A 72,089-nucleotide genomic window follows, 5' to 3' on the forward strand; every position below is an offset into this window, starting at 1 on the left:
CTCGGATAACTCATGAACCGATCACAGAGGTTTATACCGACATGTGACCTGGTCCTAAGAGAGTCCTAAGTTATATTTATACCTCACTAAAACGGGTCAGAACTGAAGTCAAAGCAAAAGTCAAACTTTTGCGACATTCGGCTCCGAACCGGTTCAATATAGCAAACGGTCGATTCAAACGAGCGCAAACAAGTTTATATACTTAATACCATGTTTTATAAGTGTCAAAACAGGTTTCATAACATATACATTACAGATTATGCATAAATCGCTAAAATAGCTTTCTGTTGACTTTTTAACCGCACGTTTGACTCGATATTTGACATAGTTAGAGTGGTGATCAGGGGGAACCCTTTTAGGGGTTTATTACCCTCATTAAATACCATCTCATAACCACCTTTGATTCGTCATAAGACAGAACCATTTGGAGTTAATTTAATACAAACCGTATTTACGACGGTTGTGTTTCTAGGCTATTTACCAAGCTATGGAAACTGAGACTATAATTGAGTAGGAACGACTTACAGAAGTGAGGTCTTGGTTATAGAGCAGAGAAGAGGACTTGAGAGCTCTTGTAATGACCAGAGATGTGTGTTTTTGGTGTTGTGAATGTTATGTGCATAATGTGGCTATTTATAGCCAATGCCAAGCATCTATGATCATTACAAACACTCACAACAGTCCAGAGGTGATGGGTAGGTGTCCCTGAGGGCTATGGGTCGAGTAGGGGGCGCCCATGCTCCATTAATTGGTTGTTGGTCGTTCAAAGGCTCCAAAAGGCATGTAGTTACAAGTATTCTGCATCTGGGCGTCTAATGCGGCCCGCATGGGAGTTCCATGCGTTTCTAATGCGGGCCGCCTGGGATTTAAATACCAGGCGAGTAAAAGAGGAGGCTCGCGGCCCGCCTCAACTTAACCAAACATGCAATGCGGGTCGCGAGGGGCCTGTTTTTCAGATTTTTAAAATCTTTTGTAATGATTATCAGAATCCGGTAATTAATAACGAAATCTTTCGTAATGATTTACCTGACCTTTCGGGTTTGAAGGGGTAACTTTGCGGTTTGGCCCTCGGTTATTTACCGATAGGGGCCTCGTTTTATTTACCCGCATTATAAAGTCCCCGGTTAGTTTATTAATTATTTGGAAAGCCTTAACTTTCACTGTTGACGCTTTTAACCCTTCTTATACGAATTTGAGTATAACTCTTTCGTTTTAAGACGGAACTTCGCGGAATTTATACAGTATATTCTAGTGAGCGTATAATACTGTTACGAAGCCTTGGGAACGTTAAAGGGTCACTCAGAGGTAATATTAAACATGTTGACACAGTTAACCCCTGTAGCTCGTAATCTCTCACTTTCTTCCGCGTTTTGTTTCCGTACGATCTATGATTTATTCGTTTGAAGGTTCAAGCGTTATTTAGGGTTACTATACAGTATATTTACCCTTGTTGACATTTATAACCCTCGAATTTATATACTTTCAAGGTTTGTCAAAATTAGTCCTTTATTCAATATCAATGCCACGTGTAAACAAATGACACGTGTTAACACATTATTGGACACAAAAATTCGAGGTGTTACATCCTCACCCCCTTAAAATAAATCTCGACCCGAGATTTACTCAAATAAATAGGGGTACTTTTCTTTCATTGTAGCTTCGACTTCCCACGTATATTCAGGACCTCTACGAGCATCCCATTTGACTTTTACAATCGGTACGTGCTTTCTGCGAAGCTTCTTCACCTGTCGATCTTCAATCGACAAAGGTTTTTCTATAAATTTTAAGCTCTCATCTATATGCACATCTGTATGCGGAATCACCAACGATTCATCGGCGAAGCACTTCTTGAGATTGCAGATGTGGAACACGTTGTGAATTCCATTGAGCTCTTCAGGCAAGTTCAACTTATAGGCAACTGACCCGACTCGTTCAATGACCTCAAAAGGTCCTATGTATCTCGGACTCAGTTTGCCTTTCTTGCCGAAACGCATCACTCCCTTCCAGGGTGACACCTTAAGTAATACCTTTTCACCCACTTCGAAGTGAAAATCCTTACGCTTTGGATCAGCGTAGCTCTTCTGCCTATCGCGGGCAGCCTTGAGACGTTCCCGGATCTGGACAATCTTGTCCGTCGTCTGGAAAACAATCTCTGGTCCCGATAATTGGACCTCTCCTACTTCCGCCCAACAAACAGGCGATCTACATTTCCTACCATATAATGCCTCAAAAGGCGCAGCCTTTATGCTGGTGTGGTAGCTATTATTGTAGGAGAATTCGATCAGGGGTAGGTTTTTATCCCAGTTACCACCTAAATCGATCGCACATGCACGAAGCATGTCTTCTAGCGTTTGGATAGTACGCTCACTTTGACCGTCCGTCTGTGGATGGTAAGCCGTACTAAAGTTTAAACGCGTGCCCAAAGATTGCTGGAAACTCTTCCAGAAGTGAGATGTGTATCTAGTATCCCTGTCGGAGATAATAGACACAGGTATGCCGTGTAAGGCTACAATCTTATCAACATAAAGTTGGGCTAACATATCGGAGCTATACGTCTCCTTGATGGGTAGAAAATGAGCTGATTTAGTCAGCCTATCGACTATGACCCATATTGTATCGTTTCCTTTCCTGGTTTTGGGTAACTTGGTTATGAAGTCCATAGTTACGCATTCCCACTTCCACTCGGGAAGTTCAGGCTGTTGTAGCAAGCCAGACGGCTTTTGGTGCTCGGCTTTGACTTGAGCACAAGTCAAGCACTTTGCTACATGGGCGGCTACAGACTTTTTCAAGCCTATCCACCAATAATTTGCCTTTAAGTCTTGGTACATCTTGTCAGCACCAGGATGGACTGAGTATTTGGAACTATGGGCTTCCTGGAGGATAACATCTCGTAGTCCTCCATAAATTGGAACCCATATACGTCCGTTCAATCTAAGGATTCCATCCTTGCTAAGAGTCAACTGCCCCTCAGTTACTCCCAGCTTTTCATTAGGATAATTAGCTTCCAACACAGCCTCTCGCTGTGCAGCTAATATCTTTTCAATTAAATTGTTCTTGACCTCAATGCTTTTGGCATTGATTCGAATAGGTTTTACCCTTTCTTTTCTGCTCAAGGCATCGGCGACTACATTCGCCTTGCCGGGATGGTACCTAATCTCGCAATCATAGTCATTCAAGGTCTCCATCCAACGGCGCTGTCTCATGTTCAACTCTTTCTGGTTGAACAAGTGCTGGAGGCTTTTGTGATCAGAATAAATCACAAATTTAATACCATAAAGGTAATGCCTCCATAATTTCAGTGCAAATACAACGGCACCCAACTCCAAGTCGTGGGTGGTGTAATTCTTTTCATGCACCTTTAATTGCCTTGAAGCATAGGCAATCACCTTGCCCTTCTGCATAAGCACACACCCCATGCCCGTGTGTGATGCATCGCAGTAAACTACGAATTCATCTGTACCTTCTGGTAATGTTAGCACAGGTGCGTTGCTTAGCTTTTGCTTCAGTATTTCGAAGGACTCTTGCTGCTTTGGGCCCCAAATGTACTTTTCTTTCTTCTTGGTCAAGGAGGTCAAGGGCGCAGCAATCCTCGAAAAATTCTCAATAAATCTCCGATAGTATCCCGCTAAACCCAGGAAACTACGAATTTCGGTAGGCGTCTTTGGCTCTTGCCAGTTCATGACCGCCTCTACCTTAGCGGGATCCACTTGGATACCACGCTCGCTCACAACGTGACCTAAAAATTGAACCTCTCGTAGCCAGAATTCACATTTCGAGAATTTGGCGTAGAGTTTCTCACGCTGTAGTAATTCGAGAATGCAACGGAGGTGCTTCTCGTGGTCAGCTTGGTTCTTGGAATATATAAGGATATCATCGATGAAGACTATGACGAATTTGTCCAAATACGGCTTGCAGACGCGATTCATGAGATCCATGAACGCAGCCGGTGCATTTGTGAGCCCAAAAGGCATCACTAGGAACTCGTAATGACCATAGCGAGTCCTGAATGCTGTCTTATGTACATCCTCATCTCTGACCCTTAGTTGATGATAACCCGACCTCAAGTCGATCTTCGAGAAATAGCTTGCTCCTTGCAGTTGGTCGAACAGATCATCGATCCTTGGTAAAGGATATCTATTCTTTATGGTTACTTTATTTAGCTCTCAATTGTCGATGCACAACCGCATCGATCCGTCCTTCTTCTTTACAAATAGGACTGGTGCTCCCCAGGGAGATGAACTAGGTCTGATAAAACCTTTCGCCAGCAGTTCATCCAACTGGGTCCTCAGTTCTTTCATTTCCGTTGGAGCTAGCCTGTAAGGTGCTCTTGCTATCGGAGCCGCTCCAGGAATGATGTCTATTCTGAACTCCACTTGTCTATCTGGTGGCAAACCAGGTAGTTCTTCGGGAAAAACTTCGGGGTATTCAGAAATGACAGGAAGATCCTCGATCTTCGGCTTAGGTTCTTCTATTATCACCTGAGCCATGTAAATTACACAGCCTCTGTTCAAACACCTTGAAGCTTTCAGCATAGATACGTCTTCGGGCAATCCGTACTGCGTATCTCCTCGAATGGTAAGAGATTCACCACTCGGAGTCTTTAAAACTATCTGCCTCTTGCCGCAAATGATTTGGGCCTGGTTATGGGATAACCAGTCCATGCCTAGCACGATGTGAAAACCCGCTAATTTGAAGGGAAGTAGAGATAAAGGAAAAGAATGGTTCCTAATGGACATTTCACATCCTTCTAGAACAGTTGAGACGGTTTCTATCGTGCCGTCTGCTAACTCTACTTCGTATTTCGCATCAAGGGTTTTGATAGGCATATTTAGTAGTTGGCAAAATTTCTGGTCTACAAAGGATTTATCAGCGCCAGAATCGAATAGTACTCTTGCAAATATATTATTTACGAGAAAAGTACCTGTAAGCACGTTGTCGTTCTGGACCGCTTCCTTTGCATCCATGCGAAAAACTCTCGCATTTGACTTCTTTGTCTCTTCCGCCTTCTTGGCATACTTAGGGCAGTTACTCTTGATGTGCCCTTTTTCATTACAACCATAGCAGGTTGCATCCTTTATTTTCTTGCACTCCACAGTCTTATGATCCTTGGACTTGCATAGTCCACAGGAAGGAGTCTTTGATTGCGACTGTGAGTTCGATGCAAATCTGCATTTCCCAGAGTGGGGTTTCTTGCATATCTTGCAGTTGGGCCTTTCACCAGCTTGCCCATCTTTCTTCGCCTCCGACCCTCTTTTGCCTTCACCGTTTCCACGGTGCTTCTTTCCTGATCTTCGTGAGGTATCATCCTCACGTTTTCTCTTCTCAACCTCCTTGTTCCTTAGTGTCCTCAGGCGGACAACATCCAAAGTTAGAGACAAGGAGAGGTCAGTAACTGACCTGAAGGTCGTCGGCCGGGAGGCCTTTACGCTCGCCTTTATTGCGGGCTCCAAGCCCCCAATGAAACGGGCGATTCTTCGAGGTTCTGGTGTCACAAGGTATGGGACTAGACGAGACATTGTATTGAAACTCGTCAGATATGCCTGGCAGTCCAGGTTCGTCATCACCAGTGACACAAAGTCAGCCTCGATCTTCTCAACCTCATGCTGAGGGCAGTAGTTTTCCTTAATGAGAGCAATAAATTCCTCCCATGTCATTTTGTACAAAGCAGACTTACCAGATGCCTGCACCAACGCCCTCCACCACGCCAGGGCCTCGCCCTTAAAAGACTGGGACACATACTTCACCACATCCCTCGCTGCACACCCGCTGATGTCCACTATAGTGTCCATCTCATCTAGCCAGGTGATGCAATCAACAGCACCTTTCTCCCCTGTAAATTCCCGGGGCTTACATGATACAAAGTATTTGTAGGTGCAACCCTTAGCACTGGATGCATCAGTATATTCTCTATCGCGATGAACGCTGTGCTCAGTGGACGAGTGTTTGTCGTCATCTTTCTTGGGTTGAGAGGGTGGTTTGGAGTGTGTCTTTGGTTTAGAGGGTGGTATTGACACGGTTCTGCCTTGGGACTCAGTATATTGACGATCAAGAGCTGCCTGAACAGCATTGTCAATCAGAGCCTTCAGTTGTGCGCCTGTCAGATGCACTGGCGTATTGTCATAGTCATCTTCATTTGTGTGGCTGTTCTCTCCATTGGGATCCGCCATTGTAACTTGAATCTGTTACAGAAGATAACAAAATTTTATTTAGGAGATTATTATATAATTGTCTTTTATGACAATTTGTCAACCATGGTACAGGGACCATATTTGGTTAACTTATTATATCATTTAATATTAGGATTTGAATATATCCTATTTCAGCTATATGAATAGTATTGGCGGCATAAAGCCTAATCACGAGGATGTTTTATAATATTAGCCGAGATTTCAGAGAATCAAAGGCATAGAGGTTTGAACCGTAGTTCTCTTACCTCTTTCTGACAGAGAGTCATAGACTACCACTGCCTTTTGTCTTTATAAGACAATTATTACGGCCCATAGGCACTACACCTCTAATGGATGTTTTAATAATACTGGCCCGTAGGCACTACATCACTAATGGATGTTTTAATAATATTGGCCCGTAGGCACTACATCACTAATGGATGTTTTTAATAACACTGGCCCGTAGGCACTTCATCACTAATGGATGTTTTAATAATATTGGCCCGTAGGCACTACATCACTAATGGATGTTTTAATAATATTGGCCCGTAGGCATTACATCACTAATGGATGTTTTAATAATATTGATCACCTTCATTGATGATTTAACCCACGATTTATAAATCATTTAGTTGGGTTTTGAAATCCTTAAAGGATTATTGTGTACGAATGACGTGCGTGATTTTAACGAATCACATCTGCCATGATTGTTAACATGCGTACAGAGGTTAACAGGGAATCAAAATCTTTTCAATTAGGCCGTACCATCTTGACTGGATCTTAAAAGACACCAAGCTAGGTTTCACCCTTTAAGATTCTTTATTTAGGCAGATCAATATAAAAGGAATGGTTTTGATTTATTTTATACATATTAAAACAAAACTCATAACATACATTCCAAAATCTCAAATACAATTACATATTGCCCTAAACGGGTCTTTCAAATAGTACATACCTCCATAGAGGTTTAAAAATAAGTGACAAGTCCACGCAGGGACTAATACAAGATAGATGTCCATGCAAGGACTAAAGATAAGTCCACGTAGGGACTGAATACCATAAGTTGTCCACGCAGGGACTTATTTCAAAGTGGAAATTACATTAGTACAACTATCAAGGGCTAATGGTCACGTTTCTTCTTTTTGCCCTTTAGTAGGTTCGCCAAGCCTTTGAGAAATCCTCGGTGGCTCTTTTTCTCTTCTTCGAACTCTCTCTCCACACGATCTAGTCGATGGAGTATTTCTTCCTGTTCAGGAGGAGAGAAACGTGGTTGTGGCGCTTGTTGCGGAACTGGGGGTCTGGGAGGTATTGGATACCCATGAGCTGAGTAGTCCGGTGGTCCCATGTTCCCATGAGCTCCGTCAGGGTAGCGTGCATTATATCTTGCCGACACCACATATGGGTCGCGCTCATAGCCGTAGTTGTATTGTGCTTGTGATGGTTCGAACGGGTTGTACGCCGTTGGACCCGTGTAAGCAGGTATGGGTTGGTCATACCCAAATGGTGGCGAATTTTGTGCAGCTGGTGCGGAGTTCGCCTCCTGTATAGGACTTGAAGGTCCTTCTTCTTGTAGTGGCGGATAGTGGCTACTACTAGAATGTCGAGGAGTGCTGAAGTGGATACCCCCTCCTCCTCGTGTAGACATACGAGCATTTGTCCTCCTACGCCTTGGCGGATCAGGTATTACTGGTTGCGCCGGTGGCGGAGGTGGTGGCGTAACTGCCTCAAAGCGTGAATCCTCAGAGGGATCCTGTGGATGTCGTGGTTGTTGAGATGTCTGTTGAGGTGGTGTGTAGTACCACTCATGTCGGTCAAACATCGCTTGGAAACTGTCTGGTCCTTGATAGGGCGTGCCATGGAAGGATGACCCATCAGAGACTTCTATCGGATGCGTGGGCGTACCACGCGCAGGTTCAGTTGGATCAGTATCTTCATCCATATGGTCCTCGGAGAAATGATCCTGAGGCCCTAATGGAACAAAACCTGAAGGTTCCTGTATGTAGTCAGCTGGATTAAACTGACCTATGTAGTAGGGAGTAGGGTCGTCATAATTCCGGGTCGATACCGAACGTTGTAGAGGTATGAAGGAAGGTTGTGGGTTGTTGGGATCATTTTCTGAATTTGGCCCAAAGGAGTGCCGGTAGGATGGCGTCGAGCTGTGCGAGGTGGAATGCCTCGCGGGTTCGTAAAGATCTCTTCGTCGTTGTGGCTCTTCGCTCCGTGTCATCGAAGGATGCCTTGTACCAGATGGTCCAGCTTCGTTATCGTGATGTGTCACGATTTCTCCTCTGCCTCTTCTTCCTCTTCCTCGGAATATAACAGGTGGCATTTTCCTGCTACAAAACTTATTAAAAATCGAATTGAAGATAAAGACAAAAAGGAGTATTAATCCGAATTTGTCCTAAGTTATTGTCTAGACTCAAGTATGTGCAATTGTGTCATTGAGATTAAACACATTAGGATAGTGTTTAATTCGCTCAATGTTGGCTCTGATACCAACCTGTCACACCCCGATTTCCACGTGTCTCACCGGTGGGCCCGGTGGGGGATTACCGTGACGATGTTGGCAACAATATAGTCAAACCACACAATTATATAATGCACAGCGGAAGCTTAAGCTAAATATATAAACTTCAACCTCTGGTTGTAATATCAAATGTATTACAGAAGTTGAATATATCCACAGCGGATCAAAATAAATAAATATTGTTCATTCAGATACGGCATCGAGTTTGCGAGACTATTCGTGATGCTTAGGCAGCTAATACCAGCCAATTTCGTCTAGTACCTGCACTTAATCTTTTTGGGGAAAATACGTCAGTTTACACTGGTAAATACATTCAACTGACACATTTGAAAATGTTTATTAAAAATTGATTTGAATGCACAAGGCACAAACTCTTTTATAACTTGGGAAAATTATAATAAAATCTTGTGAACGTTTTACATGTTCTTTTATGCGTTCAGTAGCCCGGGTCGTGCTGGGTTAAAGATTTATAGACACACCACGTATGCGTAAAACCGTAGTATAAAAACCAACAGCTACGTCTTTTACTTTAATGTCGACACTTTATACCGGGTGTACGCCTACACCGGGATGTCGATGGTCGTGGCCATTTCGTAAAATGATGCCAAGGATATCCGGGACAACGGTCATTAAACCCCCCAAAGGCTTTTAAGCAACAAAACTGTTTAAATGAGCCGATCATATTATTTAATTTAACCACCTAAGCGATGGAAGAATACAATGCTCAATCAAGCGGTATTAATATACCGTAACCCAAGCCCATATAGGGGAAATAAGTTAAAGTATTTACCTTTGCAAGTATATTTCCTTAATTTGGATTAAATCACCGATAGCTTTTACTGGGGCTCCTAATCTGGAACGAAGGTTTTAATTAACCTCTTAGAATCCTAACGGGTCGTTATAATGGCCGTAGCCTAGACCGGTTGGTTCCGATATATATAGATATGGTTTAATCGCGCGAAAAGGCAAAAACCGAGAATGGAGTGTGATCCCAACCCAACAAGTTCAGAGACTTGTTTTAAATGGGTTTATGGTTCACACTCTGGAATTTGGGGTTCAAATAATATAATTTGACCCGTATCGGCTAATTTATGAAACTAGTTTCATAAGCCGAACCGTGCGCGCAATAGGCGAAACGGTTAACCATGAGAGTTGTACGCTTATTTCCTAAGTCAATATGCCTTAAATGGGTTGTGGTATCAGTAGGATACCTTCCGTGATGCCCGTAACGAGTTTAAGTTAATATTATGCCCTGTAGGGGCTTTTCGGTCATTTTAAAGGCTTTAAAAGGGCTTTTCGAGTTCTACAGGAAATCTGAGTTTCCCGAACAGCTTATAAAGCTTAAAATACTTTATTTATTATTTAAAACCAGTAGCAACTGGAATCGGGTCAAAAGACCTTGTAGAACTCATGTTTTGGCCGAAAAGGGCATATTCGGTATTTACCGAACCGTAGCCATAACCGCAGGTTATGAGCGAGGTAAAAATTATTAAAAAATCTTTAAAATTCCCAAAATATTATTTTAATACAGTGGGTAAAAGTTTTGGTGACGAAATCTTGGTTTAGATGGTCGTCATGCTAATTGCGCCGTTAATTACTAAAGTTTACTTTAATTGCGCTTTTTAGCATAACTCTCATTCTAGACCTCGGATTGACGTGAAACTTTAAGGACATGCTTATAATTTAATAAGCAAGGTTATGGTCCGTTCACGTGTCCGAAATACTCGTTTTATTTTATAAAGGCCGTTACGGTCAACTTTTAGGCGAATGACGGAAATGCGCAAAAGACTCGGATAACTCATGAACCGATCACAGAGGTTTATACCGACATGTGACCTGGTCCTAAGAGAGTCCTAAGTTATATTTATACCTCACTAAAACGGGTCAGAACTGAAGTCAAAGCAAAAGTCAAACTTTTGCGACATTCGGCTCCGAACCGGTTCAATATAGCAAACGGTCGATTCAAACGAGCGCAAACAAGTTTATATACTTAATACCATGTTTTATAAGTGTCAAAACAGGTTTCATAACATATACATTACAGATTATGCATAAATCGCTAAAATAGCTTTCTGTTGACTTTTTAACCGCACGTTTGACTCGATATTTGACATAGTTAGAGTGGTGATCAGGGGGAACCCTTTTAGGGGTTTATTACCCTCATTGATACCAACTTATAACCACCTTTGATTCGTCATAAGACAGAACCATCATGGATTTAATTTAAAGTCAAACCGTATTTACGACGGTTTGTTTTCTAGCTATTTACCAAGCATAAACTGAATTATAATTGATCTAGGCAACTTACAGAAGTTGAGAGCTGGTTATAGAGCAGAGAAGAGGACTTGAGAGCTCTTGCAATGACCAGAGATGTGTGTTTTTGGTTTTGTGAATGTTATGTGCATAATGTGGCTATTTATAGCCAATGCCAAGCATCTATGATCATTACAAACACTCACAACAGTCCAGAGATGATGGGTAGGTGTCCCTGAGGGCTATGGGTCGAGTAGGGGGCGCCCATGCTCCATTAATTGGTTGTTGGTCGTTCAAAGGCTCCAAAAGGCATGTAGTTACAAGTATTCTGCATCTGGGCGTCTAATGCGGCCCGCATGGGAGTTCCATGCGTTTCTAATGCGGGCCGCCTGGGATTTAAATACCAGGCGAGTAAAAGAGGAGGCTCGCGGCCCGCCTCAACTTAACCAAACATGCAATGCGGGTCACGAGGGGCCTGTTTTTCAGATTTTTAAAATCTTTTGTAATGATTATCAGAATCCGGTAATTAATAACGAAATCTTTCGTAATGATTTACCTGACCTTTCGGGTTTGAAGGGGTAACTTTGCGGTTTGGCCCTCGGTTATTTACCGATAGGGGCCTCGTTTTATTTACCCGCATTATAAAGTCTCCGGTTAGTTTATTAATTATTTGGAAAGCCTTAACTTTCACTGTTGACGCTTTTAACCCTTCTCATACGAATTTGAGTATAACTCTTTCGTTTTAAGACGGAACTTCGTGGAATTTATACAGTATATTCTAGTGAGCGTATAATACTGTTACGAAGCCTTGGGAACGTTAAAGGGTCACTCAGAGGTAATATTAAACATGTTGACACAGTTAACCCCTGTAGCTCGTAATCTCTCACTTTCTTCCGCGTTTCGTTTCCGTACGATCTATGATTTATTCGTTTGAAGGTTCAAGCGTTATTTAGGGTTACTATACAGTATATTTACCCTTGTTGACATTTATAACCCTCGAATTTATATACTTTCAAGGTTTGTCAAAATTAGTCCTTTATTTAATATCAATGCCACGTGTAAACAAATGACACGTGTTAACACATTATTGGACACAAAAATTCGAGGTGTTACATATTTCAATGTAACTGTTGTAGTTCAAAATTAAAACACCAATACTAACTACAGATCATGCCCACTGTCTAGCAAATCTAAGCCCTATTTTTCTAGCATGCTCCTCATGTTTAGCTTGAGGTAGAGGCTTAGTAAAGGGGTCAGCCAGATTTAGATCCGTATGAACTTTGCTTATTATGATGTCTCCACGCTCTATTATCTCTCTAATATAGTGGAATTTTCTGAGTATATGCCTTGTGGTTTGATGCGACCTTGGTTCCTTTGCAAGAGCAATGGCACCAGTATTGTCACACAGCATCTCGATTGGTTTCTTTATGCTAGGCACAACATCGAGATCAGTAATGAACTTCTTCATCCAGGCAGCCTCCTTAGCAGCATCCGATGCAGCATTGTATTCTGATTCACAGGTGGATTGAGCAACCACACTTTGCTTCGAGCTCTTCCAAGTAATAGCCCCACCATTCAAAATGAAAACATATCCCGTCTGTGATCTTGAATCATCACGATCAGTCTGGAAACTTGCATCAGTATAACACTTAACTGATAGCTCCTCATCCAGTCCTCCATATATTAAGAACATGTCCTTAGTCCTTCTTAAGTACTTAAGAATGTTCTTCACTGCAACCCAGTGACTCTCTCCTGGATTCTGTTGATATCTACTCGTCATGCTAAGAGCATATGAGACATCAGGTCTAGTACATAACATGGCGTATATGATGGAACCGATAGCAGAAGCATATGGAACTCTTTCCGTTTTCTTCTTTTCCTCTTCGGTCAAGAATGGTTCCATGTGCCATGGGCAAGAGCCCCCTTTTTGAGTCTTGCATTGAGAAGCGTCGTATGACCTTATCAATATATGTACTTTGACTTAAACCTAATAACCGCTTTGATCTATCTCTATAAATATTTATTCCTAGAATATAAGCGGCTTCACCAAGATCTTTCATTGCGAAACATTTTCCCAACCAAGCCTTAACCTCTTTTAGCATAGGGATAATGTTTCCAATGATTAGTATGTCATCTACATACAGAATTAGAAAAGTGATATAGCTCCCACTAGATTTCTTGTAAACACACGGTTCATCTTCGTTTTTAATGAAGCCAAACTCTTTAATTTTCTGATCAAAACGAAGATTCCAGCTGCGAGATGCTTGCTTCAATCCATAGATGGATTTATTTAGCTTGCACACCTTATTAGGATTATTTGGATCGACAAAACCTTCAGGTTGAACCATATAGACATCTTCAAGTAAGTGTCCATTAAGGAACACGGTCTTGACATCCATTTGCCATATTTCATAGTCATAATATGCAGCAATGGCAAGTAGAATTCTAATAGACTTAAGCATGGCTACTGGCGAGAAAGTTTCCTCATAATCAATTCCTTGAGTCTGAGTGAACCCTTTCGCTACGAGCCTTGCTTTGTAGGTTTGCACATTTCCATCCATGTCGGTCTTCTTCTTGAAGATCCATTTGTTTCCTACAGCCCGACCTTCGGTAGGAAGATCAACCAAATCCCAGACTTGGTTATCATACATGGATTGCATCTCTGCATTCATGGCTTCTTGCCATTTCTTGGATTCTGAATCCAACATTGCAGCTTTGTAAGTAGCAGGTTCAGCTTCATCAATCATGAAGATATCATCATACCTTTCAGGTGCACGACGATCCCTAATACTTCTTCGAACATTTGGCGTTTCTGTTGTTTCTTAAGTCCTCTCAGGCTCAACTTCAACAACTAGATCAGTTACTTCTGGTTCTGTCTGAACAACTGGTTCAGTCACTTGTGATTCTCGAATTTCTTCAAGATCCACATGGTTTTCTCCAATCCCTCGTGCCAGAAGCTCTTCCTCCAAGAAAGTGCCTCTACGTTTAGTGAAAATCTTATTTTCAGTGGGGTGGTAGAAAAGGTAACCGATCCTTTTAGCGTATCCGACGTAAACCACTTTTCCGCCTTTGGGATCTAGTTTATCCAAAGATTCTAGAGTGACATAAGCGTTACATCCCCAGACCTTGAGATAGGATACTTTTGGTTTCTTTCCATGCCATATCTCATAAGGCGTTTTGTCAACCTTCTTCGTTGGAGCTATATTCACAAGTTTTGCGGCAGTTTCCAGAGCATAACTCCAAAAGGAGCGTGGGAGGGTTGCTCAACGCATCATTGATCGAACCATATCTAATAGAGTTCGATTTCTCCGTTCAGACACACCAATATGTTGTGGCGTTCCAGGCGGAGTGAGCTGTGAAACTATTCCACAATCCTTTAGATGGTCGATGAACTCCTGACTAAGATATTCACCGCCTCGATCTGATCGAAGCATCTTAATAGTTCTATTTAGCTGATTCTCTACTTCGTTTTGGTATCCTTGAACTTTTCAAATGTCTCATGTTTATGCTTCATAAGATAAACATAACCATATCTACTGAAATCATCAGTGAATGTAACAAAGTATCTTTCTCCATGTCTTGACATTGTTCTGAATGGACCACATACATCTGTATGTACAAGTCCCAACAGATCATTAGCTCTTTCTCCAACATTTGAAAAAGGTGCTTTTGTTAACTTTCCACTTAAGCATGATTCGCATTTGCCAAACGTTTCCGAACCCTTAGAATCTAAGATTCCTGCAGTTTTAAGTTGTTTAACACGGTTCTCGCTTATGTGACCAAGTCTACAATGACACATATACGTATCGTTAAAGTCCAACTTATTACGTTTATGGGAGATGTTGCATAATATGTTATTGTTTTGGATTTCTATCTCATAGATTCCATTGTTTGGTTTTGCATCAAAGTAAAATACATCATTAAAATAAGCAGAAATAAATTCACCATTAAAATGATAATTGAAACCTTGTCCATGCAAAGCAGAAACTGAAACAATATTTCTAGTAACACTAGGAATAAAATAAACATTGTTCAAAACAAGTTCTAAACCAGAAGGAAGTAAAAGAACATATTCTCCAATCGCCTTCACAGCAACTCTTTGTCCATTGCCAACATGGACCTCCAAATCGCCTTGTTTCAGCTTCTTAATCTTTCTTAGTCCTTGCAAAGCATTACAAATGTGAAAACCACATCCTGTGTCAAACACCCATGTTTTGCCAGAAAAAGAAAAGATTTCAATAACATATATACCTGAGGACTCTCCTCCTGAAGCCTTGGCTTGCTTCAGTTCAGCTAAATACTTAGCACAGTTCCTCTTCCAGTGCCCAATTTCATTACAATGAAAACACTTGGCATCCTTCTGAGGCTTCTTGTTTGCAACTAATTTACCTTTGCCCTTCCCTTTGCCCTGATTGCCCCTTTTCTTGGTGTTAGGTTTCTTAACATGACCCTCCTTGATCATCAGCACTGGTGCAGTCTTGCTGGGTATATTCACCTCAACAGTTTTGAGCATCTGATGCAGCTCTGCAAGTGTCTTCTCCATCCCATTCATATTGTAGTTCATAGTGAACTGATCATATGACTTAGGCAATGAGTTGAGGATGATATCCCCAGCTAATTCATCACTCAAGGGGGATTCCAGACGAGCCAAGTGATCAACATATGCCTTCATTTTTAGCACATGAGCTCCAACTGATGTACCCTCCTACATACGAGTGGTTATGAGTGATCTCATCACATCAAACCTCTCATGACGAGCCTTCTGTTGGAACATTTCAACCAGGTGCTCATTCATCTCATATGCCATCTTGTCATCCATGGTCCTTTGAAGTTCAGGAATCATGGATGCTAACATTAAACATGAGACTTTCATAGAGTCATCAAAGTGCTTTGCATAGTTTCTATATGCAACAGTTTGCTGATTGATGGGTTCATCAGGGACTGGCGTTTCAAGAACATACAGTTTGTTCTCCGCCTTGAGAACAATTTTCAAGTTGCGGTACCAGTCCATGAAGTTGGAGTGGTTTAGTTTGTCCTTCTCTAAGATGGACTTGAGAGAGAATTGGGAGGAATTGTTTTCAGTTGACATCTACAAAATTCAAAATTAATTAATTAGTATTTTATGTTTTTAATATCTTAATTTAGTTTTATGACCCAAAAACAAAATTTTAGTTAAGATGAGATCCCGATTCATCATATGACAGTGAATTGGCTTAAGCACTATCCACTTGTATGATTATGTAGGTAAACAACGATTGTTAATTGTGTCCACTACACAACTCTCCATTTGGGGTTATCGCTTAAAACGATGTATGTTTAACCCCAACTATGCCCACTTGATGAACAAGCGATGTTTTGTCCTTTACTGTTAACTGTAACACCGGCCTATGTTACACAGGAAACGCGATGATTACCTTCTTTCATGATGGACGCCCAGATGCAGGGTATAACACTAACATTTGGGTTCGATTTAGAATGAACTGTTAACTCGCTAAGGGTGGCATAAAACATCAATTTAAAATTTGGGATTTATTTTAATATTTACCAAAAATATTTTGAATAACTCGTAGCATGTGGCGAGTTACACAATAGTTTATAAAATCCGATTTTATATAATTCGTGATAATAGAAACTCCTTTCCACGCTCGCACGATATAGTTTTAAATACCCTATTAAATTATGTCGGTCGTTTTATTGCGAATGATCTTGTTTTAAATATTAATAAAAACCTTTTATTAATTATACTTTTCAGTTTTATAAAACTTGTTTTAATAAAACCGTTGTCTTGATTGTGAAAATTTTATTTATTTTGGGTTATCTAGATTATTTACAATAAATAAAACACAACCACAAAACACAATAAAAAAAACGAATCGAGCCCCTAATAGGTTGGTCGTTTCATTTTAGCCAGAAACGAAACGAACTAGTCAAAAAGGGCTTCAAAAGCTAATTTTTTGAAGGCTCCCACTTGACCCGCGATCTCTATCTTCATGGTACCTGTTCGGCATTTATCTTGATCTTGATCTTGTACTCGAAGGAGTACATTAATAAATTTGAAAATACAATAAAACCAAATCTATTCTAATCCTATCTATTACATCGGATCCAATATCCGCAACAAAATACAAATAAAAAATACTATTACATCGGATCCAATATCCGAAAAAATACAAATCAAAATAAAACCATAACCAACACAACCATGACAAAGGTCATAACCTAGGGCTCGATTCATATCACAATCCATAGACAACCAAAAGTTTTTGATCTTTTGTCAAAACAAATAATTTTTGACAAATAAAACATAGATCAAAATTGAAACTTTACCATCTATACGCGTGTAACCGTGGCTCTGATACCACTGTTGGGAATCAGTGTATCAAAATATTAGCGGAAGCGGTTTATATAATTTACCAAAAGCCGATTATATAAATTTGATTTATTAATCCGATTAATAAATATTGCCAATCAGGATCAAGGTTATACGCGTATAAACAAATAAACTGAATAAACAACCATAGAGGGTTTTAGTAATCAACCTTTGACGACTACACCGGAATTGTAACAAGCGGGTTACAACGAATCCTCGCTACTAGGAAGTTCACAACCGAGCACACGATACCCGAGAGTAGAACCGGCCAAGAAGGAGGCGGCAGCGATGCTTGGTCGACGACAAGAGGATGGCGGCCAAGCTTAGGAGGGTGGCTAGGGTTTTTGTGTTTTTATCAAAGTGTCTCTAGAGTTTCCACCTTAAACATCCTTTTATAAAACCCAATCTTACATTAAGGCCCTTTAAGATTATACAATTATAATCCTCTTAATAATAATCTAACTAATATTAAGTCCCTCAGGTTTAAACTATTATTATTTCACAAATAATAATCTACCTACTTGTGAAGATATACGATTCTTGTACCAACGTGTAACTCTTCGGATCATACCGAGTTAGTTACGTTGACTTTAATTAAGGTCGGACATACATATATCTAGTGGGTTCAACGCGTGATACAATTGTATCACGGTACCCGTGATCAATCCTTAAACTTGTTGATTACTAGGTGCCATCATGGTTTGCTATACTGAGTTTTAGTCATACAAGCATATGTTTACATTATTGATTGTGCTTACCTGCAAACTTTTAGTAATTATAGTTTATGATTTTGATCACATCAGTCGGTTTCAGTAGTCAGCAATGCTTGCGCGATTCTTTGGAAATCCCAAACAAGAAGCTAACGTTCTAACCACGTTAGACAAATTGAACGAGGTACGTTTTATGTTGGTTATTTTAGTATAATAATCATTGTCGTTTTAGTATAATTGGATTTTTAGAAATTAAAATAGATATTGACTCGATGTAGGAGCAGTCCACATCATACATGGGTAGGTGGTCCCCCCCCTCTCCAAAAAAAAAAGTTAAGTGTATTTTGTAGGCAAAAATCCCGATTGCCCTTTAGTGTATTTTGTAGGGGATTTGAAATACATAACCTACACATTATGTGCTTAGTTTCGTGTTTTTTTTGGAACTAGTCTTGAATTGCTTAATTTTTGCCGTTTTTATAAACAATGCAGACGCTTGATATGCTAGCTAAGAAAGAAAATGTACTCTTGAAGAAAGCTGATGCCGAGGTACAAGCCTACTGTTGATCCTCTTAGTTAGGTTGGGTTAGGGAAATGGTATATACTTCTATTTAGGTTGTAGCTATATTTTGGTGATACACTGCTGTGTTTTATAAATCTTTTGTTAAAGTGCTTTGTTGCACTAGTAACTTGATGATGCACTGTTATGCTTTGCAAATGGTTGTTAAAGTGCTTTTGTTGCACTAGTAACATTTTGATGAAATGCTGTGTATACTTGCTTTGATAATTTATAAGTTGTGTTTGGATTACAATATGTTGCATATGTATAATTACTTTGTTTAAATAGAGCGAATGAGAATGGTATTGTGCTCAAGTGTGAACGTAGGTTTAGAATGCGCGCGGATTTGGGCTTTACTTAGACCGTTCATGAGGTGTACAATGTTCACCATATTGTTTTCGCGCATACCAAAGGAATTATATGCAATTTGTAACAAACAATAACATGTGCAAGGATAACTGTTGCATTAATAGGGCGCATAGCCAATAATACAAAGTAAAATAGAAAAATACATTGCCTGTATAAATCTGACTTGTTGAATAGCTTGGCTATATATAACACCTGCGCAGCTGCTGCGCGTTCCAGGTGCGAGGAACAGTTGTTCCATCTATTCTTTTTAGGGTGTACGCCCCTTTGCCTAGGACCTCATTGATAATGTACGGCCCTTCCCATTTTGGTGCCAGCTTGCCTGGCTTCTCCGCATTGGAAGCTTCATTGTCGTGTAAGGCAAAGTCCCCTGGGACGAAAGTACACACGCGTACGCGCGCGTTGTAGTACTTTTCGAGTTTGGATTTATATCTTGCTTCTGTGATGGCGGCATTCTCGCACCTTTCTTCGAGAAGGTCTAAACCATTCATCGTTATTTTTCATTATTTTGTTTCTCCATGGCAAGCATGCGCGGTGATGGGAGGCCAATTTCGACTGGGATTACCGCCTCTGATCCATATACCAGATTAAATGGGGTTTCTCCCGTACTGGTTTTCGGCATGGTACGATGTGCCCATAAGATGCTAGGGAGTTCATCGACCCATCCTTTGCGCGCTACCCCCAGTCTTGCCTTAATGCCATCAACTATTTGTTTGTTGATGCTTTCAACCTGCCCATTTGCCTGTGGGTGCGCCACAGAGGCAAAGTTGTGTTCAATCTTTATTTCCTTGAACCACTTCTGGAGATCTTCCGAGGCGAAGTTAGTGGCGTTGTCGGAAATGATGTGCAATGGTAATCCGAATCTGCAAATGATATGTTCCCATATAAATTTGCGGATCACCATTGCCATGGTTGAAGCTAACGCCTTGGCCTCAACCCACTTTGTGAAATAGTCCACTGCTACGATAATGAACTTCACAGCGCCAGGTGCATCAGGGAATGGACCAACAAGGTCGATGCCCCATTGCTGGAAGGGCCAGGCGGATGTGACCGGTACGAGTGGATTTTTCGGAAGAAGGGTTTTTGGTGCGTGACGCTGACAAGCTGTGCATTTTCGTAATAATTCTACCGCGTCCACATGCATCCCCGGCCAATAGTAGCCTGCGCTCATTATCTTAGCTACTACCATGCGCGTTCCGGCGTGTATCCCACATAAGCCTTCATGGATTTCCCTGACTAAGTACTGCGTGTCTCTTTTGTCAACACAGCGTAGGAGTGGTCCCATAAATGACTTTCGGTATAGAATTCCGTCTGCCATCTCGTAATTTATTGCTCTGTTCTGGATCTTCCTAGCTTCCGCTTTTCCTTCTGGAAGTTTACCATGCTGCAGGTACATGATGATCGGGGACATCCAGGATGGGTTGCCGATCTCAACGATGTTTACTTGTTTAAGAGGAACGGAAGGATTGGACAACACCTCGATGCACACCTCTTTTGCCAGATGTCTGAAACTGGTGGCGCCCAGTTTGCTTAATGTATCCGCATGCTTATTTTCACTTCTGTTTATGTGAATTATTTTGAACGTTTGGAATTGGCTCATAAGCATTTGCGCTTGTTCCAGATATAACGCCATGGCTTCACCCCTTGCATCGTAGTGCCCATTAACTTGTTCGGCTACTAACTTTGAATCGACGTGAGCTTCAAGATTTTTTGCTCCCATTTCAAGCGCCAAACGGAGGCCTGCCAGGAACGCTTCATATTCTGCCTCGTTGTTTGTGCTCTTGAAATCCAAGCGTATGGCGTATGTAAGCTCGTGATCGTCTGGGCTAACCAATCGAAGGCCTGTGCCTGCTCCATCGTCATTAGAAGCCCCGTCTGTGTGCAATGTTCAAACTTTATCGTCGAAGACAGGAATAGGGTTTTGGATTGCTTCATATTCTTGTACTTTGTCTATGGGAACTTCTGTGGCGAAGTCTGCTAAAACTTGCCCTTTAATTGCCGGTCGAGGTCTATATAGGATATTTTATCCTCCTAGCTCAATGGCCCACTTAGCCAATCTCCCCGCGACATCGGGTTTGGATAGAATTTGGCCCAAGTGATAATTAGTGAGAACTGTAATAACATGACCAGAGAAATACTAGCGTAGTCGTCGTGATGCATGCACTAGCGCGAGGACCAGTTTCTCTATCATCGAGTAGCGCGTCTCTGGACCAGTTAGCATCTTGCTAATATAATATATTGGGGTCTGAATGTTCTCCCGTTCTACCATTAATACTGCACCAACCGCTACCTCTGCTGCGGACAAATACAAGATTAGCGGTTCTTTTTCTCGTGGTGTTGTCAGCGTTGGCAACTGAATTAGACATTCCTTCATTTGCTTGAAGGCCGTTTCCGCTTCTGGTGTCCACTGGAAGTGGCTCTTTTTGGCATAATTGCGTAGTGTGCTAATGAACGGATAAGACTTTGCAGCGTGATTTGCCAAGAATCTGTTCAAGGCTGCTAATCGTCCCGCGAGTCGCTGCATTTCTTTCACTGTTGCAGGTGACGGCATTAGCTGGATGGCTTGCACCTTCTTCGGGTTGACTTTAAAACCGTCTCTTGTTACTATAAAACCCAAAAATTTTCCTTCTTCCATCCCGAAGGAACACTTTGTTGGGTTAAGTTTCAGGTTAACGTTGCGCAAGGAATCGAACGTACGCTGAATGTTTGTGAGCATGGTTTCCTCTTCGTGGCTCATGATGACGAGGTCATCCATATATACTTCGACTGTTTTATCAATATCTTCCCCGAAGATTGTATCCATTAAGCGCTGGTAAGTAGCTCCTGCATTATGGAGACCAAAGGGCATTTTTGTATAGTAAAAGATGCCTTTATCAGTACGGAAGGCTGTCTTGTCTTCATCTTCCTCTTTCATTTGAACCTGATGGTAGCCTTTATAACAGTCGAGAAAACACTTCCAGCGGAAGGATGCTAGAGAGTCGACTTTTTTGTCTATTTCTGGTAACGCATAGCAATCCTTCGGGCAGGCCTTGTTGAGGTCTTTGAAGTCGACACACATACGCCATCCACCACTATGTTTTTGAACCATTACTGGGTTAGCGACCCAGGTATGGTATTTCACTTCGCGCAGGATCCCGGCGTTGAGTAACTCTGTTACTTGCTCGTTCATTGCTTCTGCTTTTTCAGTGCTGAGACTGCGTCTTCCCTGCGCGACGGGTTCCGCTGAGGGGCGGACGTTTAGATAGTGCTGCGCTATTTCTCGAGATACCCCAGTCATGTCTGCTGGGCACCAGGCGAAGATGTCTTTATTGTTTGACAGTAATTCCTTTAGCTGTATCCGTATTGTTGGTGAAATAACGTGCCCTAGTGAGATGGTCTGCTCTGGATACTCTTCGTTGAGAACCCATTTTTCTGATTCGTTTGGTGTTGAAGGTTTGGCAACCTTTGCTGGTGGTTCATCATCCACGTACATGACTTCCTTACTTGAATATAGAATTGCTACTCCGGTTTCCGTTGGAAAGCCGCAAGCAGCGTGTGGAATGGAAGTAATCATGCTGAATTCCCTTTGCGATCTTCTTCCCAGCAATACATCATGGCGCGATGTTGCTGGCATGACCATGAAATTTACTGTGACTGTGCGCGAATGCTCGCCATCTAAGAGAGTCACAAGAAATGCAATTTGTCCCAATGGAAACACGGCTTCGTTGCAGAAACCGGTGAGAGGGAAATCAATTGCCTCTAATCGTGCTTTATCTTCTGGATCGAGCTGTTTGTAACTCGAGCTTCCTGGATCTATGAACATGTAGTCGGTTCTGTAGTGGCCGAAGATACCGGTGATAATTACTGGACGTTCTTCCTGAGGTCCTCCAGGAACAACAGGAAATACAACTTGTTGCTCTTTCCAATGCTGATTATGGCTTCGTTTGTTTGGCCTTCGTGAAGGACCTCCTTGCACCATGTTTATCTGCTTTGGTTCGGCTTCCTGACGGTTGGTATCTTCTGATTTTTTATTTATCTTGGCATGACTTCTAGATTGGATGTCCCATTGATTAGGTATCTGTGGGTCCAATACTACAGTGTCAAATTTACCTTCTCCTTCTACCAAAATATCAGATCTGTCATTCGGCAACTTAGATCTGATGTTTTGTGTGAAAATTTGGTTCATAGCAATCTGGAATCTGCTGAACCAGTATTCTGTAGTTCTTTCTAGGAGTGAATCTGAACGGTTACAACTCCCGATGAGTCATTTCCTTCTGAATGACTGTCGTTGCTTCCTTTACTTCCCATGATTCCATCGATCTGGACATCTCGGGTTGCAAAACCCTTGAATTCAGATCGAGGACTTGATGGGTGAAATGATGAATTCTCTGCCATATGAAACAGAGAGTGAAGAAAATATGGATCGAAACGAGAAAAAACGGATGAAACAGAGAAAACGGTGGGAGCCAATGAAGAAACACTGGTTAAATGACCGGAATCAGATAAACCAGGGGGTTAGGTTCTGCATAAAAAGGTTAGTTTCTTCTCGTTTGGTTCAAGGGGACAGATCTTCTTCTCTTCTCGATTGCTGCAAAACAGACACCGTTAGACTCGCCATAGGGAGAATAGGGGTTCTCTCCGTGACCACCCTCCGGCGTGAGAATAAGTATTGGTATTTGAAGAAGGAGTATACGTGAAGTGAATGTAACTTAGAGATTATACCTGAATTACTCTTCTATTTATAGCCGGGAGTTTGGGCGGGAAAACCTGTTATTGAAATGTTAACGGAAGATGCTAACTGTGTAAGCGGTTATTTTCCCTCCGTTAATTCTCTTAATCGGATGTGAGAGCACACGGATCGCGGTCTAGATCAACGGCTAGGGAATTGCCACGTGGAAAGTGGGCAAGTGGAGATTTCTCTTCAATTCCATGCCATCATCGTGACTTCAAGGGAGCCCGGGATGATTACACGTGGCCAGACGGTTATAACCGTCTGGTGGTGCACGATTGAGTCTTCTAGAAGATTACTGCCATAATCCGGTGTGACTCCTTAATGTGTGGTCTCAGTGCAGTAAATAATATCCAAGTCTGGGTATTATTTAAGCGGGAGTGCTTGTTGGGACTTTTATCTCTTTGTTATGGAGAAAGGCGCAAGGATTTATTAATTTCCTTTTGGCGCGTAGGTGTTGTCTGTTGTTTTTCTTCTAAGCTCTCTTTATTGAACCAGTGCGCGGCCGCGCAAGGTCTAAAGAGGGTTAAAAGATGAGGTTATGGTATGGTCCCGAGTATTCAAGGCGAGGTTTTTGGTACCTTACCTCTTCATTATTGAAAGAGTCAAAGCAAAACAACCATTTTATGACAAATATAAAAATTTCTACTAAGTCACCAAAGTTTAGATATATTCAACTCAACAACTTAACTTCAAGCATTGATATCATATTCATCTGAACTCTAACTTAAAACATAGTTTAATTCGCTTATTAGACCATGTGTAGTGGTAAAGGAAGACCCTTAGGCATTATCCGTCATGTGGCGGTCCAGTCGGCAATGAGGTATTATGGAGCGTTTTTCTAAAATGGGTGTAGTGGGGATGTGGGTATTGTTGGGCATTATGTTAAAAGTGGTGTAAAAAAATTAAATAAATAAAAAACCATAAAAAAAGGTATTGACCAAACAAAAATAAGGATACCTCTGATTGGCAAACAAAATCTTCGCCAGGCTTTTAATTTTGCATGCTTCAACCCAATTTTTGAAGAAAAACGCCCCCGGGGGCGGTGCGCGGGCGTTTTGGGGCGTTCTTGATGCAATTCACGCCCAAATACTATCTCACTACGGATGGTCTTGAAACCTCACAATGTAGAACACATAACCATAAATAATTATCTATATAACTCATATAAATACTCATGTATTGTCCAAAGTTAATGCAAAACTCATCTTCTCTTAATATTTGTCCAAAGTCCAAAGTTAATGCAAAACTCATTTTCTCTTAATATTTATCCAAATCCAAAGTAGTGTACCGGTCGACTTGACTGATGCTAACTGGTTTTGCTTACTCATATGGCTTAAAATTCCGAGTGATCAGGCTGCGGATTCATGTTTCAGTTGTTGTTGGGGGCGTCTCGAGGTCTAAATGGGTCGCGTGAGTGGAAGAAGACGGTATCGACAATCTTGTTGGTTATTTTGTGGCAGGTTTGGAAGGCGAGAAATAATTTGGAATTCAATGGTAGGTGGATTTCGACAAATAGAACGGTGGAAGATATCAAAATGAATTCTTACTTATGTATTAAAGCGCGGTCGAAGTATAAAGATCTAGTTTGGAAGAGATGGATTGACTTTAGTGTGCGAAATGCAATAACTTGATTTGTTGTTTTGTTTGTTTCTTTGTTCTGTTTCGTTTTCTTGTACTTGTTGGGTTTTACCGCCTTGCTGCCCTTTTTTCTATAAATCATAGAATCTTGCGTATGGTTAAGAAAAATAAATAAATAAAAAAAACTAGTTTTGCTTACAATATATAGCAACTACTTGATTTTAGGAACACGTTTTTAAAACACAGAGTTAAATGTCATTTTAGTCCATGTGGTTTGAGCCATTTTGTCAGTTTAATACAAAGGTTTCATTTTCGTATGTGGGTCCAAAAAGGTTTCACCGTTGCCATTTTATTCCACTGGGTTAACTTCATCCATTAATTCTGTTAACGAGAAAGACAATTCGGTCATTTTATATGACCGAATTGCCCTTGTAGTTCACAGAATTATATATAAAATGACCGAATTGCCCTTGTAGTTCACAGAATTACATATAAAATGACCGAATTGCCCTTCTCATTAACAAAAAAAATGGATGAAGTTAACCGGGTGGATTAAAATGGCAATGATGAAACCTTTTTGGACCCGCAGGTGAAAAATGAAACCTTTAGAATAAATTGGTAAAATGACATGGACTAAAATGGCATTTAACTCTAAAACAAATATAAGGATGCAATTGGCAGAAAGAAAATTATAAGAAGATTGAACTCTTGTTGATGTTGATATCCTTCATCGCGCGATTTTGATCATGAAAATGATAAAAAAAAAATGGGTTAGTTTTAGCGATTATACACTCCAATCGTCAAAATAATCACCATGGGCAAGTGGGAATTTTATTGCTCCCGTTTCCTCTTCTTCAATTCCTCAATCTCTGTACTTTTAAGGTTCTCACAGCAGCAGTTATCAGAGCACTTTGAGCCATGTGACTTTGTATTTCCAGGCATTATGTATTTACTTGTGTGAACGTTCTTTTTTATAGTAATTTAACAACGATATTGTTGTGCACTCCAGGTGTTTGCTTAAATGCCCCCTTTTTTGTTTTATTTACTGGTTATTGATTTCAGCAGTTGGGGCGTATTGATCCTTAGCCTTTATGTGATTCCTATTATATCATGCTTGCAAGTTTAATTCTTTTGTAATATTTGATTGGTTTATTTATTTAGTATGGACTAATGCACATTCTTATTGTTAGATGCAGGCTCCTGTGGTAGCTATTGATATGAAGGGTGAAATGTCTGGTTTCATCGCTTTGCTATGACTTATGATGGTATCCTCTTTCATATAACACGAGTGAGTGTTATTCAATGCTATAGGTATCCTTTCATGTCCCTTTATGTGCTGAAGCTAAAAGCTAAACTCCATTTAAATAAGTCTAGAAATTAAGAGTCGGTATCTGAATGTTGAACCTATTAGTCTGTATGAAAATGGAGCTAAATGAATGTGTTTAAATGCGCGTACTTTCCATTTTTGCCCTTAGTGTGTGTATTTGACATGGTCTTAAACAATGTTGTTCATCTCGCTTTTCAAACAATGTTAATGATTCGACATTCAGATGCCGTCCCTTAAGGGTTTTTTTTTTCACTTAATTCATATGCGTTGTCATTACCAATTGGTTCAATATATATTCTACTTAATCATTAATGTTAATCATTCAGTTATCACAATAGTATGTGCTGCAACTGCATGCTTGAGTTGTTTAGAATATATCTAAAATTCTATATAGTTAAAGTTTTATATAGAAATCAACATGGAATGGAAAACATGTTTCATCCTTTTTTTTATAATGGCATCTATCTGCATGGCATAAATTTGCAACATCCTGGTCATTGCATCATTGATATCCTACTCAATCATACAAATAAGGAAAAAAAAAAAAAAACACATTTGTTAACTTTCTTCATTCCCATCGGATTATGTTGTACATCAACGGCCACAAATCAATCTGCATAATAATAATAATAATAATCCCTGACGTTACAAACGTAGCCGCCAGAGTTATCCCATTTCACTATCCTCCTCCTGCCTAAGTAACCTCTACGGTTGTGATGTCATCAAACATGCATTTCTTTGGTAACTTCAGTCTCAATGACTGACTATTCATCTGAATCAATAACGCCTACTTGTGCTTTTATGGAATCTCCATCACATCAACTGTGTTCTAGCTTTCCTAATTTTGAGCAATTTGTCAGTCAAGAAGCTTCACCAAATTCTTTTCTCGTGGGGCCTACTCAATCATATGATGCATATCAAATTTCTGCATCCCGAAGTGATTTGTTGGAACCTCCAATGCGTCAACCAGAAATTACTCAGCCTGTGTTCGTGCCGGAAAATAACAAAAAAACAACGGGTCGGAAGAATAAGAAGAATGTGGAATCCAAATGTAAAGTCGACAAACGCCAGTTAGCATCAGACACCACCGATGGAGTAAATACGAAGACAGGTTTAATTTCTTGATGTTTAGACTTTAAGGATTCATTTTTTCTTTTAATTCTTTGGATGTGCGTTTTGAAACGGCTTATTGTGATATGAAACCACAATAATTAAGTTTGGATAAACGAATTCTTTTGTACTTATGTGATAATTTAGGGTCACGTAATCGGTTATTGGTTAATATGTTAGCATCCCAAATTATCAAAATTTGACAAATAAAACTCGATGAGTCAAACAACTCATTACCACAATCTTAAACAATGAAAGCACATCCAAAGTCCAAACACTATCTTATCCTGATCACTCAGTATTACATAACCACTTTGGAAACGTACATCCAAACACCCCCTTAATCCAGATTTATGTTTCTAATGATCTATATTTCAGGTTGCTGGTGGAGCAACACGGTGGGCCCACATTGCTGAAAAGTTCCCTTTGAGGATCGCGAAGCAATGCAGAGATAGATGGCATAACTGTTTGAGTCCAAACATTGTGGTACTGCCTCCAAATGTTTTAAATCTTGATTAATAATAATAATCATAATATAGTAGTATAGTATTCATAATCATATAAAGTAGAGTAAAATGTCATTTTCATCCCTGAGGTTTGGCCTTTTGCGATTTTCATCCAAAGGTTTGAAATCTTGTCATTTTCATTTGGCTCATGAACTCCATCCATTTTTCTCCGTTAAGTTAGAGGTATTTCCATCTTTTTTGTTAACTTTAACGGCAATTCGGTCTTTTTACATAAAGTGAAAAGGACCGAATCGCCCTTTAAGTTAACAAAAAAAGACAGAAATACCCTGACTCAACGGAGAAAAATGGATGGAGTTAACGAGTCGGATCCAGATGCGAAAAAACAAACCTTTGGATGAAAGTCGCAAAGTTGGCCAAACCTCAGTAAGACCACCCGTAGTGGTAAACAAGAATAATGCCCCCAACATGGGGCATTATACGCCACGTGTCAGCCTAGTCACACATGGGGCATTATAGAAAAATAGGTGTAGTGGGGCATTATCCCAATAATGCCCACTCAATCATTTGATAATTATTTTTTTTTAAATATAAAAGATAAAGTCTTCATTAATTTAAAATAAAAATTACAATACTTGAAAAAAAATACAAAAAAAAAAACAGAAAATTAAAAAAACCGAAAAAAAAAAACAGAAAAAAAAATAAAAAAACTAGATGATCTAAAGTCCATATTTTTCTCGTATTTTTTGGCGACGCATTTGAGCCAAGATCAACGCGTCGCCTTGGAGGTGGTCGATCGGTTTGGACAAAAACTCAATGTCCTTTTCCATTTGTCGCGCCTCTTGCAACTCGTTGAACTTTTTGGTTTCAACTACTCGGTCTTTCATAATCTCCCAACGTTTGTGGCCGAGGTCGCGAATATCTTGGAGACGACGGTTCATCTCCTCGAAATCATCCTTTAGGTCGAGATCGGAAGACGACTCGACCGTTTTTTTCCCGGTTCCCTTTCTTCTACCGGTGGGTCGGACCAACTCTTCTTGAATTTGCTCGTCAACGTCCAACGTTTCATTTAAATCAACATTACGGGCATCGGATGTCGGAGTTGACGGGTCGGCGGAGGATGATGTTTTTGACCTTTTAGCCCGGCGTCTACTACTTGACGTCATTGGATTAACAAGCGCCCACTTTGGACTTTTTCGTAGTAGCTCCCAACACTTATAGTACGTGAAAGGGCTTTTCGTCCTATCGAACTCCTCCAAAGTCTTTGTTAAAACCCCGACGTCACATTCACCGCTCGGGCGATTATCGTAGTTACGTTGGTAAACTTCTTGAAACGCGTGACATTTGTTGTTGATGTCGGTCCATTTGCTAGAAATTGAATCCTTGTCCCGATGTTCGCCTTGACCCCACGAGCTAAAAAAGAGTACACGCACCCTATCCCAAAAAACGGGGCCCGTTTGAAAGTTTGCTACAAATTTAAAAACAAAAATAAAAACATAAGTTGAAATTAAAAATATAAAAAAACAGAAAAAAAAAACAGAATATAAAAAAACAGAAAAAAAAAAGAATAAAAATCTGAAAAAAAAAATAAAAAAAAAATTACTTACCGGTATCTTCGTCCTCCGAAATATCGAGCCACGCCCGAGTCAACGTGTATTCCTCGTCCTTCGTCCATTTAATGGTTGTTTTTGCACGTCGAGGTTCATCCTTTTCCTTCTTCTTATGCGACCTTCTGCCGCGTTTCGATTTGTCTTGCACCGGTTCGGGTTGCGACTCCGGCACGACCTCGACATCGGGTTCGGATTCGGGTTCGGGTTGTGACGGTTGCGACCCGCCGGCTTGACCAAAGCCGTAGGTGGGAGGAACAAACGGAGGGGCGCCACTCAAGTAAGCCGCGTAACTTAAAAAGCTCGGGTCCATGTCTTGTAGGTTGTACGGGGTTTGCGGTTGGGTTGTGTTCGGGTTCGTGGGTCTTGCGGGGCCACCAAACGGGGGTCGGTATGGATGCATGCTTGTAAAAAAATAGGAGAAAGTGGATGTTTTTTTATAAAGTAATAGAAGAGAGTGGGTGAGAAAGTAGTAGAAATTTTATAAAAAATTGGAGAAAAAGGGTTGATATATATATAGTGGGTAAAATTTAGAATTAAAAAAAAAAAAAACACTTTTGACCGTTGCCAAACGGTCGAATTTCGCCCCCCTTTTCCAATTTTCAGCGTTTTTAAAACCACGCCGGGGTGATTTTTCAAAAATAACGCCCGGAAACGCCGCATGTAATGGCTATGCGGGCGTTTTCCGGCGTTTTTTTTCAATTTTTTTAAAAAAAAACGCCCCGTTACGGGCAGACTAACGAAAATGACATTTTACTCTGTAAAGTAATTTAGTTATTTATAATGGTCAGTAAAAAGGGGACAATAAAGGTGATATACAGTTTGACCCCTTACCCAACCCATCCATTTTCCACCTTTACCTGTTTACAAATAAACTACACCTTCTCATTTATACATATATCTATATTATTATTATTATTATAAGGTTACCTTTTTTTTTTATTTTGCAGAAATATGGATGGTCCGAGGAAGATGACAAGTTACTCGTTTCATTACACAAACAATTTGGAAATAAATGGGCAGATATTGCAAGAAACATGCCTGGAAGATGTGAAAATAGCATAAAAAACCATTGGAATGCAACCAAAAGAAATCAGTTTAAGATTTCATCCAATGGTTAATAAAAACTAAATACCATTCCTATCTTTTAAAAGATTACATCACAAGTATCTCATCTGATAATCAGATTAATACCCAAGAAAGCTCGGGTTTTGACCCTCAAAATCATGAATCCGTGACGAGCTTGAATGCCATGTCATCGTCTTTTCCAGGTTCTTGGGTCGGTTACAAGCCTGATGAGTTGGTGGTCGAATGGATTGGTTTTGATTTTCATCAAGTCTCGTCTCACTTGGTTGATCAACTGCAGTTTGATTCACAGAATTTTACGGGTTTTATAGGTTCACCTTTCGGCGTCGGTTTTAGGTAATTTTTTTTTCTTTTTTTTCTTTTGAGAGTTAGAAGACTTTAAACTTGTGCTTTTGTGGCTTTTCGGGTGGAACATGGAATTGTGTTTTGAGGTTTGTTTTTGCTTGGTTAAGGTTTTGGATTTTATGTTATGGGTCTTGTTTTGAGTATTTGTTTTAGTTTAAAACTCCACCGTTTATATTTAGTATTAATTTTGTGCTTATTGTGTTTTGGAAAAGGGTTAATACCATAAAAAAAAAAAAAAAAACAAGCATAATTTACTTTCTTATTTTATAGACAAAAGTTGACCAATCTGATTTTGGTGAATTAAAGTTCGTAAACTTGTCTAAATGCTTGTAGTTGAGAAAATATATACAACTAAATCGTGCTTGTTTTGAAATGTTTTTCTATGTAATATATAACCAAGAGGAAAACGTTGTAGGACTGCAACTTTAATAGTTTTTTTTATATATAAATATATAACCAAATTCATTTGTTTTTAACTAGGTTAGAAACCTATGTATAACAAGTTGAATAAAGGAAACTTGTTTGCTTGTATTGAAATCCCACTTTTGTTCTTTTGATCTGTGGTCCAAGTATAAATAGTCTCAGTGTGCCCTTTTCTTAATGATAGCAAGTAAGACCCGGAATCGCAAGACGTCGGTACAGTCAGGTTAGATTAGTCATATGAGTCGGGTTGAACCGACGGGTCAACATTAACATAATTCAAGCGAGTCAAACCGGACTACCATTCACGTTCAAATGGGTTGATTTCATCCATGCATGTATTCCCCCACGTTCATCCATGTTTTCCAATATCCTTATTTTCCTTTTCTCAATTATTTTTATTTCTTAGGTAGGAGTAAAAACGCATCGCTTTGGCTCTGATACCAAATGATAGGAATAAGACCCTTGAATCACTGGTTCAAAACAAACGGTAAAATAAAAGATAGTTCTACGGCTTGTTTGGATACAGATTCACCACCAAACGAAACGGTAGGGCTGCGACGTCTAACCGAAGATACTGATACACCACTACGGTTAGAGAATCGTGTCTAAGTTCACCACCCAACGCGCCACGGTTGAGCTAGCATAGACGAATTAATTAACCCACAAACATGAGATAATTAACACAAGAAAAAAATCATTCTAAAACTCACTAACTTCTTTCATTAAGATAATACGTTTACATATAGGAAATGAAAGTTAACCAACACACCACTATGCTACTATTACGGAACATAACTTACAAGAAAAGAAAGAAATAAAAATAATTGAGAAAAGGAAAATAAGGATATTGGAAAACATGGGTGAACGTGGGGAATACATGCATGGATGAAATCAGCCCATTTGAACGTGAATGGTAGTCCGGTTTGACTCGCTTGAATTATGTTAATGTTGACCCGTCGGTTCAACCCGACTCATATGACTAATCTAACCTGACTGTACCGACGTCTTGCGATTCCGGGTCGTACTTGCTATCATTTACCAAATGATAGGAGTAAAACCCCGAATCACCGGTTCAAATCAAACGGTAAAATAAAAGATAGTTCTACTGTTTGTTTGGATACAGATTCACCACCAAACGAAACGGTAGGGCTGCGATGTCCAACCGAAGATACAGATACACCACTCCGGTTAAGATATCGTGTCTAAGTTCACCACCCAACGCGCCACGGTTGAGCTAGCATAGACGAATTAATTAACCCACAAACATGAGATAATTAACACAAGAAAAAAATCATTCTAAAACTCACTAACTTCTTTCATTAAGATAATACGTTTACATAAGTTAACCAACACACCACTATGCTACTATTACGGAACATAACTTACAAGAAAAGAAAGAAATAAAAATAATTGAGAAAAGGAAAATAAGGATATTGGAAAACATGGGTGAACGTGGGGGAATACATGCATGGATGAAATCAACCCATTTGAACGTGAATGGTAGTCCGGTTTGACTCGCTTGAATTATGTTAATGTTGACCCGTCGGTGCAACCCGACTCATATGACTAATCTAACCTGACTGTACCGACGTCTTGCGATTCGGGTCGTACTTGCTATCACTAGGGGCCAGTTGTTATTCACTTAGGGTGTAGGGAGTGGTTAGACACTTTGAATAGATAAACTCTCAAATCATCCAATCAAATAGTGCCACGTCATTTTACCTATTTTGTTTATCTATTGCTCAAAAACGTTGGCGGTGGTTAGACACTTTGAAATAGGTAAACTATTAAAAAAAAAAGAAAAATTTGTGATTGGTTGAGAAGGCATGGACCCCACCACACACCCCCCTTCCCTCCCTCTCCCCGATTCGGTATTACCCTCACCGCATTGCATGATCTTCTTCGGTAAAATGGGTGATGGCAATGGTTTACCTATTCGGTAAAGGTGTTTACTGATTTGTTTTGCCGACCACACCGTACCTTCTTATTTGACTGAATGTTCTGTTTTGCTGTACTTCTAATAATTGTATATGTTTTGTGGCCAGCAAAGTTTACACTCAAGTAGATGTTTGTTGTATATTTGATATTTGTATGATTTAAACTTCTATATCTCTCTAGGGGTGTTCCTCCAAGAGGAACACGCAAAGGACGACTTCACCATGACACTTGCGTATGGATATGTGAATGAGCTATGTCTAAAGTCAGAGCTCGGATTGTAAGTATGATTTAAAGCTTGAGTTTGACTTGTTTATTATTTATTAATTAATAGTTTTACTCATACGCATATATAATATTATTTGTGTGTATATTATGACTATAGTTTTAAATTTGTGTGTATATTATGACTATAGTTTTAGAGTTATTTTTATCATAATTATATATAATAGTATCGATTATGTAACATATTTTTTTATATCTGATGACGGGGGTAGCCCAAGACTAAATAAAGTGACCAAATATGCAAATGCTTAAAGGGTTAAACAGTTCAAGGGTTAGAAAGCTGTAAGATGGGAAAAGCGAGGAGTAAACAGTAATCAATCACATCCGGAGCTCGCTTCACCAACCCACGCCCGCAAAAGCAAAGCAGGTCTGCACAATACACGCTATTACCCAGGGGTCAAAAGCCTTCAACCCCAAAAGGGGAAACCCTCCACTGCAAGCAGGATTACTAGTCTTGTACATGCCACTTTGGGAGATGTCTTCCCTTATAAAAAGACATCTCATTTACTCCAAAAGACATCCCCTGATCAGTTGAGATTCTCTCATCTCTGGTCATTCGTGGAGTACTTGCTCACGTCCAAGTCACTCCTCATCACATCCACCACACACATTTTGTTTGCTCTCACTTCTGGATCCGAGTACGTCTCGGAGAAAGAACCTTCAGCAAACAACAATTACAAACTAGTAAACCTCATTCCACGTCTTGCAAACGTGGGGGGACCCCGCGACCTGCGTTAGGCAAGGTTGAACCCTTCAACCTTTTTGCCTAACCAACTCAGCTACTATCTTTGGTCTCGAGTTTGTTGCATCAACAAGTTGGCGCCCACCGTGGGGCTACGCCGCTATTTCTTCTCAAAAAAGACCTAGTAGTGTAGCTCTCTTCACTTGAAGTCACCATGTCTGAAAGTGGATCTCCGGGAGAAGTAAATCAGATTCCAAACACTTCCACCCCGGGTAGTGGCCAAGCTCATGTGGCTATACCAATATCTTTCTCGACTCCGGGGAGCACACCCGAGTTTGTTACCTTCAACACACCAACTCCGTCCAGATCTGGGGCTCCATCTCCCAATGTCGGTGTATCGGACACCCCAGCACGTGTTGAACTTACCCCCGAGGGAGTCGCAAATAATTTCCTTGAGTTAAGATCACTTCTTAACCAGCATGTGAGTAAAGAAAAGGAAAAGGGTATAAGGATTCGTTTAGACTATGACGAACCTGAACCAACGCTGTCTCCCGGACCACCCCTACCTCCTTTTATCACAAGAAGCGGGGCTGGTCCCAGCAACCCTCCAAACCCTCACCCTTATCTGTCCACTATGGCAAATCCTACGGTGCATCCTATCCTCTCTCCCCAACCGATTACTGGTGGTGCTCCTTTGGGACACGAGCTAACGCTCGACCAGCTCCTACAGTCCCCAGTAACAAGCTATCCAGCTTCTGTAACAACCACATGGGAGCAAGCTCTGTCCGTGCTCCCTTTAGCACGAAGTGCTGTTACTAGCATCCCTCTAGGAATAAACTGCTCAGTTGGTCCAGGAAGCCTGCAAGGCTTCAACCTCCTACCCAATATGATGACCCAGATGATGGCCAACTTCCCGTGGCAACAGTTCATTAATCAAGTACTAGCCACTCAGGGGAATCACGGCAATAGTAACAATATAGATACAAGGCCTGAAGAGGACTTGGCTAAACCCTATAAGCCAAGCAACCTTTCATGCTTCTCAAGGCAGATAGCCGATTATGATTTTCAATCAAAGATCAAGATGCCAACCCACATCAGAACGTATGATGGGACTGAAGATCCTGAGGACCATCTCCAGATCTTCACTGGTGCAGCTCGAATAGAAAAATGGTCAAACGCTGAATGTTGCCTAATGTTCATGCAAACTCTTGTTGGATCCGCCAGAATCTGGTTCAACGACCTACCTACTCAAAGCATTTGAAGCTTTGACGATCTCAGCAAGGGTTTTCTGGCAAACTTCTCCCAACAAAGGCGATATGTCAAAGACGCAACAGTAATCTTCCAGATAAAACAACGTGATGATGAAAGTCTTCGAGCATTCATTGAACGATACAAGAAGGAAGGTCTGACCTATGTAGGGGCAGATGAGAAAATGAGAGTGGCTGGCTTTATGAATGCCATAACCTCTAAATACCTCACACGAGATTTCAATAAATCTCTGCCCAAAACCTTGGAAGAAGCCCTTGAAAGGGCCGAAGCTCACATTCGGGGAGAGGAAGCTGTAGACATCAAGGAACAAAGGAAAAGAGGATCAGGCTGGCGAAGCAATAGCCCAGCTAGAAAGAGGGGAAATTTCAACTCCTATGACAGGCGGCCAAAGGGTTCAGACCCTCGAAGGTCTGAAGGTCGGAACCCTTCAAGCAGATAAAAAGTCATAAGTTTCACTCCCCTCACAAAAACCCCTCAAGAAATCCTGGCAACGGAAGAAGTCAAACAAAACTTTAGACCTCCCAGGCCTCTCCCCAAAAGCAGAAAAAATGAGAACTCCACGCAATTCTGTGAGTTTCATGAAGAAAAGGGCCACCACACCAATGATTGCTTCCAACTAAAGAAGAGAATTGAAGAGGCTGTTAAGTCAGGAGAACTTGCTCATTTGGTAAAAGGAGTTCGAGACAAGATGGCTGAAGGCAAGGGAAAGGAAGTCAATATGGTATACTCTGATGAAAAGGTTCCTCACAAGAGAAAGCGGTTGGAGGCCTGGGAGCTTTAGTGTGTGTGCTTCCCCCCTACGGAGAAAGACCCACTTTCCAGCCCTCTCGTGGTAGAAGCCACCGTGGGAACACTACAAACATGCAAGGCATACATAGATACTGGGGCAGCCACTGAAATCATGTTCGAAAAGTTCTTCAACCGATTGAGCAATGAAGAACGTTCAAGGCTTCAGCCTTCTGGAACCTCTATAAAAGGTATCGCTGACATACCCCTCAAGCCTTTGGGGCAGCTAACCCTTGATGTTCGTTTCAGTGAAGGATTAAAAGAGAGAACCCAATCATTAACCTTTGTGGTTATCAACATCCCCTCAAGTTATGACGTGATCATAGGGAGGCCCGGACAGTGTGCATTTTACATGTCAGTGTCTGTTGGCCATGGCACGGTCAAATTCCCTACTGAAAGGGGGATAGCAACCCTTCAACCCTCGCAGGAAGCTTACATGATTGAGGGTGAAAGCTCAAACAGTGAAGAAGACAGGCAAAGGTTGGTCATAAACCCTAAATACCCTGAGCAACGGATAAGAGTCAACCCAAACCTTTCTCAGGAGACCCTTTCATACCTTGAAAAGCTGCTAACACATTACAGTGATGTATTCGCCTGGTGTCCAGAAGATATGACCGGGATCCCTCGGAACATTGCCGAGCACGAATTAAGAATACCACCGGATGTCAAACCGGTGGTCCAAAAGAAAAGAAGCCTGGCACCCGAGAGAAGCCTGGCAGCTTGCCAAGAGGTTGAAAAACTTGTGTCAGCCGGCATTCTCCGAGAAGTCAAGTACCAATCATGGGTTGCAAACCCGGTTATGGTCAAGAAACCCGACAACTCTTGGAGAATGTGCATAGATTTTAAAGATCTTAACAAAGCTTGTCCCAAAGATTGTTACCCACTACCGGAAATTGATCTCAAGGTCGATTCCCTCACAGGATATTCGTTCAAATGCTTTCTTGTTTCTTGATGCGTACAAAGGCTATCACCAAATCCCCATGAAGAAAGAGGATGAGGAAAAAACTACCTTTCACACGGACAAAGGGATCTTCTGTTATCAAAAGATGCCCTTTGGCCTCAAAAATGCAGGAGCTACCTACCAACGACTCGTCGACAAGGCCTTCGAAAGCCAAATTGGTAAAAACATGGAGGCATACGTTGACGACTTGGTGATTAAAAGCAAGACAGAACATCAAATGCTTAACGATATTCAAGAAACTTTCAAAAACCTCAGAAAGGTTAACATGAAGCTTAATCCGGAAAAATGCTCATTTGGATTCGAGGAGGGAAAATTCTTGGGTCACATTGTTGGAAAGCAAAGCATCAAAGCCAACCCTAACAAAGTGAAAGCCGTCCTCGAAGCTAAACCACCTAGAACTAAGAAGGAGGTTGAAAGTTTAAATGGGAAGCTTGCAGCCTTGAAGCGTTTTACCTCAAAATTGGCCGAAAGATCTCTGCCCTTCTACAAAACGCTCAAGAACTGCTCAGACAAAAAGGATTTCAAATGGACTGATGAAGCTGAAGAAGCTTTCAATCAAATGAAGCAACATTTAGCTTCCCTACCAGATATTGCAGCACCAGAAACCGGGGAGGTAATATCGGTGTACCTTTCAATCGCTGACGAAGCCATCAGTGCAGTCCTCACCATTGAGCGGGACAAGGCCCAGGTACCCGTTTATTTTTTCAGCAAAACTCTAAAATTAGCTGAAACTAAATATCCTCCCCTCGAAAAACTTGCCCTAGCTCTAGTTCAAAAAGCTAGAAGGCTTAGGAGGTACTTCCAAGCACATCCTATACAAGTGGTCACTGACCAACCTGTCAAGAATGTGCTTGAAAAACCCGAAAACTCAGGAAGGCTAGCAAAATGGGCAGTGGAACTGGGTGAGCACAACATCACCTATGTCCCACGAAAAGCCATTAAAGCTCAAGTTCTGGCCGACTTCCTGGTGGAAGTCCCAAGCCAAACAATTGACGAAGTAAACACCACAACCACTGAACCCGCCAACCCTGGGGCCTGGAAATTATTTACTGATGGGGCTTCAAGCGTTGAAGGGTCAGGAGCTGGTTTGGTTCTAATCAACCCTGAAGGGTTAGAATTCACATATGCTCTCCGTTTTAATTTTCAGACCACCAATAATGAGGCTGAATACGAGGCACTGATTGCCGGTTTAAGACTGGCCAAAGAAATGAAAGTTCATAGATTCATTGCTAGTCTCAAGCCAAGTCAACGATAGCTACATTGCTAAAGAACCCAACATGAGAAGATATAAAGAGAAATCCAAGGAATTGATGAACACCTTCCAAACATGCAGCATCAAGCAAATTCCAAGGTCCCAAAACAAAAAGGCCGATGCCTTAAGTAAATTAGCATCCCTCACCTTTGCCCACCTCACGAAAAAGGTGTTGGTGGAAGTGTTGAAGGCTCCATCGATTGATGAACTGGAAGTCCAAGATGTAGTCACTGAGGAAGATCCAAACTGGATGACTCCCATCAAAAAATTCCTTCAAAATGGTGAACTACCCAACGATCAAATAGAAGCCGAAAGGGTTAAAATCAAAGCAAGACAATATGTGATACAAGGAAAAACCCTCTACAAAAGGGGTTACCTTGCCCCCTTGCTAAGATGTGTTGGTCCTGAGCAAAACAAGTATTTGATCAAGGAAATACACGAAGGAGTATGCGGAGCTCATTTTGGAGCTAGGTCGGTGGTTGCAAAGCTCATGAACCTTGGATATTTCTGGCCCTCGATGCATCGTGACACCATGGAGCAATTGAAGAAATGTGATGCTTGTCAAATCCATGCCCCAATCCCAAGAAGTCCCAAACATGATCTTGTTCCCATAACATCGGCATGGCCATTCCACAAGTGGGGAATGGACATTGTTGGGCCTTTCCCTCCAAGCAAAGGAGGAGTAAAATTTTTGTTGGTAGCAGTTGACTATTTTAGCAAATGGCTAGAGGTTAAACCCCTTGCAAAGATCACAGGAAAGCAAGTCATAGACTTCGTTTGGGAAAACATCATCTGCCGTTATGGGTTGCCGGGAGTGATTGTCACTGACAATGGAAAGCAATTTGCTGAAAAACCTTTCAGCCTTTGGTGCAAAGAATACCGGATCAACCAGATCTTTAGCTCAGTGGCTTACCCACAATCAAACGGCCAGGTTGAAAGGGCCAACCGAAGCATAGTGGAAGGCATCAAGACGAGATTAGGAAGATATGAAAGCAATTGGCTCGAAGAATTGCCTAGTGTTCTATGGACAATTAGAACAACCGAAAAAGCAAGCCACAAGAAAACGCCTCACAGCTTGATATTTGGATCCGAGGCTGTAATCCCTGCTGAAATAGGAGTTGTAACCCAACGAATTGTCAACATGGATCCCGAAAGAAACCAACAAGAGACCATGTTGAATTTACAACTCCTAGAGGAAGCCCGAGAACAAGCCGCAATCCAAGAAGCTAAATACAAGCAGAAAATGGAAGCCTACTACAACAAGAAGGTCAAGAATGAACGATTCAAACCAGGGGACCTAGTCCTCAGAAACAATGAAGCTAGCAAAAAGGAAAATCAAGGAAAGCTGGGCCCAAAATGGGAAGGTCCATACACCATCCTCGAAGCACACAAGGGCGGATCCTACAAGCTAGCAGACTCAGAAGGCAAAAGGCTTCCAAGACATTGGAACGGAAAACCCCTAAGAAAATTCTATGTTTAGATAAAAAGTTTGGTTTGTATTAAAACGAAAACCTTTTGTAAAAATCAAAGTACTGCTTGGATGAATGAAGTTGTTTTATCAAACTTGTCTTTCTATCCTATTATCAGGTTGAGAACCTAGCAAAAAACTCCATGGCAAGGGCCATGTAAGGGGATGAGCTCCCAGGCCATATCGCTCAATAGGTTCAAGGGTTGAATGAACCTATATAAGGGGTGAGTTCCTAAATCAATACAACTCCATGAGACTTATTAAGCCAAAACAATAATGTCTCATAGACAGGATTGAACAACCTACACCAATCGTTCCTTAAGCCTTAGAAATATAACCAACAAACAGGCTTACGAAATCGAGAAAATCACAAAGAAATAATGAAGAGGATAGATACTACATCTTCTTGTTCATAAACACTAAGGCTAAGTGTCTGCAGCACTGAACCCTTTAAAGTGTAAAAAACATAAAGACAAAGTAAACTCAACAAAGACAAGGCTAAAAAAGAATGACAATTGCCAAAGGAAAAATAAGCAAACTCATCAATAAAACATACAAACCAAACCAGAAGCTATCAAGGCTTCAAACCACCCAGATAATAAGCTTGAAACGTTGAAGGCTTCAACCCAAAAACAGCTAACCAAAAGGCTTGAAGGGTTAAGAGCCTACTAAACAAATCAAGCAAAACAATCGTAAAAACATAACCCAAGTAACATAATAACCATCATATCATAGCAAAGAAAGTCATAAAAGACTTTCAGATAACAGTTAAAGCAAGTCCTAGTAACTTGCAAGATAAACTACTGTCCAAATGGCCATGTAGGCCCAACATACCACCAACAGGAACCTTAAGGGTTTCTAGAAACCTAATATTGTTTAAAATAATATTACAGACCATAAAGTGTTTTGCTAAGAAAGCTACGAATAAACATCAGATGGCAGAAGGCTTGGAACCTTCAGCTTTGGACTTCTTGGCTTTCTTAGACTTCTTGGCCTTAGCACCATCATCACCACCAACCGCTGAGGCCTCTAAACCAACATCCTTTGAAGCATCCTGCAGACTCGAGAGAGTATCATCACTATCTCCGGAATAAGATCTCTTCCTTGAAAGGGAGCCCAAAACCTCAGTGCAAACCTTTTCGTTCAGACCCTCAGGTTTCAAATCCTGTAAAACAGATAAAGGCTTACCAAAGCAAGAGGAAACCTCATGAACATAAGGATAGGTTAGCCTCTCCATTTGCTCAACGGAGCCCTTAAAAACATCAGAAGCCTCGGGACGAAACAGAGGTGACTTCTCCAAAGGATGTCCGGATTCATGAAGCTTGTAACCAGCAATAAGGCCTTGGTGTTTCCCCAGGTTAAGAAGCTTAGTATAAACATCACCAAGGGCAGAATTGAACTCCTTGGAATGTAAAAGATAAGTAACAACCTGCTGGAAACCATGCTCAATTAACCACTGATTGTCAGCAGTAGCACGACCAACTGAAGCCTTTAACCCTTTTTTCTCCTCACGAAAAGCCTGTTGCTGAACAGCCAAAGTCTCGCGGTCAGCTTTTAACTTCAACAAGTTAGCTTCAAAACTCTTCTTCAAATCACCCATCTCAATCTCATGCATCTTCTTCAAATCACTAACCTCCTTTCGCCATGCTACTTCTTTCTCGGCAAAACCAGCTATCTCCTTTTTCATCGATGTCAGGGAGGATTTCATCTTATCCTTCTTCTTGGAGAATTCCTCATATTCTTGCATCCTTTGACGAAAACGAGCAATACCCTGAGGAAGCATAGCAGCAAGGTTGCAGGTACTCAAAACCATCCGAGACAACATCAAGTCATCGTCCATCCCTGCAATGGTCTTGTGCACAGAAGGAGGAGCGAGATGAGTAAGAGCATCCTCACAAACAGCAGCATCTTTGAAGGTGTCGTCATTTTTCACTAACCAAGCAGGCACATAAGTCCCCTCAGGATCCAACCCTTCAACGTCCCTGCTTGAAGACTCCTGAACAGGGGTAGAAACAACCTTCTTGCTTGAAACCTTTTTACCACGAACAACCAACTCCTTGTCCTTCTCAGCATCTGCTTCAATGCCTTGATCTTCCGAAACTTCAATATCATCACTCAACTCCACTGGTTCAGTAGAAGTGGATTGAGGACCAGCTTTCAACAAACGACGAGAAGATCGGCGGGTTGAAGACTTAGGAGCGTTGGACTTAGAAAAACCCTTGACATTGGCAACACTAGCATAGCCCGTGCCCTCAAACCTTTGCTCGACAGTCCTAACCACAACATTCTCACCCGGAACAGACGGAGCATCCTCAAACACAACATCAGAAGTGTCATCACTCTTGATGAAATCCAAAGCAGACATGACTGACAAAAACAAAACAAAAGCAAATAAGTCATAAGTAAAAAGAAATGAGTAAAGGGCAAAAGGGGAAAATGCATACCAATGCCATTTCTCATTAGTACCGGATCCCGATCGGCTTTCCCCCAAATGTTACTAACCCCTAAAAGCACTAACAAATGTTCTGGGAAGGGACGAACCCTCGAAGGGCATCCCCGAATGGCTGTAAGAAAGGCATCGTTCAACTCAGATTCAGAAGGCTCCGGATCATTAAGAACAGCATCCGGATGCCTCCACACCATTTTGAAAGGAACAATAGACTCGGAAACCCAGAAAAAGCGATCTTTCCAGGACCCAAGTGTTGTAACCATGGATGAAATAAGACAAGTGTCAACCTTTAATGTCTCAAAGGTGAACTAGTCACCATTCTTAGCCAAACGAAAAAATCGCCGGAAAAGCAACAAAGAAGGATCATATCCAAGAGCACGACACAAAACCTCAAAATGCAAAACCCTAGCCATCCCCTTCGGATGAACTTGCCCAAAAGAAACCCGATAATACTCCAGCAAGTTCAATACGAAAAAAGAAAAGGGATAACGAAGATTCGACCATTGAAAATGACGACAGTAAAGAGCAATCGAACCAGGGTTCGGTTTATCAACAGAAGCATCGCAAGCAGGGGCAGTTGGGTTAATTTTTTTATCAATGCCATATTCCATACAAAATAAATCTACCTCCTCTTGTGTTATCCGAGAAAATGATTTTGCTAAGTCCTTAAGAGCACCCATTTTCGAAGAAACAGAAAACGAAGAGTGAAAGGCGTAAAGAAAACTAACCTTAGAGAAGGAAGATAAATGGCAGAAACTTGGAAGAAGTTATGAGTAAAATGGAAAAGATTTGCAACTATAAAATAAATATGAACCTACAATAGGGGTAATAAAGGCAAAAAAATAAACTTCTGCAAAACCGCCACCCTATCAACTGCCATACATCAATCAAATCAACTGTCAGTCATTTAAAATTCAAATTCAAATATTAACTGCTTTCAGCCTTTCAAGCCATCAAGCAACGAACCCTTGAAACCTTCAAGCAATAAAACACATGCATAAAAGTCAGAAGTCTTTGAGCATACTACCCAAAAAACCTCTGACTTGGGGGGCTGATGACGGGGGTAGCCCAAGACTAAATAAAGTGACCAAATATGCAAATGCTTAAAGGGTTAAACGGTTCAAGGGTTAAAAAGCTGTAAGATGGGAAAAGCGAGGAGTAAACAGTAATCAATCACATCCGGAGCTCGCTTCACCAACCCACGCCCGCAAAAGCAAAGCAGGTCTGCACAATACACGCTATTACCCAGGGGTCAAAAGCCTTCAACCCCAAAAGGGGAAACCCTCCACTGCAAGCAGGATTACTAGTCTTGTACATGCCACTTTGGGAGATGTCTTCCCTTATAAAAAGACATCTCATTTACTCCAAAAGACATCCCCTGATCAGTTGAGATTCTCTCATCTCTGGTCATTCGTGGAGTACTTGCTCACGTCCAAGTCACTCCTCATCACATCCACCACACACATTCTGTTTGCTCTCACTTCTGGATCCGAGTACGTCTCGGAGAAAGAACCTTCAGCAAACAACAATTACAAACTAGTAAACCTCCTTCCACGTCTTGCAAACGTGGGGGGACCCCGCGACCTGCGTTAGGCAAGGTTGAACCCTTCAACCTTTTTGCCTAACCAACTCAGCTACTATCTTTGGTCTCGAGTTTGTTGCATCAACAATATCAAATGAAGACATTAGATTTATATTAATAATATTCTTGATCGATTATGTTCACGTGCCTAGAAAGTTATCGTTTATTGAAATGAGCTTAAATTTAGGCTCGAGTTTATTTAAACTCAACTCGATTCAAGCTTTTCGTGACTTAGTCTACCTACCTCTTAACAATTCTATACTTTCCATAATTTCAAGTTTATAACAACTTTAAAAATACTATTTATCACGGGTAAACAGGCATTACATATAGGCAGAGCCGGACCTATAGTACAAGTAACCTAGGCTTGGGCCTTGGGCTTCCAAAAATATAGGGCCCCCACTTAAAGAAAATTAATATTCTAGCTATTTTAGATTTGTTTGATTCCTTATACAAGCAAATCACTCTATGTTATAGGTGTGTTAGATATTTGTTTGGTTACAAACACGGATAAAGACGTATCGTTTATAACAATCAAAGAAGAGAAAAAGGGCCTCAAAATTTTATTTCGCCTTGGGCCTACAAAAAGGTTGGAACGGCCCTGCATATAGGTTTTGGAATTGGGTGAACATAGCCTAATATCATACTCGTCTAAGATCCGTAAAAACTGTTATGCTTAATCTTATGCCCGGTTCCTTAATTATCCCAATTGCTCAATCCCAATATTTACGTTTTCCTATTGGATTGAGATGTATTTCAAATAATTATGCATTATTTGTTATATTAGACCATGTGTAGTGGTAAGTTAGTATAATGCCCCCACCATGGGGCATTATCTGACACGTGTCATCCTAGTCAGCGTTGGGGCATTATAGCAAAAGTGGCGTAGTGGGGCATTATGCCAATAACCCCCATTCAATCATTTCACAATTATTTTTTTTTAAACTTAATTACTTCATTAAATTAAAAAAAAATACAATACTAGAAATAAAAAAAAAAACATCCAATTAAATTAAAAAAAAACACTAGTTTTCGTCTTCGCTTTCTTCACTCTCGCCAACTTCGTCTTTCTCGTCATCCGTTTCTTCATCTCCCTCAGGTGGTACATACCGAACCGACCATGCGTGGTGTACCAAATCAACCATTAACTGGGAATGGTACGGTTCGTAACGCAACTCTCGCGCATTACTCACTCTTTCTTCCATTGTCGCCTGTGGATGCTCCTCTTGAACGGCTTCTGGCACATAATTCTGCCATATCGCCTTTCCTTCGTCTTCCAAAATCATGTTGTGCATGATTATACAAGCGTACATAGCATTTTTGCTTGCTCCATGCACGACAAGGATTTCTCAAATATTGCCAGCGTTGTTTAAGAACCTCAAAGCATCTCTCAATGTCTTTTCGTGAAGACTCTTGAACCTTTTTAAAGTATGCTCTTTTTTCATCAATAGGATCACTATACGTCTTCACAAAAATCAAATACCTAGGATAAATTCCGTCGCTCAAATAATATCCATGAGGGTAGTAGTTTCCATTTGCGTAAAACGACGCTTTTGGAGCTTTGCCAGAAATCCACTCTTCTAACAACGGAGATTGTTCAAAAACATTGATATCATTGCATGACCCGACCACGCCAAAGTAAGCCGACCAAACCCAAAGGTCCTGTGAAGCAACCGCCTGAAGAATAATAGTGGGTCCTTTTTGGTCACCACATGTGTGTTGGCCTCGCCATACAGTCGGGCAGTTATCCCAACGCCAATGCATGCAATCTTTGCTCCCGATCATACCAGGCAAACCATGCTCAGCATTATGTACCTCGTAGATCTTTTGAAGGTCGTCCCATGTGGGAGTTCTAAGATAACGCGCACCGTACACATCAATTATATCTTTATAAAAAAATATAGACAAACATAAGCTTCAAAAAAAATAATTGTAAACATACTCGTCGTTTTTAAAAAAATAAAAATAAAAGTAAAGTTGTACCGCGACAAAAATGCTCCAAGCTGTCTCGTGTTGTTTTCTCCGCCATTTTTAGATACTCGTCGTTGATATCGGTAGTGTTACCATAAGCAAGGATTCGTAACGCGGACGTACACTTTTGGATACCGGTAAATCCAAGTGCCCCTCTCGCATCCGGTTTTTGTTTAAAATAATCGTAGTTGGCTTCCAAGTCGTCGACTATGCGTAGAAACAACCGCTTACTCATTCGGAAACGACGCCTAAAAAATTCGTTCGAAAATGTCGGCGCCTCGTCAAAATAATCTTTCATCAAACGATCGTGTGCCGCGCGTCGGTCTCGTTCAACATAGCTTCTTTTATTTTTTTCTGCTTGGGGCCGACGAGAATGGTTGACATATCTCACCGCTAGTTGACAAGGACTCGTAACCGCCTCTTGCTCAAGCTCCTCATCGGTCGAACCATCGCCATCCGCAAAATACTCGTTGTAGTAAAAATTTACCATGGATGAAGAACTAGGAGAATCCATCAAGTTTTTTTAAAATTGGTTGGGTTTTTTAGAGAGGTTTTGAGATTGTTTTTGTTGAAAATGGATGAGTTTTGGTTATGTTTATATATATATATAATGTAAGTATCTATGGAAAACCCATTTAATCTAGAAAACTTGGGAAACCTGAATTGTGTGGACAAGATTGATCCACATCATATCTTTAAAACATATGTTAAAAGGCCAAATTGGTCATTTGTTCAAGCCATCATTTCACCCTCTTTCCCATCCCATCAAGTCACATTTATTACCCATCAACTCATCACCTTTTTAAACCAAAAATATATACAGAACTTCCATTTCTTTCTTCCTTCTTCATCCTCCCTTCCTTTCTTCTTCAAAACCCTAACTCCATTGCTTTCTTCCATCTTTCATGGCCGATTTTCATGCTTATTCTCCTAGTCGTGTATTCCGGAACAACTTCATCGGCGATGAATCACCGGCGGTTTACTTTCAGCAGGCATCAATTTCTTCAGGTATGTGAATGAATCAAAAATTTGTTCTCTTTTTTTAGAAGACAATCATGTTTGTTTTTTGTTCATGTTCTTCTTTTTTTAGGAGTGAATCATCTTCTTTTCTGGGTAATCATATTCTTTTGGTTCCTGTTCTTCATTTTTTATGAGTCAATCATGAACACCCTGCCATTTACATGTTTGTTGGTGTTGCGGATTAGATGATTTGTTTTGGATCCTTTTGTTTAACTTATTTGAAGTTTTTTCGCATTTTTTAATATCTTGCACAACTAAGCAATCAATTTGTATTTTCTTTTTGTTTTGTTGGTGTTTGAAACCCATTACTATACAAGTTTATAATTTATGGTATTTGGACATATTAGAGATGAGAACATGCAGCCAGAGGTACAACTTCAACAGTCTCACTTTTCAGATGTTTTCACCAAATGAAGAAGGTTTTAGCATTTAGATTTAAAAGCTTTTTTTCTAAAAAAAATACCTTATTCTTGTGTTTCTAATTACCGCTGCAAACTCGATTTTCAGATATGTGGAGTGATGAGTATGCTACGCGCACGAGCTAACGACAGAGGGAAATTCCCGCTAAACGGACCTGATGTTCATGAAGGTTATCTTTAACCTTTTTGGCAGCATCAAACCATAAATATTTTTGAAAAATATTCATTCGTAACATTGTAACATGTGTTAGCACTGCAATAAAAGTGTTAGCACTACAATAAAAATAACTTTTACGTTTGTATTAAATAATTTTACGTTTGTATTTTAAAAAAAATATGCATTGTTTATAAGTCTCATAGACATTACACATGTAACATGTGTTACAACCTTACAGAAAATTAAAAAAAAATCCATGATGGTGTTACAAAATGTAGCCCTTATGACAAGGTTTTCCAAAAAAAGATACATTTTATGTTATTTTTCAAAATTACTCAGTTGTAACATGTGTTAAATATGTAGCCGTTATGTTTTTTTTTATGTTTTTTGTTTAATTTACACATTTTATACACAGAAGGAACTCCCCACTACTTTGTAACTCAGACCCTACAAGGAACCAAATATTGGACTCCTATTGTTGACTAGGAGTTCCATCCCGTTCTTGGAAAATCATACGACACATTTGAGGAGCTTATTGCAATGTATAAGGCATACGAATATCAAGCTGGCTTCAATGTAAAAAAGGCGCAAACGAAGGTTTGGAATGGGTATGCGACGCACAAATACCTGAGGTGCTCGAAAGCTGCTAAACCGCAACAGAAAAGGACGTTCGACACTCTCTGTGAGTCTTCGGTGATGACCAACAGGAAAAGTACATCCACACGCACTGATTACAAGGCGCAGATTCTTGTCCTCATCACGCAAAACCCTACTCGTTTTGTTTTACACAACTGGATTGATGTGCATAATCACCCCCTTATTGATAACTACATATGCAACAACCCATTGTTAAATATGTCACGACTTGGTAGGTGTCATCTTTGTTTTCAATGTTACATAACTGGACAAAAGGAATGATGTGACCACATGTTACATAGAGTCGTTGCATATATTTATGATAGAGGATAGCACATGTATATCCAGGTTACACATGTTACATAGAGTCGTTGCATATTCTGTACCAGAGGATAGCACATGTATATCCAGGTTACACATGTTACATGTATGTGTAACTCATGTAACATACGTTTACATACATGGAGTTACATGTCTTACATAAGTGGTAACGTATGTATACTCATGATATACACGTTACACCCTTATGTTAGAGACTCTGGCCTACAACCTGAGTATACACGTGTTAATGTGTTTTTTAACCTCATGGTGTCATATTATGAAGCTACACGTAACACAAGTTACATTTGAAGTGTTTGCACCCTTATAAATTTTCCTTTTCCATCTGTTTATGTGTTATATTAGAAAGTTAAATGTAACACAAGTTACATTTGAAACTTGTAACACAAGTTACATTATTAAACGGTGGAATTATGGCACAAGTTACATATCCTGATCTTCTTACACCTTCATGTTTTTTTTACTCCATAAATGATGTAATATTGTTGGATTGTACGCCACTTTATACTCCTAATACATGCAACACTGCTTGGAACATCTGTTACATGGTTATATATTGGGATCTTTGTTCCACCCTCATCTTACAAAGTTTAAACATATCAAAACCCACTTCATCTTGGTTTAACATATGTCACAACATATTCAACCATTTTTAACTAGTATATTTGTTGTATACGCTACAAGGGTTCCCCTATGCTACAATTTTTTTAATGTGTATCAATTGTCTCAGTTAGCCTTACCCTACGTAATTATCGCTCCCACCATTTTTATAGATCAATTGAGTGATGAGTATGGCGACTTGTCATTACCACCACGTACCAATCAAGGTCAAACATTTCCACGTATGGGCTCATATGTTCATGAAGGTTTTGATTGGATAATATCTTTTTATCAATTTCCATGTTTTGCATGTGTTACTCCAAAGTGGATAACATATGTACAACTAAGTTACATATGCTGCATAGTGTAGTTACGTGATCTACACCAGAGGCCAACACTTGCATAGCAAGGTTACACATGTTATCTTTTATTTGTAACACGTGTTACACCGATTGTAACATATTTTTAGATAACACAGGATGTTACATGTGTTACACATGTTACATAGAGTAGTTGCATGTTCTACACCAGAGGCTAGCACTTGTATAGCCACGTTACACATGTTACCACATGTAACCTTTATTTAGAGAAAACAAGATGTAGCATGTGTTACACGTGTTACATAAAGTAGTTGCATAGGATGTAGCATTGTAACACATGTTACCTGGAAAACCAGGTAACACATGTAACAAACTAAAAAGAGATTGAAATCATATCAATTTCACCTGCCTTTTTTCACCTAGACAATTAATACATTCAATTCCATTCATCATTGTTTTCTTATCCTTTTTTCACTTGCCACATTGACCCAAAAAATAATATCCCATAAAACAACCGATTAGCCACTGATTGAAATCATATCCCACAAAATAACTGATTAGCCACTAATCGAATGTGGTTTCAGCAATCACAACATCCGATTGGTCGTTTCAACATTTAACGACAGTGGTTGTTTAAAGAAGACGATTTGTTTAAAGTACACTACGTGGTTTCACTTACTGATTGACGACTACAACGTTTAACGATAGCGGTTTCACATATCGTCGGTAAGGAAGAAGACGGTTGTGTTAGTGGCTGTTGGTGGTGTTGCCGAATCCAGTTTTACTTACCGCCAACAAGGAAGAAGACGGTTGTGTTAGTGGTTGTTGGTTGTTGGAAGAAGTCGGTTGCTGGTACGAGACGTTTCCAGATCTATAAATTTGTGACCATAGCTTCATATTTGAAAATCAATCACCACGGTGTGAAACCCAAAAAATGGTGTGAGAAGTGGTTGGATGCCCTACCTTATTTGTCTCTCTTTATACAATCCATGTCTCCCATTTATTTTGTTATACCAGTCTCACAAATCAACTAGTTACATATGCAACAATTACTAGTATAACCACGAACAAAAAAAATCTCGTCATAATAGAAACGAATTTATTTAATCTGAAATTTAAAATTGATTTGAATGAAAAATAAAGTTGTAGATAAAGTAAGAGAAAGAATGTTGGTGAGAGAAAAAAGGTAGAGAGAGAATGTTGGTGAGAGAAAAAGGTAGAGAGAGAATGTTGGTGAGAGAAAAGGTGGAGAGAGAATGTTGGTGAAATGAAAGGTGGAAAGAGAATATTATTTAATATTATTTCTTATGTACTTTGTGTAATATGTCTTGACCAAAATACCCCTTCAACCACTTAAATTGTATTAAATTTAAATCAAATTACTATCTAATAATTTCAACCATTGGATCATGTTGATCAATGGTTATCATAGAGTTTACTAGGTTTTCTTACTACAAACAAGTTTTCTATAGATCCTTTCCCTATATATATATATATATATATATATATATATATATAAAAGGTTTAAAAAAATAATAAAAATAATCAACTAGCCGTTACATAGCCGTTGATGAATTTGATTGGTTGGTCAAACATTTGCAAGCGTTTTAATTAAAACGCCGGGGTCAAATTTTTTCGAATAAAACGCCCCATAACGCCTACCGTAATGGTAGGCGGGGCGTTATGTGGCGTTATTTTTGAATCTTTTTAAAAAAAAATGCCCCAGTACGGGCGGTCTTAATAGCTCTCTCTCTCTCTCTCTCTCTCTATATATATATATATATATATATATATATAGGACAAAGATCCGTTAGAAACCACCCTTTATTGCGAGAACCGCGAGAACCGATGTGAACACAACCAAAAATGCCTAAAAATAGCTAAAAAAAAAACACACAAATTTTTCAATTTTTTTTTTTTTACTAAAAGTAGCGATTTTAACATAAAAAATATTAAAAAAAAATTAGATTTTTTTTTTGATTTTCTTAGATTTTTTTTAGATTTTTTTAGGTTTTTTTGGGGTTTAGTTTTTAGCATTTTAGCTTGGGGGGTGGGGGTTAGGTTTTTTTAGGGTTTTTTTAGCTATTTTAGGTTGTGTTCACATTGGTTCTAGCGGTTCTCGCAATAAAGGTGGTTCTCGCATGAACCTTACCATATATATATATATATATATATATATATATATATATGGTGGAGTTATTGTAAAAAAGACCAAAAGTGTGAGAAAGGTAAGAAAGAATCTCAACCATTAGATCTAAATTAATTGAAAAGGGTATAATTGTAAATGCATTAACAAATTCAAATATGGTAATCCTTGATTTAAGGATTTGGAGAGAGAAAAACCTGGATTTTAGGACTTATAACCGTCCATAAATATAACACCATTCAGAGCATGTTCATACATGGTGTTTTAAATATAACACAATTCAGAAAATATAACACTATTCAGCACAAAATAACACTATTCAGCAGTAAATAAAAAAAACACCATTCAGTACAAGAATATAACAACATTCAGTACAAAAATAACACCATTCAACACAAAAATAATACCATTAAGCAGTAAATAAAAAAAACACCATTCAGTACAAAAATAACACCATTCAGCACAAAAAAAACACCATTCAGTACAAAAATAACACAATTCAGTAAAGAATAACATCATTTAGTACAAAAATAATACCATTCAGTACAAGATATAACACCATTCAGTAAAGAAAAAAATAACACCTCTGTATCATCTTCTCCACTTCCGGCACCACCACTGGCACTTCCGGCACCACCACTGCTGCACCACCGCTGCCGATCCGCACAGCCACTGCCGCTGCCCGCTCGCCGTCGCCGCTGCCGCTCGCTGTCGCCGCTCGTCGTCGCCGCTGTTCGATCGATTATAGAGATAGACGAACCCTGAATCAAGTTTGGAGACCAAGATCACGAACCCTGGTTCGTTTGGCTGAGAGGTTTTGAAATTGTAGAGAGAGAAAGAAACTGTACGATCAATTGGAGAGAAGATCGGAATTATAGGAATTTTGATTTACAGTTTCCTATTTTGAATGGATATAAAGACTTTATTACCCCTATAATTTTCAATTCAGTCCAAATTAAGAAAAATATTTTACATTTTGGTCCCTATTGATCTCAACCATTAGATCAAAAGATCTAATATATATATATATATATATATATATATATATATATATATATATATATAGGGGTCAGTTAACGTACAATTGGCCTTAACGTACGATGCGTAAGCGATTAGAAATCGCATATTATACACAAACCCGGACATGTCATAATCGCATGCTTCACAAACTCGGACATGTCATAATCGCATGTTATATATAAAAATCGCATGGCTCACAAACCCGGACATGTTATAAACTCGCATGGCTCACAAACTCGAACAACCAAAATGTACAAAATCGCATGTTATACACAATCGCGTACGCATCGTACGTTAAATGATATTGTACAATACACTTTCTCTCTCTCTCTCTCTCTATATATATATATATATATATATATATATATAAATTAAAATTTAGCCATAATGGAATTACACATCTCCTTCATGAATGGCTTCTCCTTCAAACTTTGAAACTTGTAATCTGAAATGAATATGACGTAGAACAATATATACGAAGACTGAATTCCCGATATATGTATATATGGTTGAGGTGTTAATAAGTTTGTTTATGTTTTGATGTATTTTTATAATAAAAAAATGTGCGGGATTCAAAATGTTGACGACACAATCATGGTTTGGAAGCACACATAATGGAGTGAGTGTGAAGCATAGAAGCATGCATGATGTGTTACATGTCATGTGTGTAAAGGTTGTTACAATTCATTTGAAGTACTTAAACATGTTCTCTTTAGGAACAAACTTCATTGCAACGGCTGTCTCATGCAATCATCAACCACTACTACGTGTAGCTATCATCATAAAACCCTTCGATATGGAAGTCAAAAAAGAAAATGCAAACTCATCATTAAGTTTACATGTATAGTATCTAACAAGTGTGTGTATATATAGTGCCGGATCTACCTGGGGCCAGGGGTGCCTTAGACTGAGGGGAGTGGGGCGACCTTTAGAGGGGGCGACTTGCGCCATGTATCGCCACGTCATCATAGAGGTAGTTGGGTAAAAAAATGGGGGTGGTGTTCATAGCAACTCAAGATGCCCAATAAAGAGTTATGATTGGTTGTTTGAAAAAGTGAAGTTTTTGATTGGTGGATGAAAAAGGAGGTTTTTGATTTGGGGCGTTCGGTTGAAGACGCCATGGTGAGAGACGCCATGGTGGTTGCCATAGGGGGGCGGTGTTCCAGGCGGCTTGGGGGTGGGAGACGCCCCACTCCCCTCAGTCTTAGATACTCATTAATATTTTGGCGTCGTGCAATTTTTTTTTCATATATGATGTTTATATAGAAGGCTAAATATTTGCGAGAGAACGAACATAAATTGATTTTTTTTCCAATGGTTTGTATTTTTTATTTTATTTCTTAAATACAAATGTGTATTATGTGCACATGATATTCATTAATCGTATAATTTTTTTAACATTTACCTACACATATATAAATTCTGATAATAAATGAAGATTTTTGAAAAAATATCATCGGAAAATATGAAGTCCCATCGGAAGCCTATTCCGGCCGAGACACAGGCAAGAATTACTAAGTTTTTTGTCACCAATCTTCCGGATCGGTGTAGTGGGGCGGATGTGGCAGCGGCGCTAAGAGGTTTTGGTACTATTTTCGATATCTTCATAGCCCGTAAAAGAGATAAGGAAGGGAAAAGGTTCGGTTTTATTTCATTCCTGGATGTGAAGGATCGGAAAGAGATGGTTGCTTTGTTGTCCTCGGTTCGTATGAGGGATTTTAGATTAAAATTCAATGTGGCAAGATTTGTACTTGAAGAGGGAGAGATTAAGCAATCAAAGAATGTCAATGAGCATTCACGGTCGTATGATATACCAAGGCAGGGGCCAAGAAAGGAGTTTTACATGAAAAAGGCGACGGCTGTAAACATGATGTCCTATAAGGATGATTCTACCAGGGCTGTTGTTGGTAGAATGGTGAATGTAGATGATAATGTAGAAGCTTTTAATCATTTACATGGTAGAGCGATTTTCGTTCATTTGAAGTCTTTGTTCATCCTAAAAAATATTTACAGTATTTTGAAGGAGATGAAACTTCAAGAAGGTGTGGTTAGATGTTTTGGTGGTCTTTCGGTTTTGATTGAATTCTCTTCGAATAAGTATGCTTCAATGGCTAAGGAAGAACTATTGGGTAGACCGGATCAGTTTTATTCTCCGGTTATTTGGGAAGGACAACCTATTCCGTTTGATCGAGTTGCTTGGCTTAAAATCATTGGAGTGCCTTTGTGCATTACGGACGTAAAAGTTTTAAATAATATAGGAAGTCTTTATGGTACGGTAGTTAAAGAGGCTCGGTGGTAAGTCGTGGATGTGATGCGTCTTTTCACTTCGTCGGTGTTCTTGTGGATCATGGGAAGAGGATACAAGATGAAGCGTTTCTCCGGTGGAGGGGGAGCACATTTAAAGTTTGGGTTTTGGAGGAATATAAGGAATGGATTGATGACTTTGTGATGGAACCGAAGATGGATGATGGTTCCTCTGATGATAATGATGCGGATGCTTACTCACCGGAAAAGCAGCCGGATGAAGTTCCGACGCCGGAAGGATTAGCAAAGACTCCTAATATGGAAAATATTAATGATGGTATTAATGGTGGGTTAGTTTCTGAAATTAAAGTGTCTAATTCAATTCCTACGGAGCAGAGGAATATTAGTAATTTTGGTAACAAGATTGACTCTAGGGAATATAATAATGAGGGGATTGACTCGACAGTTAAAAATTTAAAGAGGAAAAAAGTTAAAAAGTCTTTAGAGGTGGGCCTGGATCAGTCTGGTGGGTCATCTAGTGGGAATCAAAGGCCTCTTAAAGAACCCAAAACGTTTGGTGATGATATCTTTGGGTTGGATCCCTTTATTTGGGCTTCGGATGATAAGGTGCTTAAAACTAGAGGCCCGAATCATCTACCTGTCAATAATTCTTTCTGTGCACCGATAAATGAAACTGAGGAAGAGGAACTTTTAGAGGAGCATCAGGCCGCTGAAGTGGCCTTCAAGGCTGATGAGATCGATCACACGACTGTTTTGACAGGTTCATCTCAGGCTCAGGTGGAGAAAGAAGTCAAGGATACAAAGGAGTTGGGTTTAAAATTGGGAGTTTAGTTAGATTGTTTCGATATTTTGATAAAAGAATCCATTCAAGGTCAAGGTTTACAAACATGTTTCCCATGAACTTTCTCACTTTAAATATTAGAGGGATTGGGGCGGTTGGTAAACCATCGTGGGTGAAGGGTTTGGTGGGTAATTTGGGAATTGATTTTTTAGCTTTACAAGAATCGATTCTCTCAGCAGACAAAGTTTTTGATTTAGATAGAATTTGGCCTTCTGGAGTTTATGGGGTGGATATGGTGGGTGCTATTGGTAAGTCGGGAGGGTTGATTAATATGTGTAATGTGAGGAAGTTTAAAAAGATTTCGTCGGTGGAGGATAGGAATTTCATTGTTACTACAGGAAGTTTGGTAGAAGATGGGACGATTGTTGGTGCAGTTGTCTGTCGACTACATCTTCGTTCGAGTCTTAGGGTAGGGCTGATTGTAATGTGCGCGGAAATTGAGAAAACTTGTATTAGATAGGTGCAGTTGTCTGTCGACTACATCTTAGTTTGAGTCTTAGGCTAGGGCTGATTGTATAGTGAACGGAAATCGAGAAATCATGATTTAGTGATAGGTCCGCTTATATGTCAAAGAGTGGGTCCGCTTATGTGTCACTCATGATAGGTCCGCTTATATGGACAAATCATGAAGGTCCGCTTTTGTGTCAATGATGTAGGTCCGCTTATATGGACATGTCCATATAAGCGAACCATCATGCCTATATATAGGTGTCTCATAAGCGGATCTAAGTGTGTGTTTTTGAAGGTGTAACGGCGAAGCCCTGCCGATTTGTCTCCAGAACGTGTAAACTGTCAGTAAATCAATAAACGAGACGTTAAATAGTGAAATCAAGCTTTACGAAGACCGAATCAATGAATTCCGCCTCTGATTCTGTCTAAGTGCTCTTCTGATCGACTCGTCAGGTCTCAAAACGGTCCTACAAGTGGTATCCGAGCTCAGGAGGAAGAGTTCTTACCGTTTAGCTCGATTTTCGCTCAAAATTCTGATTTCTACACCTTCTTTCATTAGTTTAGGGAGTTTTACCGGACAAAATGGACTGAAAAGTTGACATAAGGTGTAAAATCTACTAATAACAAACCCTTGAGAAGATTAGACTCAAATTCAGCCTAAAAGTGACCAAAAACCACTCGAGAAACAGATCCGCTTTTACGTCAGTGTTGGGTTCGCTTTTAAGGTTCGCTCCAAGGTTCACTAGTTGCCAGGTCCGCTTTTATGGTCCGCTCGAACGAACCAATCTGGTCCGCTGTTACGGACAAGTTCTGGTCCGCTTTTACGGACAAGTTCTGGTCCGCTTTTACGGACAAATTCTGGTCCGCTTTTACGGACAAATTCTGGTCCGCTTTTACTGACAAGTCTGGTCCGCTTTTGTGGTCAATTCTGGTTCACTTTTACGACACTTGACCAATTCGCTTTTGTGACAGCTACAGTTTGCTTTTGTGATCATTATCTGTCTCGTTTTTGAGAAAAATGGAGATGGTATTTGATGAACAAGAAAACAATAAGCTTGAAGATTTTAATAATTGGTATATGAGAAATATGGATACCGATTATAGAAATGTGAGTTCGGATATTTGGGCTAAAAGTTTTGAACTATTCATATGTCAAAAGGATGAAAAGTTGAATGAGATAGAAACACGGTTTAAAATTTTAACGGACAATTTGTGGAGAACGGGTATTAGAATGTCAAATGATGAACATATATCAAAATTGACAACTGCATTACCTGCTAAATGGGATGAGTTCATAGTTGAGCTAAAACAGAAAGATTTTTTTCCAGAGCTTTTTCCATATCAATTCTTTAATGAGGTTAAAGCAGAGTATTATAAGGAAGAAAAGAAAAGGAGGGATTTTTTGTCCGAGATGGAAAAGAATTTAAATAAATTGGAGTTGGATGTACTTATTGAAGTTGATAAAAGAATTTGTGGATTTCTTGCAACAAAGAGTACTCTGAAATATGATATCAAAAGGAAATGTTATATTGATGATAGTATGAATCCTTTTGATTTTGTTAAACTCTTTCGTGCAGGAACATACAAGATGGAAACAAAGGATACTCCAAAAGATGAGGAATCTGTAGAGTCTGAATCTTCAAGTTCTGCATCGGTGTGCTCTAAGTGCGACAGCTTCAAGACTGATTTTGACAAACTGTTGAAAAATGCGGAAAGTTTGACATCAGAAGTCAAGAAGTTGAAAGATGAAAAGCAAACTGATGAAAAACAGATTCTTATGGTTCAAGAAAAGTGTGAGAAGTTGAAAACTGAAAATGACAAACTGTTGAGTAGCTTGAACAGTTTGATATCAGAAAACAAAGTTTTTGAAGATAAAATGAAAAACTTTGAAAAAGAGAAAGTAAAAATCAGAAATGACGATTCTGGATAAAATTGAGAACGAATCTGAAGCTAATGAACAAAATCAGACAGTTAAAGTTTGGAAAATGAAAAATCTGTCTTGAAACATGAATTGAAATCTATCAGTCCATCTGAACGATTTCTAGCTGAAAGAAGCTGAGAATTCAAGAATCAAGATTGATGAACTGAAAAAATTGATAGTTTGTGACTGATCAGACATTGATTTGTCCCCTTAGTACCTTAAATAATTGGTAAACAATTAAGTTTTCCGGAAAAAAACCATTTTGATTAAACAAACTTAGTGTTTTTGAGATCAAATGGGAAATAGATTGTGTGTGATGAGGGGGAGTTCTGACTTGTTGTACGCATCAAGGCCTGGATGGAGGGAATTTGTCAATGCGATTCTCATCAAATAAAGTTGACTCAAAATTTGTACAGAATTTGATTTCAAACTTTCATCCCAGAAAAGTGTCAAAATTATGGAAACATATTTTGATTTTGAGTAAAAAAGGAGAGAGTAACAAATTTTTTTGTTAACAAGAATTAGAAATTTTGAAAATGTCAAAAACATGTTCGAAAAATCGGTACGTAAAAAATGTGAGTCAATTTCAGTTGCAGAAACACAGAGGAAATGATTAGTATAATCCAGTTGGACTAATTCAAAAACAGCAACATGCAATAATAGAAGTTGTAATGATCAAATGTGATAAATGGTCTCACTGATGATGTGACGATAGGTTTTCATACATTTAGTAGATTTATTCGGGATATAAACCTAAAGTTTCAAACTTGTGAAATTCGTGGGGAACACTACTTGGATATATAGGTAACCCCTGAAATCTCGTTTGAAAGGTCTCGTATTCTGATATACTAGGTGTTAATACTCTATGATGTCTGGGGTATTATTCCGGGACTTCTGCTGAACGGTAGTTCTGACCTAGTCCTTGGCTAATACTTTATCCAAAATGCTTGAAACATAGCATAAAGCCCTCAGCTGATTAGACAATAAAATTGATAATCATCTGTTGTAGCTGAAAAGATCCTCTAAAGGGGACACATTGCTAAGTCGAAGCTGATATCTCTCTGCTGAACGGAAGTTCTGACCTGAGATCCCTCAGTTCTCACATTTAACCCCTAATTTATGTACAAATATCATTGTAGTATTCATACCTGTAAGACCGAATATTGGGATTCTGGATACGGGAGTATATTCAAGAGGTGGGACACATGAATTGAACTAAGTTCATAAAACACTTAAAATAGTATCCTGAATAGATTGAAAATTGTATGAAAATTTAAGAGGACAACTATATCGTCAATCTACGTGAATCATTTAGAACTTAAAACGATTAGAAGTTTAACGGTGCTTGTGATGTGTCTCAAAAACTGATATGATCCTCTTGCACAAACTCACAAAAATATGTTTGTTCTGCATTTAAATTTCTGTCTTTGCATTTACGTTTCATATTTTGAAAAATCCAAAAAGATTTTCGACAACTGAGTGTGAAGAGCTGATTTTCGACATTTAAAGTGCTAAACATGTTGAACTTATGGTTTGGGAGAGAGTGAGTGAAAATGTGAAGATTTTGAAATGTCCTAATGGTTCATTAACTTGACTTTTAAGTTGAATGTTAACCTACAATTTGATCTTCATAGTGTTGTTTAATGTTAAATCTGAAAGTGTTCTTATCAGTGTTTGAAGTTTGTGTAGATATTTGAACTGATCAGAGAAAAGCCAGGGGTTGATTTCAATGGTGGTAACAAATCCCAGACGGCGATCCCAGCATAATGATAGGGGGAGTCTGATGAAAGTTATAGCCAGAGAAAGATCCAGGCACATGATTATAGGAAGAAGTTTCTGAAAAAGATATGATTCCAGGAGAAATTCCTGAAGAAGACCGATCAAGATTGAGGAGCTGTTAATGTCATGTTGAAGACTCTCACTGAAGATTCCGTCAACATTCAAGGGGGAGTCTGTTGGTGTAGTTGTCTGTCGACTACATCTTAGTGAGTCTTAGGCTAGGGCTGATTGTATAGTGAACGGAAATCGAGAAATCATGATTTAGTGATAGGTCCGCTTATATGTCAAAGAGTGGGTCCGCTTATGTGTCACTCATGATAGGTCCGCTTATATGGACAAATCATGAAGGTTCGCTTTTGTGTCAATGATGTAGGTCCGTTTATATGGACATGTCCATATAAGCGAACCATCATGCCTATATATAGGTGTCTCATAAGCGGATCTAAGTGTGTGTTTTTGAAGGTGTAACGGCGAAGCCCTGCCGATTTGTCTCCAGAACGTGTAAACTGTCAGTAAATCAATAAACGAGACGTTAAATAGTGAAATCAAGCTTTACGAAGACCGAATCAATGAATTCCGCCTCTGATTCTGTCTAAGTGCTCTTCTGATCGACTCGTCAGGTCGTCAAACGTTCCTACAACGATTCTGAATGTGATTAATGTATACGCGCCTCAAAAGGTGTTAGAAAAACGGAGGGTGTGGGATAGGTTAAAAAATATTATTCAGGGTGGTATTGGTATGTGGGTATTACTTGGGGATTTTAATACGGTTAGATGGAAGGAAGAGCGTAAAAACTCTAAATTTCATAAGGGTATGGCTGATGATTTCAATCTTTTCATTGAGGAGGCTAACTTGCAGGAATACAATATGAGTGGGAATAGATATACTTTTATGGCGGGTACGGGGTGTGATATTAAAATGAGTAAAATTGATAGATGTCTGGTATGTCAGGAGTTTTTTAATAGATGGTCAGGGGCATGTTTAAGAGCTCTCCCTCGGGAGCTTTCAGACCATTGTCCTTTGGTGTTGACGTTGAAAGATTATAACTTCGGTCCAAAACCGTTTAAGTGGTTTAATTCGTGGTTGGAAAGGGATGGGTGTGAAAGTGTGATTATTGAGGCTTTGAGTAATGGTTCGGTAGATGGGCCACCGGATATAGAAAATTTATGGCGGTTAGGGGGGCTTTAAGAGATTGGTGGAATAAGATGGGTAAAAAAGAGGAGGAAAAATTAAATGTGTTGAAAGAGGATATCGCTAAGTTAGAAAAACAAATGGAGGTTCGGGAGTTAGAAGAGAATGAGATATGGGTTTGGGAAGAGAGTAGGAAGGAGTTGGAAAAGCTTATTTGGTTTAAAAATCAGGATTTGCACCAGAAGTCTAGGGCGAAATAGGCGGTTTCAGGGGATGAGAATTCGGAATTTTTTCATCGGTGTATTAAAGGAAGGAAGGCGTCCAATGCTATACCGGGTTTGGTGGTAAATGGGGGTTGGGTTTCTAAGCCATCTCTTGTCAAGAAGGAAGTGTTGTGTTTCTTTCGTAAACATTTCACCGAATCTAATCATAATCGGCCATATTTTCTTTGTGATGATTTGAAACAGATTCCAAAGGAGAGCATTGACGCGATGATTGCTCCATTTTCTAAAGAAGAAATCAAAGAAGCGGCATTTGGTTGTGGTGCGGATAAAGCCCCGGGCCCGGATGGTTTTAATTTCAGGTTTATCATGCATTTTTGGAGTTTTCTGGAGGCTGATTTTATCAACATTTTTGATGAGTTTTTCAAGTCTGGTAAGATCAGTAAAGAGTGTAGTACATCATTCATTACTTTGATAGCAAAGACAAAAGTGCCAATGGGGTTAAAAGATTACAGACCTATCAATTTAATTGGTGTGATTAGTAAGATTATTTCAATGGTTTTGGCGGCTCGAATCAAAAAAGTTATTGGGAAGGTGATCTCAGAAACTCAATCGGCATTCTTGAAAGATAGGTTTATTTTGGACGGTCCTTTAGTCCTTAACGAAATCATTGTATGGGTAAAGAAAAACAAAAAAAATTGTTTTTCTCCTGAAAATTGATTTCGAAAAGGCTTATGATAATGTGAACTGGGATTTTCTTTTGTCTATTATGAGTCAGATGGTTTTCCAGATAAATGGTGTTGGTGGGTGAAGGGGATTCTTCAATCGGCTAGATCGGCAGTGCTTGTTAATGGGTCGCCTACGTTTGAGTTTCAATGTCAAAAGGGGCTCAGACAAGGCGATCCTTTATCCCCTTTTTTGTTTCTTATTGTCATGGAGGCCCTAGCATGTATGATTACTAAGGCTTGTGCTTTGGGTGAATTTGAAGGAGTGAGGGTTACGAGTGGGGGTCCGATTGTTTCTCATATGTTGTATGCAGATGATGCCCTTATATTGGGTACTTGAAGCAAAGAGAATGTGGAAATGATTAATCGGCTTTTAAGAATTTTTCATTTATGCTCGGGGTTAAAGATCAATATTCATAAGTCGGTTTTGTTTGGTTTGGGAGTAGACGATATGGAGATTGGCTCAATGGCTAAATTATTGGGGTGTGGAGTTGGAGGGTTGCCTTTTGATTATTTGGGTATAAAAGTGGGAGCTAATATGAACCGGATTTCCAATTGGGATCCGGTTATGGAGTCGATTCGTAGTAGACTATGTTCTTGGAAGGCGAAGCTTTTATCCATTGGAGGTAGAATAACTTTGATTAAATCGGTGTTAACTAGCCTTCCGGTGTACTACTTATCATTGTTTAGAGCCCCGAAAGCGGTGGTAGATAATATTGAAAAACTTTTGAGACATTTTCTTTGGGCCGGTTGTAAAGAAGGTAAAAGTTTACATTGGGTTTCTTGGGATGTGGTTACTAGACCGAAAAAGAATGGTGGGTTGGATATCTCAAAAATTTTTGAGGTTAACACGGCGCTTTTAGCTAAATGGGTGTGGCGTTTCAAAAATGATAACAATGGTATGTGGAAGCGGTTGATTGAATGCATTCATGGGGGTAGAAATAGATGGATTTTTATCCCGGTTAATAATTCTTATCAAGGATGTTGGAAGTCTATTGGTCGCTTTTTGGATGGTTTAATTATCAATGGGCAATCTTTCAGATCTTTGTTTAAAGGTAAAATTGGTAATGGTAATCGTCTGAGGTTCTGGAAGGATGTTTGGTGGGGGTCGACAACCTTAATGGATAGATGGCCGAGGTTATTTGCGCAGGAGATTGATAAAAACGCTTATGTCAGCCAAAGAATACAGAGCCGAGGCGATTCTATGGGGTTATATGAAGGCTGGGCGACCAATACCTCTCTGTTGAAGCCATTTCAGAGATGCAGGATATGAATTACATGCTATCGCAGGTCAATTTAACAGATAAAGACGATGTATGGTCCTGGAATGATGGCGGCAATGGAAAGTTTTCAGTCGCTAATGTTAAAACTTGGGTTCGAGGATCGGTTACTGGTCTGCAGAACCGTAGCATGAAGTGGGAACCTTGGGTACCTTTAAAAGTGAATGTTTTCATATGGAGGTCGGATCAAGATCGGATTGCGACTCATGTAGCATTGATTAGAAGGAATATAAATATCCCGGATTCTAAGTGTCCCCTATGCGAAACGGATGAAGAGTCGACAGACCATCTGATGGTCCATTGTGGTTTTGTTTTTGGCGTTTGGAGTAAAATATGGAGTTGGTGTAGGAAAAGTGGTTGGTATACATCTTCGGTCGATGAGCTTCTTCGGATGCAGTACGTTTCGCACAAAACTAAAGATGAGAGGAGGATAATTCGGGGAATTTTGATGATAACTTGTTGGTCGATTTGGATTGAGAGAAATAATAAGGTGTTTAAAGGAGGTACTCCTAGAGTCGTTGAAGTAGTCGCGCGAATAAAGGCTTTATCGTTTATTTGGTTGAAACATAGATCTAGATTTAAAAAGATTGTTTGGAATGATTGGGTTAATTACCCTTTGTACACTTTGTAAGGTTTTTTTGCGGGAGTCCTTGATTTGAGGACTTTCCGGTGTTATTGAAATTTTGGTTCAAAAAAAAAATGAAGATTTTTGATATTTTCTTTTTATATTCAAAAGAAACAAAATAACATTGCATTCTAAGTATTTTCTTGTATTTTTGTAATTGTTTAAATAAATAATTTGTTTTTATTATACCTGTTCTCACAAAGAAAAACATTGATTAACTTTCAACATTTCAATTTTCGTAATTAAGACTTGTACTCACAAAAGAAAAACATTGATTAACTTTCAACATTTCAATTGACTTGTACTAAGAACCCTTTAATGTATATTTTTATTTTCTATGGTATTTCTCACATTCTTTATTATTATCTTTGTATACCTAGTTAAAAAATAATTTTTCTAATTAAGACTTGTGCTAAGGACCGATTAATATATATATTTTTTATTTTCTATGTTATTTCTCGCATTTTCAGCATCACAAATTATCCTTTAGGATAGTTATCACTTTACAACTTTTTTATTTTTGTTTTCATTTGACACTAGTTTACAAATTCATACATTATATGGGTTGAATATCAATTGATCATGGACTGAATTATTACATAAAATAGTAAAACAAAATAAAAAGTTACATTACCTATCCAAATATTCTTTTTTTAGTTTTCATTTCTTTTTAACTTACTATAATCCATCTTATTATTTGTGACTATAAAATAGTAAAACTAAAAAAATAAAAATAATAATGATAAGACTGTAAGTGTTTTTAAAAATAAGTTGTAAGGTTGAGGTTGTGATAAATTAATTATAACTAGGTTTAAAGAAGTTTTTTTTAAAATAAGTTGTAAGGTATGAGGTTGTGATAAATTAATTATAATTGGGTTTAAAGAAGTTCGCCACATTGCAGCGAATTTCTTTTGTTATTTAGTCAGTGTTTACATGTGTTTTGAAATCACTTCGAGTGTGTTGCGCACGTAACTGCAGACAAGAATAAAAAGAAAATATAGAAAAAAACACTAAAAGATAACCGAAAGAAAATCAATCAAAAAAGTTGTATGGTAATGATGTTGTTCGTATGAAACCCGTGGTCAAAGATGAGCAAATTGTTCTGGGTACCGGTACCAAATTTGCCGAACCGAAAGATCTTAAATACCAATTCGGTACTGACTTTTGGCGTTCCTGGTACCGGTTCACTACCATTTTTTACCTTCATATACTGGTACCGCAACCGATATTTTCGGTAACAGTACCGATTCTGTATCGCTTGGCGCCGAGCTCATCCCTACCCCTGAAACTAAAAAACGAAAAAATTAAAAGTTGAAGAAAATCAACAACAAAAAAAGTTGTACGATACCGTTGTTCGTACGGTAACCGTGATCAGGGATGAGCAAATGGTACCGGGTAGCAACACTGAATTTCCCGAACGAAAAGATTTCCCATATCAATTCGACACCAACTTTTGGCGTTTTCTGTATTAGTGCCGGTTTTTACCTTCATGTACTGATACCGAACAAAACCGTCCTGTTATTTTCAATACCAGTACTGGTTCGATACCGGTTGACACCAAACTTAATTAAAAAAAAGATTAAAGTTAAAAAGTAAAGAAAATAACTATTATTATAATATTAAAATAATAAAAGTAATAAAAAAAACTATATATTATTATAATATTAAAATCACTATTCATTTTAATTCGTTTAAATTAAAAAAAATAATAAAAGTAATAAAAAATTATATATTATTATAATATTAAAATCACTATTCATTTCAATTCGTATATATATTCGTTTAAACGTTTAAATTAAAATAAAAAAATAAAAGTAATAAAAAACTATATATTATTATAATATTAAAATCACTATTCATTTCAATTCGTTTATAAATATATAATATATAATATATAATATATAATATATAATATATAATATATAATATATAATAAATATATAAATAACTATAAATATAAATATATAAATATATGATATATAATATATAATATATAATATATAATAATAATAAAAATTAAATTCTACTATTATAATAAGGACATAATAAATATTATGATATAATAAAAATAGAGATAATAAGACAAGATATGAATATCATCATAGGATAGAAAATATTACATATTAAAAAAATTCACAATATATATAAAATAAATGTTTGAAAAAACAATTAGGACTAAAGTTTTTAAAAGTATAATTTTGAGTGTCAAAATAACCTTTGTAATTAGTAGTTGGTGTTAAATATTCAAATTAAAATTTATATAATATCAAATAACGTCTTTGTTTAGTATGGTAAGTTGCTTTTTTTAACGTCTAACATTATTTATCTCCTTTATATTACAATCCACTTTACTACCACAATCGAACCTGGCTTTTAACCCCCAAACACCAAAGGTGTGTGTTACCACTGGGCCATAGCCAAGTGACGGTAAATTACTTAAAACAGTTAAAGCTAGTATTTTACCCCCGCGTTGCGTGAGCGTAGGCTGTAAACCCGTGCTAAGTAGTAAGTAAACACCAACTAAAACCTAAAAATCGTAAAACAAAACGCGAATTTATACCGTCACATGACCTCAAACGCTGGCAAACAAATGCAAACTTATATCGTAAGCTGGTGTAAAACATAGACGAACTCAAATTTATTGCGAAAAAACTTTAACCTAAAGAAAGAAAAAAAACACTTGCATAACTAAAGTAAAACATAAATATCTGATGTAACACTCCGCGCTTTCATAACTTTCTCTAATTAGAAAACTTGTCTTATAATTCTATTTGAGGAAACTCGTTCATCTTTTAATCGTATTTCGTTTTATCATTTCAAAAACGGAGACTGTAATCGTAATAAAACCCATTGTCTTATCCCAAATTAGACCCTATCTATTCGTTACACTTATACGTCTTGATTCGTGATACGTTTAATACCTTATTCGTAATTCTTGAAAAATGCGTTAAACTTACAGATACTCGTCATACGTGCTCAATTCGTGCGTATACGATACTTAATATCGATCTTTATGACTTAATCATACTAGTTCATGCTTGTCTTTATGCTTTAATTACATAATATACCCCAACACTTTGGATTTCATGCTTAAAACAACTTAAAACCCTAATATATGAAAGTATAGGGACTTAAAATGTCAAAATAACAAACAAAATCACCAGCTCACCTGGCTCGCGAGCTGCTACCCGCACCCCCATCTGGTTCGCGCCCCGCCAGAGGCCTGGATCCGCAGTTTTGGTGACCAGCTTCGTGGATTGGGCGAATTTGTGCTAGTTTACTTGTGTTTCTTCCATTAGATGACCAACTACTCAACCCTAATCATTCCCTATAAAACCAACCCATTCCCACACATCTTCCACTTTGCAAACACCTCACTTTCACTCTCAAACACACTAAATTCAGCTGAGAAATCAGTAGCAAGGCAGATTCGTATCAAGTTGCAAAAGTGAGCATAACTTCACTTATCTTCCATCTTTTTCATTACTTCTTGCTTCTTAGCACTTGGAACAAGCTTAGGTATGTTTCCACAGGTTTTCCATGGAAAAACAAGGCTGGAACATCACCATAATAAGGTTAAAAGTGCAAGAAACTTTCTGTTTTGTACAAACACTTTGATAAACACACTTAAACTTATGATTTCTTCATACATTCCTATGTCCTTATGCCACTAATCAAGACTATGATTATGTGTGCTAAAAACAAGGATGTAACATACAAATCCAGAGGTTTAATCTTCAAAACTTTCTGTTTTTAAAAGGGTTTTAACCCACAAGTGATGAACAAGTCTTGAACTTGAATATGTGTGATTATTTGGATGGCTTGGGCTATCCTACTTACAATACACACTTCACTTGATGATTTCTCTTAGATAGTATGTATATTTCATTTCCGTAATAATCCATTCATGACCATCCTTGTTGTCTTATGACAACTTGTGCATTGGTGAATACAAAAGAGGTCTTAAAATGGAAGATTTATCTTCCTACCTCTATGCATGACTTCTATGATAATCTTGTTATATTGTTGGACTAAAACTTATGATATATACTATATAGAATATATAATGCCTATAGTAACCAAACCTTTGATGATAATCTAATGATTATTTGTCAAAAATACAAAGTTACATTATTTAAGAACCTAGTTCTCGTTATGATTCTAATGGGTACTTTAACCCATGAAAACATTCAAACCCATATGGGTTTCATAGTGTCAAAAATGAGTATTAGGTGCTAGATGGTTATTTTCTCATATACTTACTTTCGACATACTTGTAAATTCCGAATTCCGACTCTAAACATACCTTGAACTCCAATCCGTATACATTCAACCTCCTAAACTCATTCCCTCGTCAACAATTGGATAATCAGAATAAATTAGCAATTTTGTGAGTATACTCGACCCATTTTACCATTTTCACACTTTTGGGTGTAACATGTTTTCATACAAAACACACTTAGTATACATATTCTTATAAAAATATACAAACAATCAATCCAATACATGCTTACTATTTGTTATGCTTGATTCGTTGTTTTCTGGGTGATTCTTATGTGATGAACTTGTCATTAGCTTCGTACAAGCCTACACTTAACATATATAGCGCTATAGGAGTAACGCACCACCCGTGAACGAGAGGTCATGTTAGGTTTATTCATTCATACTTGCATAAACAAAGGGTTGACTTGTAAATCGCATGCCAGTTTATACGCTAATCTTGATAACTAGGTTTGCCATGTGGATTGTTCATTATCATTTTTATACTTATATGCTACTACACAAAACTTGTATACCCGCCAATACTTTTGTATTAAACTATGCTTTTAAAACATGTTGCAGGTTTAACGATGATGTTGATGATGCATGGAATCTAGTAGGATGCCTAGATACCCACTTTAAATTTTGTATACTTATTATATTGTATTTCCTTTATTCACGTTGTTGTATTTGATTTCCATCGTTGTCATTGACTCTTTAGAAATGAAATGAAATTTAAATATTTAAATACTTGTCGCGAATACTAGTGTTATGATGTCTCGAGCAATCTATTTCGTCTCACTCCGATGTTTCCGTCATCGGTTGGGGTGTGACATCTGAGCGGTTGAAAATGTAAGTCATAAATGTAAACCGCAAGACAAAAATGATAGTTACAGGCTTACAGCTCAAAGAAAAAAAGGCCACCCTCACAACCACCATTCCAATTCAACACCATTTGGATTCACTTTATGGTGGTGCAAAAATAGATAAGAAATAAAGATATGATAGTTAGGTAATTAAGTGTTAAAGAAAGGTTTCTTTGTATGTTGTACATAAGAGTCTACTCAAAATGTTATATAGTAATAATAATGAATATAGTAAGATAATGAAACAATTATTTGATTAGGGTACAACCACTTAAGCATAATTTACAACCATACATACATACAAAACAAATTGGATTTGATAAGGTAACAAAACCATTATTATTTGATTAAGGTACAACCACCTAAACACAACTTACAACCTATATTTGATTAAGATACAACCATTTAAGCACAACTTACAACAAAAGATGCACACAAATGTTTCAAATTAATAGTTTATAAATATAAATGGCATAAGACTAAGAACCCATTGAATATATCATCCCATACTATGCTAAATACTATTGTACAACTTTTAAAGCAAACAATACAACAACTTATGCACAACATTGTTAAAAATTGGTAGTATATAAATAATAATAATAATAATAATAATAATAATAATAATAATAATAATAATAATAATAATAATAATAATAAGAGTAAAATGCACGGATAGTCCCTGTGGTTTTGTAAAATAACACCTATAGTCCCCAACTTTTGAAAATTACACTGGTGCTCCTTGTTGTTTGGCAGTTTGTTACTCGGATAGTCCCTGGAATGGATGTCCGTTAGTTTTCTCCGTTAAATCTATGTAAAATGACAAAATTACCCCCTTATTAAAAAAAAGTTTAAAACATTAAAAGCAATCCATTAATAAATAGTTGTGGGACCCACCAAAACATCATCTACAACCTAACCCTTTCTTCTCCATCTAGCACCACCCTTACCCCACCTTCTTGCCGGCGACGCTACCTAAGTCACCGGAAAAACGAGTTCGATGGAGAAGAACATGAAACAAAACACATACATTAATCCACTCTAGCAACAATTACAAAAACAAATTTTCAACCAAAAAAACTGTACCATTCATCCAGCGAAATCCAGAGACCAACAACAATGATCCCTTTTTATGAAGCTTTCCTCTGTTTCTTCTTGAAGCTTTACTGCATCTTCAATTTTACACATTTGCAATACATATCTACAAGCATGCTTCCAACAAAAGATTCCAAAGCCATCCCTGATTTAAACTTTCTACCATGATACTCCATTCCATATTTTAAAGCATTCAATCTAGCACAAGCTTTTAAGACACTACCAAAAGTGAAGTCATGAGGTTCACTCAAATGGTGAATTGTTCAAAAACCTAAAAAATACAACTTCAAATTCTCATACTGCTCCCACATAGCTCCCTTCTCAAATGCCCTACAGTCTCCAAAACATGAAATTCCCTCATCACAAGCAACGATTTCATCTCTGTACACATCAAAATCTCTGAATCGATTAAATAAACATGGTATCAAGTGACCGTGTTATCTTGCTAGGGTTTGGTGTTGCCTAGATGGGAGGGCTAAGGTAGAAGCGTGAATCTGGTGGGGATGTTGAAGGCGATAATGGGGAAGAGTGTTTCTGAGAAGAGAACGAGGGGGTGTTAATTAGTATGGTGTGGGTTATAATCGGAATAAGCTGCCAAAAAAGAGTAGTCGTCGGAGGGAGTGGGGATTGGTTCGCCGGAGAAAATAAAAGGAGGGCAGGGGGTGAGAGGGTTGGGAGTTAAACTTAGAGTGAGACCCATTATAATTATTGAATAATTAAATATATTTCTTTAACTGAATTTTTAATAGGAAGGGGTAATTTAGTAATTTTACATGGACTTAATGGCGAAAACTAACGGTCATCTACTCTAGGGACTATCCGAGTAACAACTTGACAAACCACGGGGAGCACGGGTGTAATTTCCAAAAGTTGGGGACTAAAGGTGAAATTTCACCAAACCACAGGGACTATGCGGGTATTTTACTCATAATAATAATAATAATAATAATTAACTTTAGTATTTAACGGTTAATGTTATTATGAAATTTAACCAATTTTTTTTAGTAAATTACAAGTTTGTCCTTTATGTTTACATCAAATTGCAGGCATTGTCCTTTTGCTCAAAAGTTTACAGTCGGTGTGCTTAACCTTTCAAAATCTTACATGTTTTATCCTTTAGGCCAAGCCTAGTTAGAAATCTCAGTTAAAAACTGTCATGTACAATGCACATGAGGGTATAATGGTAATTTCCCTCTCAACCCTTTCAAACTCAACACTTACTCCATCATCTTCCCCAAATTTCTAGGGTTAAGCCGCCCGCAACTCCAACCACCAATGGCCGCTTCAAGCGTCCACATCAATCCTCACAACCGTTTGCCTCTTCGCAATCTGTCCAACCAACCGGTCTCTAGTCTTCGTGTCAAAATCAGTAAACAAACCGATAAACCTAAACTGTTTTGAATCCGATCTGTGCACCTCTATTAGACAGTGCTGTTCATTGATTTATAAATCCCTCATTGGGGGATTATTAGAATCTAAATTATGGAAATGTAGTTCTTATCATAGTCTGTCTCATAATATACATTGTTTTAAAAGGTGTCGGGAAGTGTTCAATTAGAACATGACGACATTGAATATCTTGATTTCATTTTCAGGATTGTGTCGTTCTTGGGGGTAGATACTAGAGCCACATCAGGTTCTATTGTTGCTGACAAGAACTGTGAAAAGATTTATAATCTGGCTCCAAACATCCTTTGCTGTGGAGCCGGAACTGCTGCTGATACAGAAGCCGT

General features: G+C 38.9%; 2 protein-coding genes and 1 long non-coding RNA gene across 3 annotated transcripts in view; 2 read left to right on the top strand and 1 right to left on the bottom strand.

Annotated features, from left to right (window-relative positions):
• The first annotated feature begins 25,912 nt into the window (after positions 1 to 25,912).
• Positions 25,913 to 31,320, top strand: LOC110922675. The gene is made up of 5 exons (XR_004887155.1): positions 25,913 to 26,193; positions 26,429 to 26,549; positions 27,426 to 27,676; positions 28,054 to 28,161; positions 30,697 to 31,320. It is a non-coding gene; the product is annotated as an uncharacterized LOC110922675 (long non-coding RNA).
• LOC110922674 (glutathione S-transferase T3-like) lies at positions 28,717 to 30,337 on the bottom strand. Its single transcript, XM_022166919.2, has 2 exons — positions 29,747 to 30,337; positions 28,717 to 29,607 (listed from the first exon to the last, which is right to left on the bottom strand). The coding sequence occupies exons 1-2, from the start codon at positions 30,147 to 30,149 to the stop codon at positions 28,859 to 28,861; spliced, it is 1,152 nt and encodes a 383-aa protein (XP_022022611.1). The 5' UTR covers positions 30,150 to 30,337; the 3' UTR covers positions 28,717 to 28,858.
• Positions 31,321 to 61,358: 30,038 nt separating the features above from the next.
• Positions 61,359 to 72,089, top strand: part of LOC110924331 — an 11,076-nt gene continuing 345 nt past the window's right edge. The window contains exons 1-6 of the mRNA XM_022168351.1: positions 61,359 to 61,501; positions 61,598 to 62,183; positions 62,319 to 62,562; positions 62,677 to 63,367; positions 63,451 to 63,906; positions 71,952 to 72,089. The exon at positions 71,952 to 72,089 is cut by the window's right edge and continues 5 nt beyond it. Of these exons, the coding sequence (XP_022024043.1) occupies positions 61,359 to 61,501; positions 61,598 to 62,183; positions 62,319 to 62,562; positions 62,677 to 63,367; positions 63,451 to 63,906; positions 71,952 to 72,089 (2,258 nt within the window). The remainder of the gene's footprint in view (positions 61,502 to 61,597; positions 62,184 to 62,318; positions 62,563 to 62,676; positions 63,368 to 63,450; positions 63,907 to 71,951) is intronic.

This window comes from Helianthus annuus, chromosome 17, assembly GCF_002127325.2.
Source record: "Helianthus annuus cultivar XRQ/B chromosome 17, HanXRQr2.0-SUNRISE, whole genome shotgun sequence".
Lineage (NCBI taxonomy): Eukaryota > Viridiplantae > Streptophyta > Magnoliopsida > Asterales > Asteraceae > Helianthus > Helianthus annuus.

Excerpts from the sequence above, each read along its gene's own strand:
- LOC110922674 (XM_022166919.2), bottom strand. The coding sequence starts at position 30,149 with ATGCATCCATACCGACCCCCGTTTGGTGGCCCCGCAAGACCCACGAAC. Across the intron at positions 29,608-29,746 it reads TTCGGAGGACGAAGATACCG|CAAACTTTCAAACGGGCCCC; the intron begins GTAAGTAATTTT and ends TTAAATTTGTAG.